Here is a 72,089-nt window from a genome sequence, read left to right on the forward strand (position 1 = left end):
ATCCAAGTCAGGCAGATAGTACCCGAGCTTAGTGAAAGGCTTCAGGTCGAGACGCTGAGCGGCTAAGCGTGTTCGGACGTCTTCCCGCGACATTTGCGCTTCCTCGTAGAATAGACCTGTTTTGTCGAGGACCTCCTTTACGATGACTCGGGCAAGTTCACGCTGGATGTGATAGAACTCAGCTCGAAGTCGATGATCCGGGATATCTCTACGATCTTTGCCCATTGCAGAATATGGGCATCACCGGATTGAGGTGACACGCGAAGGTCCTGATGATCCCGTCTGTACTCCAGCATGTGGTGTAGTACATAGAATCCATTACTAAGAGAATCACTCGGTTGTTGGATGCAGCAGAAGTCGGTCTTATGGCCGAAGGCGGGCCTGCCGTCCTTTTTCTTCTTGTCCTTGATCTCTCCACCCCGTACGCCGTAGTAAAAGATAGCACTGTCGAGAACAGACTTGATGACGAGTCCAAGTAAAGAGCGTGGGAGTATCGGGGGTAAAGGATGATGAGGACGGCGCGCCCGCCGCTGCCCAAAATAAGTACACCTCAAATTAATTAGCCTCCACCATGCAAATGAATGATTTAAATCGAAGAAAGGATATCCGCGTGGATGACTTACATGGGATGATAAGGCACGAGAATCGCCTCCTTGTCCTTATTGGCGACCATGAAATCGGCAATGTAGTCCCTCGCGTATTCACGGTGCTCTGCGCAGACTGCCAAGAAGCCCTCGTGCATGAAGTACGGGTCAGCGACACAGATATAAGGTATCTGCTCAATCCCGATGATGTAGTTCATGTACAAGGCAAAAAGGCGGAAAAACGTAAAATCCAGCTTCTTCAAGTGAAACATGTCGAAGATGTAATCGAATCGACGGAAGAACTTGTCCGCGGGGCATGTGTGGACGTACGACCTTTGCCGCGGCACGTTAACCATGTAGAGTGGGTATCCTGGATTTTCCGAGGTGACGAGGCTTTTCCCTCTCTGCAGCACATCGTCATGAAGTCTCCTTAGACCGCCGTGTGTGGCCTCTAACGCTGCCTTAGGTAGGATTGGTTCACCGGCGATATGCCATTTTGCCGCACCGGGGATAGGTATACGGTCTTGAACCCGAGGCTGCTGAGGCGGCTGGATCATAGAAGCAGCTTTGTTGCCTTTCCTCCGTCTCTTCCTATGCTTCTTTCCTACTGGAAGTTTGTCTATAATACGTTCAGCCTCCGGAGGCGGCAATTCAGGCACCGACTGTTGAGTGTCATCGTCATCCTCATCCTCATCTATGGCGACGTCATCAGCGACTAATGGAGCCTCTTCCTCACCCCGTCCGCTATCACCCAGCACGACAGCCGACACTAATTGGGTAGGTGGGGTGTTGATGTTCATACCTTGCTGAGGCTGGGTGCTCGTGGGTGTGCTCCCGGCCGCCTCCAGACGAAGCAGACTCTTTGGCCACAACAGGACCCACCCATTGCAACCACCAAGCCGCCATGGGGTCTCGTTGTCATCCCCCCTATTACCGGAGGAGCCAAATTCTCGTGGCCCGGTTTGACACTGACCACGGAAACCTTGAAGACGTCAGGGGGGATCGGTCGGCTGTGGAACAATGGTTCCTTCGGCTTCATTATCGTCGCCTTCCCCACGTCCACCTTCAGGTCGCCGATGGTGTACGATATGGTGCACTGGGTTACATCGGCCTGCAAAGACATGTATGCGACGTGAGACATCCGAAAGGCAATGGAAACGGGAGATTATACATTTATTGAAGAGGGCCGGTATGACAGATACCGTGAGGGCGTCAAGCTCAGCCAAAGACGAAGCACCGCCGAGCACGTCCGAGACGGAGGACGAGCTGCTATGAGCAGGTGCAGGAGCAGGTGCAGGAGCCGGTGCGGGAGCAGGTGCGGGAGCAGGTGTGGGAGCCGATGCAGGAGCAGGTGCAAGTGCTGGTGCAACGCTAGTCGAGCTGCTCCCGAAGAAGTCGACAACGGGAAAGTCCGCTACATTTTTTCTGGATTTTGCCTACTCCAACTGAAAACGCCCGGAACCAAGACACCAGACATATCTGCAATCACCTGTTTTGCGGCAGCTACTGCTATTGCGACTGTCTCAGCTGATTTCTTCTCAACCGCAATCTCAACTTTCTTGTCGATGTTTTCTTCAGTTAACCTCCGTCTTTCCATTCTCTCCTCCGTGGTCTCACGGTAGTACCTCCATGTGGCGCCATCTCCGACACCGTGCACGTGTCCATACAACGGCCGAGTGTCCACTGGGAGTCCTTTCAATATGTTCAACACCTGGTTGAATGGAGTGTCCCACTTGGGCCTCGCCAATGCCTCAGATGGCGAGTCGCTTTCGGCTGCAATCCTGTGCTGCTCACTCTGCAAAAGGAACAGGGCTCATTTAGAAATATGACTAAATGTGCAGTAGAATTAATCTGAAACTAAAATTACCAGCAGTCTCATGAACTCCGTCGTGACTGGGTCCGTCTCAAAAAACGTCTTGACTGGGTCCCAATGGTACCGGGCCCTGAGGACGTCATGCTCCTGCGGGACGGTGAAGTCCGTCAAGGGGTTTGGGATGCCCAGACTTTCGCGTTCCGCGTCCTCCTTGGCCCATATGGACCTCTTCCCGCCGTAACCACGGCTTCCGAGGTGGTGGCACCCCATGTTCCTCTGTTGAAGCCCCTTCATGTACTTCGACTTTTTTTGGCAGCTTCGGCCTCGCAAGCCGCCTTGAATATTTGAAACTGCTCTTCTGCGATTGTCGGATTATCCTTTGCAATCTCGGAGTAGGGTTCCTTTTTGTTGACGATCCGATGTTTCACCCTTGCTTTCCAGGAGTCCAACGCGTCGCCAAACTTGGTCATGGCGTGTTTGTTTATCTTCTTCATTGTCGGGTCCTTATCTGGATTTTTATATTCCTTTTCATCCCGACCCGGGAACAAGAATATCTGGTGTAGCTTATTTAGGAGGGAGGGCCTCATATTATCTATCTTCTGTAGTTTCTCATCGTTGATGGTGGCGGTTGTCCGTATGATGCAGACTATTTGATTGCCGTAGCACGCGCGCTCTATCGCGGGCGCTTTTGGCTCAAAAATGCCGTCGTCCACCCCCGTGACCACCAGTCTAGTAGTCATGAGCTGGTTTGGGCGCCGTTGCCTCTTTGCTTTCGGTTCTATACTGGCTCCGCTAGTCTCGGCGCCGGTCTCAGTCTCAGCACCGGTCTCGATCTCGGTCTCAGTCTCCGATGTGATAGGTGGGCCCAGCAACAACATCCGTTGATCGTCGGCAAGGCTCAAAAATTCGTCTGCCGCCAGGTAGACGTTGTCGCAATCACCACAACCCTGTCCTTCATCGTTGCTAGCCATGTTTCCTACGATTAAATCTAGTCAATTAATTCTAGACCTAATAAAATGAATAATGACATAAAAAAAGGCCTATGTTTTGCAGGAACGTTGGCTCCTTCCCGGTGCGGCAAATCCCGGGCACTCGATATGTCCTAGTTTATAGCACAAGTCATGCCGAAATTCACGGAAAATTTCGGCATGACCTTTGCTAAAAAGTGGACAAATCGAGCACCTGAAATTTTCCGGAACGGAAATGAATCAACATTCCGGCAAAACATAGGCCACTCGGCTTCATTCCCTGGAAACAACAAAAGGCCACTTGGGCACAATCGAACCAATTCAATGAAAAGATATAACATGACCACTTCAATGAAAAGATATAATCAACAATAAAAGTCTAGGAAGGGATCATCATTAAAATGAAATTTGCCTAAATTCTTTTCCTAGAAAAATAGTGGTCTTTTCAAAAATCAAAAACCTTTGCAAAATGACCTCACTAAACACTTCTCTGCCTAGACAGAACACAAATTCTGTTCTAGCTATTCCTCTCTCACACAAACACACACACACACACATTATTTTCTCTAACCCTTCTCTGCCTAGGACAGAACCCAATTAAATTGCAAAGGAACTCCATTTCTCCAACCCTTCTGACCTAATGCTCTAAAATAAATTTTTCCTCTAACCTAGCGAACCTAGTTAACCTAGCTTGTTAACCTAACGAACCTAATTAACCTAGCTATTTAACCTAGCTTGTTAACCTAACGAACCTAATTAACCTAGCTAGTTAACCTAGTTTACCTAGATAATTAACCTAATTAAACTAGTTCACCTAGCTACTTCTCTGTCAAAGCCCTAAATAAATTTTTGCACTAACCTAGATAATTAACCTAATTAAACTAGTTAACCTAACTAGTTCTCTGTGAAAGCCCAAACTAAATTTTTGCACTAACCTAGATAATTAACCTAATTAAACTAGTTAACCTAGCTAGGTAGTTCTCTGTCCAACGTTTGTGCTATGCATGAGAGAGAGAGAGAGGAGGGGTGGGGGCTTACAGAGGATGGCTCCGGTGGTGGCGAGAGAGGCAGTGGTGGCGAGGGAGGCAGGGGCGTCTCCGGTGACGGTGAGGGAGGCAGTTGTGGCGAGGGAGGCAGGGGCGTCGAGGGTGGCTCCGGTGGCGCCAAGGGCGGCCCCGGTAGCGTTGGGGGCGGCTCCGGTGGCGTCGATGGCGCGCGGCTCTGGTGGCTTCGGGGGCGTCGACGTCGGCAGGAGACGGCGGCGAAGTGGGGCGATGGCGACTTGGGGAGACGGCGGTGAAGTGGGGCGAGGGATTTGGGGGAGAAGTGGGGCGAGGGATTTGGGGGAGAAGTGGTGGCCGGGGGGGAAACCGCTTTTGGGTTAAGTCAAACTTAGCGGTAGCGCGTTTCTGAAAAAGCACTATAGCTAAGTTAGCTATAGCGATTTTTACTAAACGCGCTACTGCTATAGCTATGTATTTTGCTTTTCTTTTCTTATTTCCTTTTCTCTTTCTATAGCGGGGGTCAAAAAATGCGTTGCTGCTATATTATCTATAGCGCCTCTTACGAACAGGCGCTACTGCTATGCCTTTCTCCTTTTTTTCCTTTTCATTTATTTTTCTTTACATTTTATTTTTTCCTTTCTCCTTTTTCTATTTCTTTCTTTTTGATTTACTTTTCTATTTGTTTTTCATCTTATTTTATTTTCGTTAGTAGCAGCGCTTTTCGCCGTAAACGCACTGCTACAATAATCCTGGCGGTAGCGCGGTTTTTATAAGACCGCTACTACTATGTGTAGCCTATCGGCTTAGTAGTGGGATTTTTTGTAGCAGTGCTTTTTTTGGAGACGCGCTACTGCTACATTTGTATCTGTAGCGCGGTTATCCCGCACGCGCTACTGCTATGTAGCACTAGCGGCCTTTTTTAGCACGTGCTACTGCTAAAGTTCTGTGTATAAGGTTTTCCCTATTAGTGCACTCCCAAGTCGTCTTTGTATCACTGCCAGGTACAATCTGGAATATAGATTGCTTGAATGGATGCACGTCTAATTAACTCCATAAATTTTGTTGTGGAAGAGTTCAATCATATAAAAGAAAGCATGAGTGAATATGATCCCTTATATCTCATGTTTTGGATTTTTCAATATGGACTAAATATGGAGATAAATGAGTGAAAAAAGAAGCTAAAATGTGCCTATATAAATCCGAATTAGAAAATGCTAGAACATCTTATAAGAACGAGAGAATATCTTCTACTCTTTGAGTCATACTAAATTTTGGTTAAACTTCTTTTATCAGTCTGCCACCTCTACATTTTCATCTATGATACATATTCAATATTTGCGAGTTAGCTAAGACGGGGAAGGGGCGCAGTAGGCCGCACTTGCTACACGACCGGCCAAAGCATTTGTGACCCCCCCCCCCCCCCCCAATGTTGCTGGTAACCGGACGCCAGCACCGCCGTCGATGCCCTCGTCGCCGCCCCCACGCCACACTTCTGAGCATGTTCACATGCCTCGCCCTCGCCCCTTGTTCCTTTCGCCTTGATGGTTCCTTCTTCTTTGCACTCAGGGTGCGCTGGTTAATTTTTTGTCCATACTCCATACTGCATAGTTAACCACCATCATACATGTGAAGATTGATAGCCCCATTTAATTACACCATAGGTTAATGTGGTTTTTAAGCTACTTTATTAAGTTTGAAAGCAATAGCTAGCTAGCTTTCAATTGTTTTGAATTACGATGCCAGATTTGACCATTTACAGTTAGAATGGAGGGAAACATATAGGAAATGCACCGATGGTTGTTGGCTACTGTGCACATATATTTGTTTGCCTGTTGTGACTTGGGGATCTTGCAGACTTAAAGTATGTCTCAGATTTAAGAATGTGTAAACGATGGCCAAGTGGCAGATTTGCATCATCCCATAAATTATGGGAGACGTGGCTGTAGTTTTTAAGATGTATAGGAAAAGGCACTAGCCTAGCTAGGACTGGTTGTTGCATTCTTAGTTAGGCTCTGTGTAGTAAGGGCATCCACAATGTGAGTATTTGGCACCTCTAAGGCTGCCTCTAGGCCTATGAACACTACCTCCATACACTGAATCGTCGGCCTCTAAGCCAAAAATTCTTAGACATATATCTATCCATTGATATGGCATCTCCTTTTTCCTATTATTTAACATAATGTTTTGCTAGCAGTACATATAGCTTTGAATAGACATCTATTATTTTGCTGAAGAGTTGAGTCCATGCATGTTTTTTCCATCTAATTTTATATTCTGGGTTGTATGGAAGTGATACTTTTTAGTTCTACGTGATGATTAGAAAAACACCTCACCCTGCTATTTTTGTTATATTAGATGTTCTCCTGCTTTGGCTAAATCAGAGAGGCTTTAAGCATATTCATCTTAAATAATGACAGTCTTTTGTACTTGATATTGACTTTAATTGGCTCCTTCTGGTATGATTGATCATGTTTTCTTAGTTAAATGGCATGAATGTATATAAATTTTGTAACTTCATTCACATTCTCGTGTTCTGCTTATACTTTTGCAGTCTTTGGGGTTTTCTCTGATAACAAGATGGTTTCTGGAAAAGAACTGCTGGGAATTGTAGCTAGGCATGAAGCACGAGAAAGGCGGCAGTAAGATGTGCGAGTCAATATTAATCTTCTTGCTTCAGGAATTTTCTATTTCGCTCGATGTTTGATGCTATTCATGTCCTTGAGACCATGGTCATTGGCATCGATAGTACTAATGGTCAGGTTGTAGTGCTTTCCCCCCTGTTGTTATATTGTTGGCCCCCGTTAGTGTTTGTTGTACATTTTGCTTGATTTTTCCGTTCTGCCTTGTTGTGCATTGGATCCTCAGTGGTTGGGTTGTACTGTTACATAAGAAGAATCCATGTGTCGAAAGCATTGAGCTTAATTTAGATATGTGGATGCAATCTTTCTTTTTGTGTATAAGATAATTTGTTTATCTATTTAGTCACTCCATACTGTTATTTAAAGTAGATAGATTGTCCATAATGTCTACTAAAATTTTGATTCCTGGCTTCTTGACATGCCCCATGCTAGCTAGATGATAGTATGTTGTAGGGATGCATTTGACATGTGCAATTTCTTAGCATGTCACCTGTGCAATATTGATAATAATATGTGCAGTTTGACTTTGTTGTGAACTAATGGTCAGGTTGCAGTGCTTTATCTTTATTCAATAGATGATCATGTCACTAGCACATGTTACAAGCGTAAAGTGGAATCTCAGATTTGTTAAAACAATTCTTCCTAGCTTTATAATATGTGATATAAATGGATATTGCTCTTTTTTCTTGTGGTATAGAGCGCAATAATGTTGCTACTTGGTATAGTAACATTTTTCAAGTCATGGCAAAAGGCAAGGCAACCAGGAAAGTGGAATCTGAGGAATTAGCTGGAACAGACTCACCTTAGCTTTGAACGACTATATCCCCTCTTCTATCTACATATGGATATATATGGTCTTTAATAAAGGAAGATGATTTTAGCGTCACATGTACCAAATGCAAAGCAACCATGAGGGATTTTGTTAGTAGAACTATTCCTCTGGAAGTTCATGGGGAATGGAAATGTATACGTTGTTCCAAAAGCGAGCAAGGTGAAATATATGGTTTCTCCAGGCAGACCCACACCCACTGATTACGAGTCGAGGGACTAGTCGAGACTAGTCTACGAGTCGCAATTTGAGTGCCGATTACAAATCTCGTGTAGACTACTTGGTCGAGTCGAGCAGTCAACAGACTAGTCGAGCTATTTGAGTCGACCGACTCAAAATTTTGAGGGGATAAGTCACCCAGCCCGGCCAGAGCTCATGCTTGCGTGGCGGCCATTGTCGTGACACGTAGGTGTGCGCAGCCCTGAGAAGAAAGAGAAGTAAGAGAGATAGAGGGGAGGAGAGGAGGAGGCATGGTGGTGGTCGATGGCAGCAGCCGGGGTCGGCGGAAGGCGGCTGGAGGCATGGGGCGTGCGCGCGCGTGCTCCTGTGCGTGATGGTGCTGGCGGCGGCAATGGGATCAATCGGGAGGTAGGGCTCCAGTGACTGGGAGGCTATGTAGGCTAGCCACTTGGGCCCAAATGGGCCAGCTGGGGGGTGTTACGTGGCATTGGGTTGGGCGTGGCGAGCAACGCCTAGCACTCCTGGTTTTATTGCATACTGTACTGTTAGTAATATACTACATACTACTATTAGGTATTAATAGTTGAGTACTATAGTACCATGTCGACTAGTCCAGCACTAGTCTAGACTAGTCACGATTAGTCTATGAGTCTCAATCTCGGAACCACTCTTCGACTCGTAAACCTTGCCCACACCGCAACCCCCCCCCCCCCCCCCTCCTCGTCATCCCTACCTCTTCCTGGCTATTCATTTATTCATGTTTTTATCTTACTCATACCACTGTTACTTGCTCGTTGGTTTTGCCGTTGCAAAAGAAAGTTAATGCGCCTGAGCATGGTCCGGTTCTTGATCGGGTGTATGGACGTATTTGTAGCTGCTATGCTTACTACCATGTGTTCATGAATAAATAAGTATTGATAATAAGGTTATTACTTTTCCTTGGTCTTTCAAATATACTTGTATGGTAGTATCTAATTATGACACCATATTAATTGAACCTGATCTGTTATGTGATTTCACCTTTGCTTTTCCCAATCACCATGTGTTTTTTAAAATTAATATTAACACAGCTTTGTTCTTCCTAGAGCACCGGCAGCAACCACATCATGAAAGGGTCAAGGGAAGATGATTTGATATGTGTCAGTGAAAGCGAAGGTAAAATTCTGATGTACTCTCCAACAACACCTTCATATTACCTGCCAATTCACAAGTGCATGTTCTGTATCAAAGATTATTGTTCCCTGTGCTGAAACATGGATTTTGCATTGTATAGGTTTCTAGCTCTTTGACCCTTTCTGCATGCTCCTATAACAATTATACGAGATGCTAGATTTGTCTGTCTCTTGTATGATAAAATTTTAAGGAGAGCATCGTCCTACAAAAAAGCGAATTGTTCGAGCTATCCACAATGTGAAAGCAACAAGTATGCGTCTCATCGCTGCTGCCTTGACCTTTTATCATAAACCAATGCAAATTCTTATAACCACCCTGTCTTCTCTGATGTTTGCTTTCTATTTTTTCTATGATCAAATCTTGAGAGAAAAACCGCTGCACTAAGAAGCGAAAGGTTCAAACCAAGTTGACAGGACATTGACGCGGGGTAACATGCTCATCTCCATTTCTCATGTTTATAGATGTTTTTATAACCTTGGGCTAAAGATCAAATGCTAAACATGCAGGACCACAACTGGGTAGTTTGGTCATCTTTATATATGAATGTGTCCATGTAGGCGAATTAGACATTTCCCCGTGCGAGATCAAACGACTTGAGCTTTATATTGGTTGAATTGTCCCTGTCATCAAATATTATCTTTGTGAGATGAACAAGACATTCATCACTCCTGGACATAGGATGGTATGGACCTTCAATACCCTACTACTTTAGAAGTAGAGTATCGTAGTACCCAGCTGTGACCAATGCATGTTCTTTTCGCAGTACTTCTCCGGTTGCTTCACAAAACTGCATCTAAAAAACTATCCACAAGCTTTAGAAGGATGAATTGGTCGAGGACATGATGGTGGGTACGGACAAGTCCGGATGATGATAGGTACGGACAAGATACCAATGATAACAAACAATTAGTCAGACTTTGTCAGAACTGCTGGACCAGAGAGTATCAGATATGTGTCTTCGCCTTCGAAATTGAAAAGGGGAAACCATCGCTCACTATCCATAAGCTTTAGAAGGCTAAGGTACAAAATTGCAAGTGCAATGTCTACACAAAACGTTCTATGCCATGTATCTAATGGATTTCCCGCATCAGGTTAATGTGTCGTGTCGCCTATGAAGTTGATCGACAAGGCAACTAAATGAAGCAACTTATTAGTAAGCCTAATAGCTATGGCTACGTAGTTTTTACCTTTTATTTTGTTCCTGCTCTTGGTACTTCATCTCTCATGTTCAGGATTTTAATACTGAACTTAATGTCAAGTGGTTACCTTTTGTGGTCTCATGAACACACTAAACTGAATGCTACCTTATAGTCTCATGTCAATGTTGAACTCGAAGATGTTTTGCTCCTGGTACGTGTGAATGTTTCTTCTTCCTTTTACTTTGTTAACCTGTTTGAATACGTATGCTAAACCTGGCTTCCTACTAAATTAGGCATTACCTGCTTGGCCACATTGTTATGACTGGCACCCTCGCGCCAAGGCGCGTTTCTGATCTAGTGGATTAGTAATAAGAAGGGAAACGTTGGTGGTGAACTAATTTTGCAACGGTTGGTGCACGAGTCCATCCGATCGGCATAGTGGCCGACCCTAACAAGTATAAACTATGCGGATTGGGTAATTTTGGTGGACATGATGATAGGCGCCCGTGGCGTGTGCGATGCAGTGGATGTTGGCGTAAACGAACCGGAGGTGGATCACCTAGCCATGGAGGCATTGTGTCATTCCGTGCCTCCCGAGATGGTCTCAACACTCTAGTCCAAGTGAACGACCAAGGTTGCGTGGGACCACATGCACATGGCGAAGGGTGATGACCGCATGCACATGGCCTCGTGTACACGGACGAGTAGCAATCAGGGCATGATAAATTAATTATAAATACCCCCTCCGCTTCTTAAATATTAGTTTTTTTAGAGATTCTAATATTAACTACATACAGAGCGAAATGAGTGAATTTTTACTCTCAAATATGTCTATATACGTCTGTATGTAGTCTATACTGAAATCTCTAAAAAGATATATATTTAGAAACGGAGGGAGTAGCAGTGCTTAAGTACGGGGAAACCTAATTAATGCGTCTCTGGCCTAAATCATGCCGATCCTGTGGGTCTGACTATATGAACCTGGCCGAAGAAGTATTTCCACAAATCACGGACACGCAATTTGGTACGTAATGACACAAAGTCATCAACCACCTTACACCCTGCTTACATCCCATCTATATATATTGCGGCATTACCACTGAAGTAGCGGCACACTCGACCACCTACAAGTTGTCACACACATTTTTACTACTACCAGTAGGTCACAAAAGAACAACATAGACACCATTGTGGATTGTATTAGGGAATAGGAAACTTCGGGGAACATATGATCATTGCTATGCTGAGTTATCAGCAAGGCTGGAGGGGGATTAAATATGCAATATGAATCAGATGGTGCAGTTAAAGTGACTCTAGCCCAATAGAGGTTCTGGATATGGAAGAACTTTGGCACTGATGCTCCGTGCAAGAGCCAATCAGCGCCATTTGAGCTTATCTGTCTTGAAGCCTTCCATGCTGAAAGTTCCAGTCAAGGACGCCAAGGGATGGCCGAGCAATGAAATCTCTTTTACCCTGCAAATAAAAAAAAATCTTTGGTCAACCCTGACCTTGTCTTCATTTCAGTTTTGCTCTAGTACAGTTCCATAGAGTGCGATGGCATCCACGGCAGATGTTCCTGTTTGGTCAAGTGGTCATTCTTCACTATTAGTTTGTTAGTTTCGTCAAGTGGTGGTTCTTACAAAATTGCCTTGCACAGCGTTCCTGTTTTGCATGCGGTGGTACATGGAGATGTTATTAAATCACAAACAAGAAACACACGCGTACACAGTGGCGGCCCCAGAGAGGCACGAACGATATGACACGAGGAAACATATTTTGTGCTGCATGGTCTACAGGATACCAGCATGCACGCGCCATCCCAAGGCTTCAAATCATGGACTCACCAGTATATCCCTAGACCGAATGTGTACACCCACGTCAGGCCATGACCAAGGCATACAACACGTTACATGTGTTGTGCCAACTATATGCAGACTCAACATGAAAACATAAAAAACAAACCTCAGCAAACACATGCACGTACAAGCTAGCGTACCTAACTAATGCATGGAGCTAATGACTAATCCAATACATGAAGAATAATTTGTAACAAGATTAGCACGAACAGATGTTTTGCTCAATTAGAAGATTATTAAGATTATTTGGACACGTTGCCCTATTGATTAATAAGATCAGTCAATGAGATCTAGAATCAAGCTAATTAAGTATTTGGTAGTTTGTAAATATTTGTACTCTATGGTTTCCAATGGCAGCTATGACGTAGCACTACTGCGTGGCAGCATGTATTATTCATGTGCGCAGTACAATGCATGCATGCACCATCTCCGGCAGAAAAGTTGTTTCCTTCCGCAATTAGACCAATCTAAAAGTGCGAGTCACCAGGTTTTCAATAGACCTGAGACGCATCCTTTTGTCTTAGATACTTATTGCGCAGCTGATTTACTGAATGCCATCCTCAGTAAATAGATTGAACAACCATTCTTGACATGCAGATCATGAATGCAAAACCACCTTAGTTTTTTGGTCTACAAATATCGCTCCCGTTGATCACACAGCTAGGCTGTGCATGCAGTTGCACGGAATTGATGACTAGAACTTAATGGTTGTTTACTAGTATGAGCGCCTTCAGTCCGTGTGTGGTCACTCGATTAGCTATCTGTTCACAGTGGCAACTCACCCACCACCACCGGTCTAACTCTAAATTAATTTTGGAGGAACCACCATGGGCACTAATACCACCGCCACTGACCTTCCTCGATGGGGCCGCATGAACTGTCCTAGGTAGCGCATTCCTCCTCGGCCCAGGTGGTGGCTGGTCATCTGGGACTTACACACCGCTTCATCGACATCCACTCTGAATGCTACATCATGGTAATGTAGCTCCTGTTCAAGTCCTTCCCTGTCGTTATCAACTCACAGTCGCTGGAGATGGTCAATGAATAGCTGGCTCCTGTTCGAATCCTGTTTGAGCCGATGTCCATGTAAGAACGATTTATTGGTCCAACAATATATTTGGACAAACCCCGTTTGACCTAAGCCACGCATGTGTGTGCGCGTCGAGTAAGGCCCCGGTGCATGGCTGCCTCGATCGCCATGACGAGCGAGTCGGCCAAGTTAGCTAGCTGCATGCCTGGTGAGTCGGTTGGATTTTGGAGTGGGTCCAGGAGAAGATCAAGTCAAGAATTTGTTAGCTTGACCAGCTCGTACGTGCATGTAGGAGTAGCCAGTATATGCGGTTAGTAGCGGAGGTTGTTAGCAGGCCGTGGGTGTGTGTGTCGTGGAGTTAGTGACCGGTGTGGTGGCCGGGTCGTGTGTGTGCGTCTGGGTATAAAACTCTCTCCCCTGTACTGTTGTCTTGCGCCGGTATGAGCCGAGCCTAGGAGCCAGAGATGAGGTAGTCTCCGCCGGGACCGTGGTATGCGCCCGGTCGGCTGTGAGAAAGCTCCTCTGGGTAGGCTGCGGTGTGTTGCCGCGTCCGGATATGTGCCTAGTAAAGTGAGGCCGTTCGTGCGGCCGAGGCGCCGTTCGTGCGGTGAAGGCGTTTGTGCGCCGGAAAAATTATGTGCTTATTCTTTCACCTTCGTTTGTGCGAGTCAGAGAAAGAGAGCGGCAACAACAAACCCCAGACAAACCTCTGTCTCTCTCACACACACTCGGAAGAATGGAGGTGGAAGAAGAAGAGGAGCACACTGCATTTTTTCGGGCGGCGAGCACCATATGCCATACGAACGGCGCCTCGGCTGCATGAACGGCCTCACTTTTTTTTCAACTGGGCACATATCCGGCTGGGCACATACCCAGCTCGGTAACACACCGTGCGGATCAGTAGAAGGAAGAGGAGGAGTTTTATACCCCGTGCACACACACCTAAGCTAGCCACCACTCACGCAGGCACGCACGCACTAAAAGCATTACTAGTAGAATCCTCAGACCCTCAAATCCTTAAAGCAGTTTTAAGGGTTGAGAAGTGCCACTTTTTGACACTTTTAAGGGTTGAAAAACAGGGGCAAATACTAGAACCCTTAAACCCAACCCTTAAACTGCTTTAAGGATTAGATTTGAGGGTTCTAGTCTTTGCCTCGACCCCAACCTATAAATCTATCATTTGACATCTCATAATTTATGACAACAAGAACACAATCAACTTCCAAACAAACTACCAAATGACAATCATTGATGCATGGTTTAATAGTTTACATCACAAAATCATCATCTTCCTCCTTTCATCGGCACCATCACCAAAAAGTTGCACCTCGGCGCCATCTCCTAGACCACAAGCGGGCTCCATCAAGCATCTCCATCGGCACCGGTGGAGTCGTACACACCGCCATCACCACAACTAATCATCGGAGTGTCACCTCGAAAAGTAGAGGACGCAACACGGAACATCCTCTTCCTCTCTGCGATGTCCTCCTTGGTGTCCTTCCACCATTGCAATTGGTCTTGATCCATGTCCTTCTTGGACATCATAATGTGCTCTTTCTCTTCCACCATGAGTTCTTTCCATACCTTTGCCTCTTTGAGCTTGATCATCCTCTCCTCCAACTCGGCCTTGCGCTTTGCTTCTTCACGCTTTGCTTCAACTTGTGCAAGCTTGACCTCTTTCTTCTTCTCGGTGATAAGAAGCTTCGTCTCCAATGTCTTCGTTGTCAATTCCTCTCTTGCCTTCATCATGTGGTCCATCTTCTCCCTTAGGCTTGACGCCTCTTCTTCCATCTTCACCCTTAGCTTGCCCTTCTTGGTTCCCTCGGGCTTGCCCAAGTTCCTCTCCTCCTCATCTTCACTATCATCCATCCTTAGCATTGCCGACTTCTTGGGTGTGGTCTCTTGATCCCTCAACTTCCACTTGTCAAAGGTTTGAAGAATTGACCAAACATGCTTAAATGGGAATGGCTTGCCCTTGGAAGCGGCCATCTCCTTGTACCTCATGCCGGCAATTGTCTCCTATCAACCACACATAAATCACATAAGAACCCACCAATAGCATAGTGCACACACATAATCAAAATAGTGAAGAAATATGTACTCACATAGTCGCTCTCCACGGTTCCACTAGGTGGTACATCCCTCACTTGGTCCATGGCCGCACTCCAACGAGCACAAGCGGGCTTGATCAACTCCCACCAGCCTTGAAGCGACCGGAAAGTGCGATGGATGAACCCACTATTCTTCGGCTTGATCCTACAATAGAAGTCCTCGATCCTTTGCCAATACCGTTTACCGGTTTGATCGGTGCCGGTGGTTGCATCCATTCCCACAGCTTCCCAAGCACGAACCAAGAGGACATCTTCCGGCTCGGTGTAGTTTGTCGACCGCGCGTGTGGGCGGGAAGCGGCGTGAATGCCTCCTCCCCTATCTCGGCCACCTCCTCCTCGTCATCCCCTTCATCCTCCTCATCTTCCTCCAAGTCGTCACCAACCCTAAAGGGGTCTAGGGGCGGAGCTCCGAGGTCCACCTCCGCGTTTTGGAGGAGGTCCATGAACGAGGATGGGGTTGCCATTTCCTCGAACACCTCATGCGCGGCGGGAGGAGGTTCGGCGACGGCGGCGGGCGGGGCCGCGGGCTTCTTCCGTGCCGCGGGCTTCTTCCGCGGCTTGTTCACGGCCGGGGACGAGCCGGCGACCTTGGAGGAAGCCCCTCGCGGCCCACGGGAGCCTGCCTTCGGCCGGCTCTTCTTGGGGGCGGGCGCGGCGGGGGCGGCCGCCGGGGCGGGGACGGGGGCCGGGGCGGGAGCCGGGGAGGCGGGAGGAGGCGGTGCGAGGCCCGCCCGCCGCCGCTTGGCCCCGACGTGGGTCGCCGCCACCACGTCGGCCACGGTCCGGGCGGAGGCGGGGGCAGGGGCGGGGGCGGGGCCCGAGTCGGGCGGGGCGGGCGCGGCGGCGGGCGGGGGTTACCGTGCCCCTGGGACATGCCATGGTAGTAGCGAGGGTTATAAACCCGCGCAGCTACTAAGTTGATAGTAGTAGCGCGAGTTTTTACCCCCCGCTACTACTAAGCGGTCTCAACCGTGCCCCTCCGGGACATGCCATAGTAGTAGCGAGGGGTAAAAACCCGCGCTACTACTAAGTACTGGGTTTTTAAACAGCCCTGAAATCCCCATCTCCTCGTCCAAATCACTCCTCTCCCTCGTCCCTCTTCCGCGACGTCTCCCTCAAATCCGGTGACCTCCTCTTCCACCGTAGCCCCTCCTTCCTCCTCCTCCCTCTCCGCTGCCCCTCCTTCCTCCTCCTCCTCCCCCGCTGCTGGAAGGAGAGGAAGATCCAACTGAGCGCCGTCCATGACGATGGCCAGATCTCTGATGGATGCAACCCATTTTCAAACCGGAACTAAAGGTCCCATTTTCAAACTCTACCACACCCCCCGATCGCCTTTTCAGTTTTGTAAAAAACAAAAGAAAATGATAAAAACTTCAAAAATTAAAATCCTTCGAGATGTAGTTATGTTACTACATCTACTAGTTAGGAAAATTTAAAAACTTAAATTTGGACATGTTTTGCAAAAAGTGTAGGGAAAATGTAAAACGGCTATAACTTCTGCATACGATGTCAGAAAAAAAGTATAATATATCAAAATGTTCAGCACGGAAATCAGCATCCGATTTTGACGGCCTATGGCTGGTTTGCAAATTTTTAGAATCCTCAAATTCTAAAAGCAAAAAAAGTTATGCTCAAATTTCAGCTTTTTTTGAATTTTCGTTAAATCTGGTCAAACTATGGTCAAACTACTTATTCAAGAAGTATTAGTGTTACTAAATAATTATTCAAGAATATTACTGTTACTAAATAATTATTTCATTTTTTTTGAACTTTGGTCAAATCTGGTCAAACAATGGTCAAACTACTTATTTAAGAAATATTAGTGTTACTAAATAATTATTGTTTTTTAGAACAATAGTTTCAAACTCAAACAGTCAAATGTGTGACTTCATGCTCAAGCTAAACTCCTGAGGGTTAATAGGATTGACATCTTACTATTGTCAGGAAAACAACAAGTGCAGACTTGGAAACGAGGGAGAATAGAACCCGGAAGTTAAGAGTGCTCAGGCTGGGGTAGTGAGAGGATGGCCCGGGAAGTTAGATGATTTGGAATGATGAGGGGTGATTAGAGATTAAATTGAGCAACGATGAGGGGTGATTAGAGATTAGAGGTTAAAATAATTCAGAAATTTTAAAATTCGGAAAAAAAATTAAAAAAAATTAAAAAAAATTTCAAAGAACCACTAGTTAGTAGTAGCGCGGGTGGTATCCACGCTACTACTACCTATTAGCGGTAGCGTCGTATCAGTAGCACGGGCACCCGCACTACTAATATAACTAAAACCCGCGCTACTGCTAGGCTTTTCCCTAGTAGTGAATATTGATGTGTGCAGCGTTCCAGTTTCCACATGTGGTGGTAGATGGGCAGCAGCTAAGATTATTCTTGTAATTAATCATTTAAACTGGAGTAGCCGTCAATTTGCATCACATGCAGAGGCAAGCTAATTATGTTTCTCACTTTTCTCCTTTGCTGAATCGTCCCGGTACGAGCCATCTATCAATTAACCGATCACATGCAGAGGCAAGCTATATGTTTCTTACTATTATATTGCATCTTATAAAGTGTTCAAAAATTTCAAAAATTGCTACAAAAGCTTCAAAAAACTTTCGTGTCTTTCAAAAATGTTCAACACTTTCTTAAAAATATTTTAAATTTCAAAAATTATTCACATTTTAAAGTAAACATTCCCTTTTAAATAAACTAGCAAAGTGGCCCACACAATGCGCGGCATTATGTAGTTCCAGTACCGTTCTTGTTGTCATGGACACATAGTTATTATTCTATAAAATAAGGCCAAGACATATCATACACACACAATGATGCCTTATCGTACATAGACACATGGTTCTTCACGGTTTTGAATTCCTTTAGAATTGAAGACATTTAATCATCTAAAGGAAACATATAGTTTCGTGGCAGTAGGCATAGTCCTACACATTAGGTGAACGGAAACTTGTTGACACTAGGTGGGAACGTAAGAACTTAATATTTAGAACAATGGATACCATTAGGTTTTGCTACCAATGGGTGGATGCCAATCTTGACCAGAAGATGTGCCTAGTTCTAAAGTAGGAGAAGCTCAACTTTATATTCCTCTTAGGTGTGTTTGATTTGAGTTATCAAGTGGAATGGAACGGGTCCAACCCATCCCTGGGCCTGATTCCTGTGTTTGGTGGGAAACTAGTGCTGGAACCCACTCGTTCCCAGAAAACGAATATTCGGCCCAGATCCGGAACACACCCATAGCTCCGATTCGGTGGAATCACGCGGAACTGCTCGCTCTCCCATCTCATACACGAAATGCTATCGTATCTCCCTCTCTCGAATTGTGTCGCCTCTCCCTCGTCTGTCCCTCTGACGATCTGCGCCGCATGAACACCCGAGGAGATATGATGGTAGACCGAAGAGGAGGAGGTGCGGAGGCCGAGAGACTGTTGGGCAGCGGGCTTGCAGCGCAGCAGTGCCAAACCGCATGATTTGGAGTGGCGGCGGCTACCGAAACAAGATGCCACGGTGGCGCACCACACGCCGCGGCGGAAGAAACCGAGCTCGTCTCAAGCGGCAGCGGAAGGGGAAGCACACGGTCGTGGATGGTTCTTGTCGGCGGCGGCCTGACTTGCTGGGTGGCGTCCAATTTGGTAGGCAGTTCGACCTGTTCCTAATTGTTTGTGCTGCTATGTTGTGTGGTGCGATACTATCCTAGAGACCCAAACGTTAGATCCATACATTGAATTTATGCACAGTGTTTATGTGCTCAAGCATGAACTAGAGGGGAAGAATATATTTATCATGCTTCACACTGTCAAATTATTTGTGTTGCAAATTTACCGATTCCATCTCTTCAGTTCGTGCTTGTGGCACTGTCACAATTTTGTCATTCAGTTCATGCTAGTGACACTGTCAAATTTAGAGGGGAATAATTTATTTGTCTTTCAGTTCATGCTAGTGGCACTGTACAATTTAGATGTCATTCAGTTTATGCATAGTGTCATAGTGTTTATGTGCTGAAGCATTGACAAATTTACTCAATCCATCTCTTCAACCAAACGCAAGAACAAAACCATTCCGTTCCAGTTTTTGACTCCAACCAAACACATGACCGGAATCGACCCATTCCACTGGAATGGAACCATTCCATTTGGTTCTTCAACCAGACACACCCTTATGTTTTCATGTTAATTGATGTAAGCATCCATTATCAGATAGATCACATAACATTGCGACAAGGAATCAACTTCTGAATTTGATCTAGAGTAATTCTAGTTGGTTAAACAGCGCATGATTAAGTAGCTTGTAAAGACCGTGAACAATAAAAACAATAGCAAGCTCGTGCAATAATAGTAGAATAATAAACGAAAGCAGCACTGTTTAAACCTAAATACTAAAACAAATGTGACATTCTACCAAGAAACAATTCCAAATATTTGGAAATTGTTACTGCATAGATTCCTCCCAGGATGCACACATGTTGACCAACGGAGACTACCTGTTTTAAAGTATTTGAAGTAGTAGGTGGCGTTATATAAGTAACGTAGTATGATAGTGGAGTAGCACAAAAGAAAAACCAGCCACTTGGTATGCACGTACAGAAAATGGGATAACATGCATATACAACTTTAATTGTAGACAATAAAGGTCATTAATCTACTAATTAGAAGTAGTAGAATACCATTACCAATCTTAGAATCTCGTTGCTATCAATTCCGGAAAGTGTTTAGAAAGAAACTTTGTTAGCTAGAAATGACTAATTATATTTTCTATGGGACAGGGTTCCAAAATCAAGATACGGGACCTACATAAAAATGCTAGGCATGCTATTACGAGGTGAAAATAAGGTTAAGAATACCTCGAATATCTAGCATTATTGCTATCCACTGGAAATTATGTAAATAGAAATTTCATAGCTTTAATTCTCTAGCTAGTAGGTTAAACTCTGTATGACCGCTTGAGTCCTTAAATTTAAGTTCTAAATGGAATTTTTACAAGCAAAACCCTACTGTAGTTTAGTGAAAATGCTCTCGAGGCATTTAGAAGCTTTGAATAAATGCAAAACATATATGAACATTTTGTATAAGGGTGGAAAAAAAAACTTTTGCTACTTCTTGGACCAAATAAAACTATACCATGTAGATAGTGTGGAATCCAATGTGTGTTCAGAATAGGACAACAATAGAGATCAAGAATTACACAAGATGGTGAGCAAAAAATATTGAGAGATAATATGTTCATCGGTGCGGAAAGGCAATTTAGGTGTAATCTACAACTAGTTGAATTCGTAATGTGGCAAGTATTCCGAAAGCCTCCCAAAAAATACAAGAAGAAATAATATAAATAGAACTCATGCAAAACCAAATGAAAAAAATGCATACCACGATGTGCATAATTGTTTGTCATCTGCATGTAGTATTTACTTCGTTTGTTGTCTTTATAAGAACTTGGAACAAATAAGTAATATTGTACTGAGTACATAACAGAATCGTGTTGGGAATGATAAGAAACTAGAACGGGGCGCATTGAACTAATTCCTGATGTAAAACCAATACAATAAGCTCTGGGTTGAGATTATTTACATGGTATGGAGCAAATATTGATTACCTCTCAAAGTTATTTGATCATATTATAACTGATTAGTTCTTCACCACTTGGAATAGTAGTAGTTACCCTTGGCAATGCTTGGATGGTCAATTTCATAATTTACTTCCCCCTTTCAATCCTGAAAATCTAGCTCTATGTGAAAATAGAAATAGTACTTGTACAAATAACATAAATAGGCAAAACTTTCTACCATTAGCACAATAATCATTGGGATAAAGGGGTGTTATGTTGCTCTTGTTTCATTTAAGAAGAATCCCAATGCCTAATTTTTTTCTTGATATATAGGAAAAATGTAAAATGTGTATGGATGAAAGTTGACATAAGAAGAATATATCTGAAAAATAGTAATCATATATTGTAATAAATGTTCATCGTCCACGCGATGTTTCACGTATTATAACATTATATTAAATGTCAATAAAATGTTTTCCTCTTCTACACAAAAAGAGAAAACAAAAAAACCAAGGAAAACAATAAAAAACAAACCAATGAAATTCCAATAAGAAAGAAATGAAACAAAGGAAAGAAAAAGAAACCGGGGAAATTTGAGAAAGAACTAAAAATTGAAATATAACAAAGAAAAAAAGAAAACCCCTAAGAAAATAGTGAAAAAATCTGTGAAACCAAGAAATATACGAAGAAACCGAATAAATAATGGACACAAGAAAACAAAATAATGTAAACTGAGAAAGAAACGAAGCAAAACGACAAAAAAGGAAATCAGAAAATCCAGAAAATCCATGAATAAAGAAATAAAAGCAAAATAAAAAACAGAAAAGAAATGTTAAAATTACAAAAATAATAATAAGAGAACCGGACCGACCCATCGGCAGCCAACCAATGAGTGAGCCAGCGAACATCAGAAAAATGTTAAACGTGTATAGAAAAACATTTCTAATGTATATGAATATCTATAAATGTGAATGTAAAATGTAAATAATGTTAGTCATGTATACGGAAAATGTAAGTCATATGTACGAAGATGTGACAATTATAAAATGCCGCACATCTACAAATAAATGTACATGATATTTAAAAAATGCTTATAGAAATAAAAACTATGTTCAGGCAATTCAATGAAATTATTCCATATGTCCAAAAGAATGCATGCCACATTTATGAACATCTTCGCAAGTTTCAAATTTTGTTCGTGACATTTCGAAAATAAATTTGAAGAATGTAGAAAAAACATTTAGATAATGCAAAAAAAATGTTCTTTATCAATCAAAACATGTTTCAATATGTTTTTGAAGAAGTATTTAACACATTTAAAAAAATTGTAAAAAAAGTTAAACAAGTATTTGGAAAATGTTCTCAATATATTAAAATAATATACAACATGTATGAAAAAAGCAGATATGTATTGGAAAAAGAAGACCAATAAAAAAACAGGAAATCAATGAAAATAACAGCGAAGAGACCAAAGAAAACCATAAGACCAAAAAAAAGAATCGTAATAGAAGAAGAAGAAGAAAAACAGAAAATTGTTGAAAACCAAAAAAGGAAGAAAATATAAAATAAAATGAGGAAAACAATTAAACAAAGCGAAAGAAAACAGAGCAAATAAACCCTAAGGCGACCACTATGAGGCGGAACAAAACGAACCTACATGTGCACCACCTGTGCTACTAAATGACCGGCTTGCTACTTTTACCAGTCGGCGGTTCCTATTAAGAGTCAGTATGGGCAACAAATAGACCTGGCGACCAAGCCTAGTACGCGAGCGGGGCAGGGAGGAGAAGAACGGGCCGACCCAGTTAAAACCGAAGCAAAAAAATTTCAGGCGAGCGTACGATATGTTTGGCTCAAGCGGGATATGGTCGCCGCAGGTAGCGCTCGTCCGCGGTCAGTTCTGTGCATGCCAGCGCACTTGGATTGTTTTTTTTTTTTGATTTTCCATTTCCCATTGGCATCCGATAGGTTAATTATTATTTTTCCTTCTTTCATGTGTGGATATAAACAAGAATGGTATCTTTGTTTCTAAATATAGAATAGTGTTGTAGTTTTTTTCCATTCTATTTTTCATTTCTTCTCTTATTTCCTTTTCCTTTATTTTATATTTTAATACGCGTGGAACTTTTCTTTCGAACACATGAACATATTTTTAACACACGTGGAAGTTTTTGTTGCAAGATATTTGTATTTCTATAATACTCATGAACATTTTTTTGCACCACATGAATAATTTTCAATATGCCTGAAACGCTTTGCTGCAACACATGGACATTTATTTAATATGCGTGAACATTTTTTGCAATGCATGACTTTTTAAATATGGGTCATCATATTTGTTGCAACATTAATACTCCCTCCGTCCCATAATATAAGAACGTCCCAAAATACAACCTTTTTCGAAAGAAAAGAGAAAGATTTAGGGAATATCAGCTATTTTTTGTATCCGTTAATGTAACATTTTAAATTCAAGTTTTATAAATCATGTTCAGGTTAGAAGATATTTCAACATGATAGGTGTGGCCATATCACAACAAAAATTCAGTGTGACCTAATGGCTTTGTAACACTAGTAGAAAAAGGGCCATTTGTCCCGGTTCATAAGGCCCGTCTGTCCCGGTTGGGGAACCGGGAATAAATGGTCGTTACTAATGCCTAGGCCTTTAGTCCCGGTTCTTATACTAACCGGGACAGATGGGCCTCCACGTGGCCGGTGCTGCGAGCTCAGGCAGGAGGCCCTTTAGTCCCGGTTGGTGGCACCAACCGGGACCAATAGGCATCCACGCGTCAGCTGTTCAGGGGCTAGGGTTTTTGTTTTTTTTTCTGAAAGGGGGGGTGGATTTGGGGGTTTTGTATGGTTAATTAAGGTGTTTCATATATTGTGTTAGGTAGCTAATTAATTAATAGAGAGAAGTGTCCTCTCTTATCTCCGTGCTTGGTCGACGCTACGTACTATACATATAGAGAGGCCCTCGACACGCTAGCTAGTAAGAAAATGAAGGAAACCATTAAGTACAGAAGTTCATCATGCATACCGAGAGAAGTGATCGACCTCTCCTTCTCCGAGAGATTGGTCGAACAACAAGTTTTTGTATTATCTATCCGACGCTACTGGCTACATACATATACAATATGTAAGATCTCTTACAATCCCCTAGCATTTGAACTCAAGTTCCACATGGTATTCTCCGGCTTTATTGATGACGTGGTCAAGAAAGAATCCCGCCAATTCCTCTTGAATTGCTTTCATGCGATCTTGTGGTAGGAGTTCATTCCGCATCTGCCACGTCTAATTTGAAGAAGGGGGTTAATACATATATATGAGTGAAACTCAACAGAAATGATGGTGTAATAAAATGAAATTGTGAATATTATTGCTTACGCACTTCATATTGTCTTTTAGAGTAGCCCCGCTTATCTTTGCAAGTCGCGTTATAGATGAACTCGCACACGTAGTATCCACAGTAATCATTCCCTTGTTCCTGCCACAAGCACTTTACGAGAAATAGAGGTCAATCAAACTGATAATGAAGCATTATAAATGGCATTGATGAAAGTAGCTAGAATCAACGGGAGATGCGCGCAACTAGCTAGCTAGTAGTACTTACTTTCGGGTATGTATATCGCAGCTCCTTCGGTAGTCCCGGAGCTTCTGCGGTTAACTGTTTCCAAACCCTGCAAGACAAAGAAAATAATTATTACTTGAGATGTCAGGAAATGAACAAAAAGTTGCCGATATGGTGCGATAATGATCGATTGAACTTACTTGTTGAGAATTTTAGTCATGTCCGCATTAGTCCCGGGATCTTTTCGTATCGAGTCTAAGACGGTTACTAGTCCCCGCTCAAGCTTAATCTCCAGGAGAATATAGTGGAAGATGCGCACGCATGCATAACTATCAATTACATTACTATAACCTCGCTCGAGTAATAAGGGAAACGGAATATGCACACGACAGTAACACTCACTTGCAGTTGTAAGGAAAGAGTATTAAATCTTTGTTTTGATTTATTATCAATGATTTGAGAAAGTTGGCCTCGACATCTCTGGCGCTCTTTTTAACCTGAAATTCATCTATGAGATTTGTGTTAATGAACCCAATATCATACACTTCTGCTTTTCTGCACTCAACGATCTTCAATCTGCATAATATAGTGAGGATAATTATAAATACATGCAATGAAAGAGCCGAGCTATATATAGAGACTTAATGACAGAAGTAGTACTTACAGACAGTAGCAAGTGACCGTTAATTTATCGAGGGCCTTTTGATTGAAGAACTGGAAGGACTCCTCAAATGGAACATGCAACAGATCAATTCCAATGAGGTCGTGCTCCTCTTTAACTCTCAGATACAAAGTATTCGTCCCCCCAGACTCTCTGCAGGTTTTCATGTACCAATCATGGAATCTTCGCATCATCGTTGTTAGAGATTTTTCATCTTTGACGAGAGGCTTCCCATACTCGTATCTGTGTTCGTCCACCTCCAAGAAATCATAATGTACATCGTCGGGTAGGTAATCTCCAAGATTGCTATAACCGGGCACCATCCCCGGAGCATTAGCGACGATGTCGCTAGACACATTGAGCGGGGGGCACGATTGGTTCGCTTGTTCGCTGAGCTGAGCAATTTTTTTCCCAGCTGCTCGTCGTTCTTTTAACCTTTGATCACTGACAGTACTTCCCGACCGCTCCGCTTCGAGATATACCTTTTCAGTAACACGCTCATAGTTGGTTTTCGGCGGAGACTTTGGTGGTTTCCTCAGGGCATCGATAGTGCGCTTTGCTTTCACCGGATCTACCTTCTCCTCCGGAGGTGGATGTCTCTCTGATTTCGCCCCTTCAAAGAAGTCCTTCACTTCTTTTTGCACGATCTTCTTGTTTTCTTCCACGGTCATCTCGTACGGTAACTTCTCTAGAGGCTTGAGAGGTGGACCGTATCTGTATTCCCTCCCGCCTCTGGCTGTACTGCTAGACGCCGGAGCAGACGGAGCGGCTGTGGCTGTCTTATTTCGTGCTTGCTTACGAGGCGGAGGAGAAGGACTACGACGCATCGGAGCAGCCGGGGCGGCGGCGGGTCTCTTCCGCCCTTGCTGGCGAGGCGGAGAAGGAGGAGGCTGCTGGTTGCTCGGGCGCGCCGGCGCAGGCGGAGAAGGAGGCGGAGTGCCACCAAGCGCTGCAGAAGGAGGCTGAGTGCCTTGATCGTCACTCGCCGGAGGAGGAGGCGGTGGAGGAGGCGGAGTGCCCTGACTCGCCGGAGGAGGAGGAGGAGGGGGAGGCGTCCAGTTCGGAAGGTTGATGAGCTCCTTCCGCCATAGGCATGGAGTCTTCAGACAAGAACCCAGCCGAGTCTCCCCGTCACCCGTAGGGTGGTCAAGCTGGAGGTCCTCAAATCCTTCTGTGATTTCATCCACCATCACCCTAGCATATCCTTCTGGAATCGGTCGGCAGTGAAAAGTTGCGCCAGGTTCAGGAGGTGCAACAGCTGCCTTGACTTTCAATTCCATCCACTTCGTCATAAGGTGGCAATGTTGAGACTCCGTGATAGCATCTACGGGGTAGCTAGCAGGAGCCGTGAAGACAAGCTCCTGAAGCAGCTCCGTGGAAGCCACGCTGCTTCTCCGTTGAGATGGCGGGGTAGGTTCAGGTGTAGCTTCGGCAGGTCGCGTGCTGCGAACTGCCTCTCGTTCCTCTAGCGCGTGTACCCTTGCGTGCAGCGCCTGTAGTTGGGTCAACTCCTTTTTCTTCTTCCTCTCCCGGCATTTGTAACCGCCTGCGTCGGGAAATCCAGCCTTCCACGAAAGGGAGCCTGGCATGCCTCGTGTCCGTCCGGGGTGCTCAGGATTCCCGAGGGCCTATGTGAGCTCGTCGTTTTCTCTGTCCGGAACGAACGTCCCTTACTACGCTTTTTCGATATACTCTTGAAGCTTCTCGATGGGTGTGTTCAGCTGCTCGTTGGTCCAAACGCACTTCCCTGTTATAGGTTCCAATTTTCCCCCAACCCCGAAGAACCAAGTCCTGCAACGGTCTGGCCAGCGTCGCGTCTCTGGTTCGATCCCTTTATCAATGAGGTCATTCTCAGCCTTGTCCCACAACGGCCGGGCTTTCAGGTAGCCACCTAACCCCGTGCGATGGTGATGCTTCTTCTTTGCAGCATTTTTCTTGTTTGTCGCTGACATCTTCGCTGCTCTCTCAGATTTCCTTTTGGTGACAAATGCGGGCCACTGATCTTTGATCTTCTCAAATCGGCCGATGAATTCTGGAGTCTTGTCTTGGTCGACAAACGATGATTTCAGCTCATTCTTCCACCTCCTGAATAGCTCAGCCATCTTCCTAAGAGCATAAGCCTTGATCATTGGCTTTTTAACTGGATTCTCCGGATCTTCCTCTGGCGGGAAGGTAAAATTTTCCTGCAGCGCGGTCCAAAGATCAGCTTTCTGCCTATCGCTGACATAAGACACCTGAGAGCCTATGTCCTTAGGTTTCAACCATTGCTCGATGCTGATCGGGATCATGTCCCTAACTAGAACCCCACACTGAGCATTAAATTTTTGCTTGGTCCGGAGGGGTTCAATCGGTTGGCCAGCGCGATCAATTTCGATGATCGTGTACCTTTCATCCGTGCGCAACTTTCTCTTCAGGCCTCGTCTCGTTACCGAAGTGTTGCTCGATCCGGAGGGCTAGAAAAGAAGAAAAAGAAGAGAGTTAATATGTATACATACCAAAAAAAATGCATCAATTAGCTATATAGTCAGCACATGCTTAATTAACTAATATATATATACATGGCTGGACTCCGTTCGGTCACCGGAGTCGTCATCACGGTGTCCTTCCCCCTCCATTCGGTCACCGGAGCCGTCATCACGGTGTCCTTCCCCCTCCATTCGGTCACCGGAGCCGTCATCACGGTGTCCTTCCCCCTCCATTCGGTCACCGGAGCCGTCATCACGGTGTCCTTCCTCCTCCATTGTTTGATCATCGTCGTAGCCTGCTTCTTCATCCTGTCTTTCCAGACCATCGGTGCATGTGTCGTTGAGAAACGACAAGACGGCATCACTTCCGTGTGCGATTATCTCCCCCAACATCGCTTCTTTTGCTTCGTCTCGGGGGTGCGGATCCATAGTTTCTGCAAATATTTACGACATGGCAATTATTATTCAAACATGACAGATGGATATATTAGTGGCAAACGTTGAACTAGCAGCTAAGCACAATAGGGAATCATATTAGTGACATGGCCTTGACGCTTCTCTAGGGTTTGGGGTGGCCTCGGCAACGCTTCAAGGGTTTGGGGTGGCCTCAACAACGCTTCAAGGGGTTCGGGGTGGCCTCGACGACAACGCTCTTTTAACTTGGTAAATTTGGGTGGCCTCAAGAGAGTTTGTCGATCGGGTAGGGGCGCGGCGGGAGGGGGTAGGAGACCGACATCGTTTTTTCTAGGGTTTGGGTGTCCTCGAGAGTTTTGGTCGAGCGAGAGGGCGGGGGGGGGGGGGGGGGTGGGGGTGCTCCCATGGTATAATTTATCACGGTCGAGAGGGGGTATATATATCGACCGCCCCTCATGTCGAAGTTATCCGGGAGGGGGTATATATATCGACCCCCCCCTCGTGTTGAACTTATCGGGAGGCAGTATATCGACAACGACATACCCGATAAAAAACTAAGAAGACGAAGAAGAAATAAAAAAAGGAGAAGAAGAAAGGAATAGAGGAGAAGATCGCAGAAAAAAGAGAACTAACCTAAAATATATTTCTCCTCTTCTTATTCTTCTTTTTTCCTCTTCTTATTTATTTCTCCTCTTCTTCTCCTTTCTTCCTCTTCTTATTTTCCTTTTTCCTCTCATTCTTTTTCTTCTTCTTCCTTTCCTAGCTAGATATATAAAACTTTTCTAAAAATGTAACTTTTGCATATATAAAACTTTTTGTTCTTCTTCCTTCTTCCTTCTCTTCCTTCTTCCTAAATATATAAAACCTTTCTAAAAATGAAACTAACCTAAAATGTACTAAATCAGAGAACATATATAGATAAAACTTTTCTAAAAATCTAACTTTTGCATATATGAACATATATACACATAGAACATACGTACATATATACATTTTTATAAAAATGCAAAAAACAAATCATCATATATATGAACAAAAAATCTGAAAAAAGGACATATAATAATATATACACACATACATATAATCACACATATGCACATAATCTGGAAAAAAATCATATATATGAAAAAAACAGAGAGGAAGGCCGGCGGCCGGACCGAACGTGGCGGCGGCGTGTGGTCGGGGCAGGCCGGGGGCGTGGGGCGGCGTCGGGGCAGGGGCTCGGGCTGGGGCGGCGCGTCGGGGCAGGGGCGCGTGGGCCGGGGCGGCGCGTCGGGGCAGGGACACGGGCCGGGGCGGCGCGTCGGGGCAGGGCAACGGCGCGGGGCGGCAGCGACGAGGAGTGGGCGGCGACGAGGAGCGGGCGGCGGGGCGGCGACGGCGAGCACGGGCAGCCTGGCGGCGTCGATGAGTTCGGCGTCGTCGGGGGGCAAATGGTCGATGAAACTGAAAAATTTACAAGTCCTGCTTATATACGGAGAGCATTGGTACCGGTTCATGGCAGCAACCGGGACCAATGCCCCTCTTTAGTCCCGGTTGGTGCCACCAACCGGGACCAAAGGTCTCTTTTCAGCAGCCCAAAGGGCGGGAAGCGACGGCCTTTGGTCCCGGTTGGTGGCACCAACCGGTACTAAAGGGGGGGGAATTGGTTTCGGTTGGTGGCACGAACCAGTACCAATGCCCACCTTTAGTCCCAGTTGGTGCCACCAACCGGGACCAAAGGCCGCGCACAGCGGCGTGGTGGTGGGAGTTTAGTCCCACCTCGCTAGTTGAGAGGGGCGCGCAGTGGTTTATAAGCCCCACTGCCGCACCCCTCTCGAGCTCCTCTCTATTGCAGGCATACGGGCCTAATTGTTACTGCTATGCCAGATGGGCCTACTGGGCCTTCTGCGGGCCTGAATCCTGGCCCATTGATGGGTTTCTAGTCGTGTTCAGGCCGTGGTGGCCCAGTAGGTGGCAATTTTTTTATTTTTCCCATTTTTTTGTTTTCTTTTTTGTTTTTTTTTGTTTTGTTTCTACTTACAACAAAATACTTATTTATTTTATTTTATTTTACTTTGTTTCTAATTACTTATTTATTTTATTTTATGATAAGTCTTTTTGCTATTAAAGTTTCTAACAAAAAAGGTCTTTATGAAAATTCTATTTGCTTTTAATGATTTTGAACAGAAAATACTTTGATAATTTTAGTTGCATGAATTTTATATAATTTTAGTAGAGGTTGCTTATAATGTTTTGAACAGAAAATACTTTGATAATTTTAGTTTCATAAATTTCATTTCTGTTATTAAAGTTTATTATATTTTGTTTCTACTTATATATTTTATTATAGTTTATATTATTTTGTTTCTAATTACTTATTTATTTTATTTTATGATAATTCTTTTTGCTATTAAAGTTTGTAACAAAAAAGTTGTTTATGAAAATTCATTTTGCTTTTAATGATTTTGAATAGAAAATACTTTGATAATTCACCATAGAAAGGGATTTCATTTTTTTGAACTTATTTGAACTCCATAGTTTTTCTGTGTTCAAAATGCACCATTCAAAGCCACATCATCAATTTTCAACCCTTTCTGACTTCATTTGTTATTTTTGTGCATTTACTATTTTTTTTCAGCTATAAGACCTGAAATTGAAAAGCACTACAAATGAACTCTGAAAATGTTGAAAGTTGGCATGGTATAATCATTTCACCCACATACCATGTGCAAGAAACTAGAGAGGCTTACGAAAAAAACTAGATGCACTTCGTGTACAAAACGGACAATCTCTCTCGAAGTATCAGGGTTTCATACGAAAACTCGTCTGTTACAAAGGGATTACATTTTTTTCAACTTATTTGAACTCCATAGTTTTTCTGTGTTCAAGATGCAACATTCAAAGCCACATCATCAATTTTCAACCCTTTCTGACTTCATTTGTTATTTTTCATGCATTTACTGATTTTTTTCAGCTATAAGACCCTGAAATTGAAAAGCACTACAAATGAACTCTGAAAAGGTTGAAAGTTGGCATGGTATAATCATTTCACCCACATAGCATGTGCAAGAAAGTAGAGAGGCTTACGGCAAAAACTGGATGCACTTCGTGTACAAAACGGACAATCTCTTTCGAAGTATGAGGGTTTCATACGGAAACTCGTCTTTTACAAAGGGATTCCATTTTTTTGTACTTATTTGAAATCCATAGTTTTTCTGTGTTCAAAATGCACCATTCAAAGCCACATCATCAATTTTCAACCCTTTCTGACTTCATTTGTTATTTTTCGTGCATTTACTGATTTTTTTCAGCTATAAGACCCTGAAATTGAAAAGCACTACAAATGAACTCTGAAAATGTTGAAAGTTGGCATGGTATAATCATTTATGTAGGAGATATGCCCTAGAGGCAATAATAAATAATATTATTTATCTCCGAGTTCATAATTATGTTTATGTTCCATGCTATAACTGCAATGATTCTCGAGTCTGCAATATCCACGAGGCTCGGAGGAAGACTCAAATGCACGTGTGGAATAATAAACGGTAAGAAGTATTCCTAGTCTGGCCTCTAAGACTAGCTCAAGTGTTGCATGATGATTCTGTTTTCCTGGTCATGGGCATGTCTATGCCAGCAACTTTGAGGGCACAATGTTAAGAGAACATTTGTGTTGAATCGACCCGGATTGATGTTATGCTATGAGATTCATTCGTCACAAGTTTATTGGTACATAACACAGAGATGGTTAACATTTGCATGATTCCTTAGACCATGAGAGTATCGAGTTTCTTTCATGCTTGCTTCATGAACTTTGGGGTTTGTTAAACGTCATCCGTAAATGGGTGGCTATTACGGCGGCTTACGGGTTCATGGAAAAGTGTGTCAAGTAACTTGATAGCTCAAGATTCGGATTTGCTCCTCCGACGATGGAGAGATATCTCTGGGCCCTCTCGGTGTTACGGTATCCATCATCGTCTGGCCAGACACTTTGTGATTTGATCACGGGGATGCTGCAACACGATAACGAGAAAAGAGAACAATACCGGTAACGAGGTAACTAGCATAGTGGACAAGTTGTTGATCCACGGGAATGCCAACATGTCTCACCTCGGGTATTTGTAACATATCGCGAAGCAACAGGAATAGCACACGGCAACTGGAGGTTCACTCGAATATTTATTCGTGTGGGTATAGGGGTCAATATGGGTGTCCACGGCTCCGATGTTGATCATTGATCGGAAGGGGTTCCGGGTCATGTCTATACTTCACCGAACCTATAGGGTGACACGCTTAAGGGTCATCTATCTGCTGAATACTAGACAGGGAGTCTGAGAGAAAATCACCGAAAAAGTTTCGGACACCGAAAAGTTTCGGACAGCGGAATCGTACCGCAGAGAGAGGTCATCGGATAAGTTTCGATGATACCGAAAAGTTGTTTCGGGATACACCATTAAGTCAAATTGGTTTCGGCACATGCCTGATAATTCTTGGAGGATGCCAGAATCATTCTGGAAGCTTTTTGGAATTTTCTGAGATAAAAACCGGAAATGTTCCGGAGCTGCCGGAGCCACTTCAGATGCGTTTCGCAGATGAAAATCACTAAAACCGGAATTGTTTCGGAATGCGTTGAAAATCATTTTAGTGGGTACTGGAAATGTTCTTAGCCCACATAAATATTTTCAGTTCGATCAGACGCTGAAAAATGTCGTCGTGAATAGTGAAAATCAGCTTTATGGTTACTTTATGGAAAGCCACCTTTTGGGGCTTTGCTCCAAAAGATCTTGGGGATGACATGGATGGATAGGAGCCATTTTTTGGGCCCCTCATGGGGGTGTGGCCGGCCACATGGGGTATCCCCCCTTGGGGACCCTCTTGTTCCTTGGTTTCACTCCTAGGTCCTTGTGGAAGGACTTCATTCATGTGCATTTTGGGTTTTTTGTGAAACTACCCTACCCCCTTGGGATTTCCTATAAATAGAGGTGGAGGGGCAGCCCTCCACACTCATCCCTTGCTCTCATACACATGCCATGCATTATCTGGCTTCTTCTCTCCCTCCCACGAAAAGAGTTTCGTAGAGCCGTAAGGTTGTCTGGGTTCCGGCAGGAACTAGTTCTGGACGGCGAAGCCCTGCCGGATAGATGACACCGTATGTGTGCAACTCTGTAGAGAGATCGTAGTTTCGGTCTTAGTTCGTGAGTGCCTCCCGAAGGGCTGTCCGTGTGACCGTCCGAGTTTCAAAGGTCCTCCCGAAGGGCTGTCCGAGTGACCGTTCGAGTTTCGAAGGTCCTCCCAAAGGGCTGTCCGCGACACCGTCCAGGGGGCTGTTCGACCGCCTCCCGGAGGGCTGTCTGAGGAGCAGATGAGGGTATACATCCTCGCGGTTGGGAGGTTGTAAATCCTAGCTGCGGGGATCTGCACCGCCGATCGTCATCGACTCTACTTCCCGCTGCGCTACGAGTCGGTAACGAAAAAGATCAAACCATGTATGCAGTCTCCATAGTGGTCCTGGGCTGGTGCGTAGGTCGGAAAATTTTTGTTTTCTGTCGCGTTCCCCTTCAATTTCACCCACATAGCATGTGCAAGAAAGTAGAGAGGCTTACGGCAAAAACTGGATGCACTTCGTGTACAAAACGGACAATCTCTCTCGAAGTATCAGGGTTTCATACGGAAACTCGTCTGTTACAAAGGGATTACATTTTTTTGAACTTATTTTAATTCCATAGTTTTTCTGTGTTCAAGATGCACCATTCAAAGCCACATCATCAATTTTCAACCCTTTCTGACTTCATTTGTTATTTTTCATGCATTTACTGATTTTTTTCAGCTATAAGACTCTGAAATTGAAAAGCCCTACAAATGAACCCTGAAAAGGTTGAAAGTTGGCATGGTATAATCATTTCACCCACATAGCATGTGCAAGAAAGTAGAGAGGCTTACGGCAAAAACAGGATGCACTTCGTGTACAAAACGGACAATCTCTTTCGAAGTATCAGGGTTTCATACGGAAACTCGTCTGTTACAAAGGGATTCCATTTTTTGAACTTATTTGAACTCCATAGTTTTTCTGTGTTCAAAATGCACCATTCAAAGCCACATCATCAATTTTCAACCCTTTCTGACTTCATTTGTTATTTTTCGTGCATTTACTGATTTTTTTCAGCTATAAGGCCCTGAAATTGAAAAGCACTACAAATGAACTCTGAAAATGTTGAAAATTGGTATGGTATAATCATTTCACCCACATAGCATGTGCAAGAAAGTAGAGAGGCTTACGGCAAAAACTGGATGCACTTCGTGTACAAAACGGACAATCTCTCTCGAAGTATCAAGATTTCATACGGAAACTCGTCTGTTACAAAGGGATTACATTTTTTTGAACTCCATAGTTTTTCTGTCTTCAAGATGTACCATTCAAAGCCACTTCATCAATTTTCAACCCTTTCTGACTTCATTTGTTATTTTTCATGCATTTACTGATTTTTTCAGCTATAAGACCCTGAAATTGAAAAGCACTACAAATGAACCCTGAAAAGGTTGAAAGTTGGCATGGTATAATCATTTCACCCACATAGCATGTGCAAGAAAGTAGAGAGGCTTACGGCAAAAACTGGATGCACTTCATGTACAAAACGGACAATCTCTCTCGAAGTATCAAGGTTTCATACGGAAACTCGTCTGTTACAAAGGGATTACATTTTTTTGAACTTATTTGAACTCCATAGTTTTTCTGTGTTCAAAATGCACCATTCAAAGCCACATCATCAATTTTCAACCCTTTCTGACTTCATTTGTTATTTTTCATGCATTTACTGATTTCTTTCAGCTATAAGACCGTGAAATTGAAAAGCACTACAAATGAACTCTGAAAAGGTTGAAAGTTGGCATGGTATGATCATTTCACCCACATAGCATGTGCAAGAAAGTAGAGAGGCTTACGGCAAAAACTGGATGCACTTTGTGTACAAAACGGACAATCTCTTTCGAAGTATCAGGGTTTTATACGGAAACTCGTCTGTTACAAAGGGATTTCATTTTTTAAACTTATTTGAACTCCATAGTTTTTCTGTGTTCAAGATGCACCATTCAAAGCCACATCATCAATTTTCAACCCTTTCTGACTTCATTTGTTATTTTTCATGCATTTACTGATTTCTTTCAGCTATAAGACCCTGAAATTGAAAAGCATTACAAATGAACATGGATAGATAAGTGACCAAATTAATAGTAGTTCATCATCACATTAAAACCAAAGTACATACATAGTTCAAATTGAACAACATATAGCTCTCCAGAGCATCTAGTTAAACCATACATTGAAACTATGTAAAACCTTTCAATGCAACAACTAATGCGATCATAATCACAACTAAGGTAACAATTGATCCAACGGCATAATGATACCAAGCCTCGGTATGAATGACATATTTTCTAATCTTTCTAATCTTCAACCGCATTGCATCCATCTTGATCTTGTGATCATCGACGACATCCGCAACATGCAACTCCAATACCATCTTCTCCTCCTCAATTTTTTTTTATTTTTTCCTTCAAGTAATTGTTTTCTTCTTCAACTAAATTTAATCTCTCGACAATAGGGTCGGTTGGAATTTCCGGTTTAACCACCTCCTACATAAATAAAATCTATGTCACGTTGGTCGGCATAATTGTCATAAACAATAAATGAACCAAATAGTTATAAAAAGATAATATATACCACATCCGAATCATAGACAGGACGAGGGCCGATGGGGGCGGATACTAGAACCACCGCACTATATAATAACAAGGAATAATAAAAGTAAGAAAATTAGACAAGTATTTATCTCAAGTAAGAATTTTTTTTCCAGAAAGGAGATAAGAACAAGAGGCTCACCACGGTGGTGCCGGCGACGAGATCGGCGCGGGCGATCGACGGCGGAGAAGACGGGGACGGGACGTGACGGACCGCTAAACCTAGAAAAATCTCGGGGAAAATGGAGCTCGGAGGTCGAGTTTCGAGAGAAGAAATATTAACTAGTGTGGCTCGGACATTTCATCGAATACCTCATGTGCATAGGAGGTGAGCTAGAGCACCCAAATGCCCTCCCCTCGCCGGCCAGCAAAAAACAGAGCAGTGTGGAGTGCTCTGCTCGCTAGCGATGGGCTATATTTAGGCAAATCATTTGTCCCGGTTCGTGGCTGGAACCGGGACCAATGGCTGTGGGCCAGGAGCGAGGCCCATTGGTCCCGGTTCGTGCCTAGAACCGGGACAAAAGGGTCCAGACGAACCGGGACCAAAGCCCACGAGGCCCCGGCCGGCCACCTGGGCTCACGAACCGGGACGAATGCACCCATTGGTCCCGGTTCGTATAAGAACCGGGACTAATGGGCTGGCCAGACCCGAACGAAAGCCCCTTTTTCTACTAGTGCAAAGGCATGTACAATGGTTGAGAATGCAACTTTTTTCTTAATTGTTTCCTCAAAACATTGATCGTAGGCAAAATTGTCCATGTTTGCTCTCCGTAGTTCTCAGGTGAAGGTATGGAATCCTCGATATGCTGAGGCAAAGGCCAACACGAAGCCTTCAGATGCTTTTGTCTAGCTTCTGGTTTCATCATGGGCTTGTGTTGCTAGTGTTTGTTTTTGTTTCTTTGAACATACGTTTCTTATGGTAGCCTTCCTTTTCAGTCATTATGAACATACGTTATGGTAGCCTTTCTTTGAACGCACAGTTCTTACCGGTTTTGTTCATCTTTCACGTTATTGTGTTCCGGCATTCCCGTGACGAAGTCACGTGTGTCTGGCCAGACGATGATTTATGCCATCAATTGAGAGGGCACTAAGAATATCTCTCCATCGTCGGAGGAGCAAATCCCACTCTCGAGCTCTCCGATCACATGTCAAACTTTCATGGTCGTTATGATCACCGTGTTACATGTGACGTTCGAGCAACCCCAAAGCCCATTGTATGATAAGAAGCGACCACAATACTCTCATGGTCTAAGGAGCAATATCACACATTAACACTCCGTGTTATAACAATCGAATGTAGATGATGTTAACTCAATTCATAACAAAAAAGATTGGGTCGGTTCAATATGATCGTTCTTCTAACGTCATAATCTCAATGTTGTTTGAGGATCATCGTTACACTTAACGATATACTAAGATACGGAAAACGTGATCACCAACAAAACTTGAGCTAGTCTTACAGTCAAGACTAGAAACCTTTTCATTTACCGTTTATCATCCCACACGTGCATATGAGTTTTTCACTGAATCGCATATTCCAGGATCATAGCAGTTATAGCATAGGATATATACTCCTTAATTATGAATATAAAAATATAATAATACAAATATAATTGCCTCTAGGGCATAATTCCAACACAACTTCCGATAATGAATGCTAGTCATTGACCATGTCTCTGTCTATATATATGCCAACATCTCTTTAGTCAAGCAGTAGCATGGATCTCTACTAGCAGAAACACTTGTCCGCCACATAATTTAATTAGTAGCTAGAAGATGAGACTAGAAAATAGGAGCAGTGTGAAAACCATTAGGGAATAGAAGGCATCAGGAAGCATCAAACTAGGGTGGCGAGCCATCTGAACCTCTTTGTTAGTGTGGATGGTAGAATGTCCCAAAGATACGGTGAGGTGTAGGTGATGATGCTGCGTAAAACCAAACCATCCTGAACGAGGAAACGACATCCGTGTTGCATGGGAAGCGAAGGCCAAATCTGACAGGCTATGAGCAGTGTATTTTTTTTAAGTTGCTATGAGCAGTGTTGATAGTCATCTCCACCCTGCACACGTCTAATTTCGCAGTCTAACTATCTCTCCTCTTCTCTAGCGTATTTATCATCTCTGCTAGATTCGCTCCAGTTAGTTAGACTGCCAGTTGTGGTGTCGTCACATCTCCTGTATGTATTGTAATCCTTGAGATCAATACAAATGCGCTGCAATCACTAGTCTCTCTACAAGCATAATAGACGATCGATCAAAGAACTTGTTCGAACAAATGGAGTTGGGCCATAGTTAGGCACTGTCAATCATGGTGGCAACCTCGATGAGTAGATCAAGTATAGCTTTAATGAAGGAACGTGCAAGATCCGGTATATCCGACGCGCCACTCGACTAATTATCTAATATGATGGTTAAGTTCTTTATGGCGTTGTTATAGTGGGAAGAGTAGCTAAGATCCTATGCGGATTGAAGGACTTGATAAGAAATTAATTAGCACTGAACCATATGTCCATCAAATTTCAAAGACATGAACAAAATCGTGATGAAGGCATAAACAGAAAAATCCTATATCTATACAAAAATGTGAATACATTTTAAAGACGTGAAGAAGTTACAAAATTCTGAACAAAATTTGAAAAACATGAACACAATATTTAAATTGCACCATTTTTAAAATGCGAACAAATTTCAAAATGACAATAATTTTTAAATAAGTATTTTTATTTGAAAAATATGGAAAAAATATTGGAGTTCCACACATTTTGAATAAAATGAACAATTATTGAAAACATGATTTAAAAAAAATTGAACAATATTTGAAAATATGAAAAAAAATAAAACATGAACAAAAATATTGAAACTCCAATTTTTTTTGAAGCACATGAACACAATTTGGAATTCCAAATTATTTTTGAAAACAGTGAAGAGTTTAGAAATTCCGAACAATTTTGAAAATTTTGAAGTTATGAAGAAAATAAAGAAGAAACATAAAAAGAAAAAAGAAATGGAAAAAGCGATAAAAGAAAGAAAAATAAAAACCTAAAAATTCAGATGAACAAACCAACAGGAAAAAACCCGGTTAATGAATATTCTAGAAGGCTCCAAATCCGGTATAAATACTATACAGAACGAAAAAACTTCGCTAGTAAATGGGCCAGCCCACTATGTCGTTCGCTCCCGCATCCCCCCTGTGCGAAGCGGCGAGTGGCGTATAGGGTTTTCCGCTAATCAGCCTGTACGTTCTCAATCAGCCGGCTCAAATCACACGACCATTTGGGCTACTAAATTGGGCCCCTGTTCACCATCGGTGCAACAACAATGCTTAGGAAGCAAATCCCAAAACTACAGCCATCGTAAGTCTTCGTTCCTTCTCCCAAGCACAGGCTAGCCTCCTCTTCTTCCATACTTTGTGTCTCTCCTATAGAATCCTTATACAACACTACGTGTCCCACCGCCCAAAGCAGCGTCCTCTGGAACGCGTGTCGGATCTGAGATGGCGCGTGCGTGCAACCCAAGGACCACGACACCACACACTTCCTCACACCGGAGAACACGATGATATGCTCCACGCCTCAGGAGAAGGAGCACCTCGTGGTCGAGAATCAGTACTCGCTTCTTACGGCGGCTGGAGCCACCGCTCCAGGAGGAGATTCCCAATGAAGATGCGGCGGCAGGTGCCCACATCGCAGTCATCGGCGTCATCGTCCAACGGCCATGGTGAGCGGCACACAACAAGCCCTCGGAAGAACCATCTGCACAGCCAGCACCATTACAACCAAAACCGCACACAATTCTGTCCAATACCAGTCAGGGCATGATTGATCTGGTTTTCACAAAGTTTAGTGTGTAATTTATCGGGTGTGTCCAGAGCTCATCTAGAAATGTCATAACTATGTCATCTCTAGTTGACATCATCAATTTTCTCTAAAAAAGTTGACATCATCACGTGGTTATGGCCTTTTCATTGTTTGTTGTTTTCTTTTGTTGTTGTTGCCCATCATGTTGTCCTTGTCTTTTTTTTTTCCCAAACGATAAGTGTCATACATGTGGCATGAAGCACTCCGGTCCTAGCGTTTTTAAATATAAAATTGCCATCCAAAAAGAAAAAAAACTAATCAAAAAAATGAAAACTTTCCATCCGAGAAGAAAGTTGCCATGCTTGACAACTGAAGTCGCCATCCTCCCGTCACTAATCTTGGCATAATTTTTTTTCGGAGTTGCCATGTGTTCGTCCACACGTGTGACATTTCTCAGGTCCGTTTTTTGCAAGACCAGCACACCATAGCACGCACGGTAGCGCTTGCATGAGCAAGGTCTAACGCGCCTTCCACACTCGCTCACTCTACGGCCTGTAGCCTAGCGTACGATTTGTGGATTTTTTTCCTTCTCTGATTTTTTTTTCTGTTTCAGGTTTAGTTGTTTTCTGATTTTCTTTGCGTTCTAATATATGTTGAACATTTTTTAAATACACGCTGAATATTGTTTCATATGCGGTGAACATTTTTTTTCAAATACACAGTGAACAAATTTTTAATACATGATAAAAAATTTAAAATATACATTGAAGTTTCTTTTCTATGTACGGTGACTTTTTTAATATATACGATGAACCTTTTACAAAATACACATTGAACTATTGCAAAAATAAATAAAATGATAGAAGCGGAAAATAAAAAAACATTTCAGAACTCCAGAAAAAATTCATGTATTCAAAAATGTCTGTGGATTTAAGAAAATCATGATTCCAAATTGTTCGCGGATTTGAAACATGTTAGCGGTGCATTTCAACATGACCCATTTTAAAGTGGACCCCCGGTTGCTTATCAACAGCAGAGTTGCAACCGACACAAAAATGAGTCGGATCCCCAATTGCCTATCAAGGGTGGAGTTGCAACCAGGACAAAATTGGTCGGACCCTAGTTGCATGTCAACCTTGGACTTGCAACTAGGACAAAAAGATGGCATGCAATTGCATTTTGGGTGTGGAGTTGCAGTTGGGACAAAATGGTCACCCCAACCCCATTTGTCTGTCAATGGTGGGCTTGCAAGTGGGACAAAAAAGGGTCAAGCCCTAATTGTGTATCAAAACTGAACTTGCAACTAGGAGGACTACACTTCTGATTGATGGAGTTCACGGTTTACCCAGCTTTTACTGCTTAGGTGGTCCGTTCACCGTCCGGCTGTCCAATTTAGGGCATGTGGAATATTACACAAGTTATCTATATAAAATTTCTCCATGTCATTATTTGTCTATAAGTTTCCTCAATGTTATTTTACTTTCAGCAATAACTATTTAATTTGTGGGAGAGAAATTATAGACAACATATCATTAGTAGAAAAAGGGCCATTTGTCCCGGTTCGTAAGGGCCTTCTGTCCCGGTTTTGGAACCGGGACTAAAAGGTCGTTACTAATGCCCTTGGCCTTTAGTCCCGGTTCTTACACGAACCGGGACAGATGGGCCTCCACGTGGCCGCTGCGGCCAGCCCAGGCAGGGGGCCTTTGGTCCTAGTTGGTGACACCAACCGGGACCAAAAGGCATCCACGCGTCAGCAGCTGGGTGGAGCTGAGGTTTTTGTTTTTTTAAAGGGGCTGGTTTAGGAGTTTTGGGGGTTAATTTAGGTTGTTATTAGCTAGCTAATAGAGAGAAGTGTCCTCTCTTATATCTCCGTGCTTGGTTTACCAACGCTACTGCTATGCCTAAACATGGCTTAGATTGAAGTGAAGGCAACATGTGGTGCATGTCGAAAGTAATACTAATCCTAACTTTGATCAAGTTTGGATTGTACTACTTTCGACATGCAGCACATGCATGTTGCCTTCACTTCAATCCAATCCATGTTCATTTCATCCACTGATATATAATAACTCTTCATGCTCAAATCATGCATCATCATATATAACAACAAGTCCTACTAATAATCATCATACAACTTCTACTCGTTATTAATAACAAGTCATACGATCAGCATCCTCATAGTCATCGAACCAACCCTACTTAATTGTTCTTAGCACATGATCATCAGTATTAGGTAGGACCTAAATACCCTCTTTAAGGTAAAATAGCATAAAACAATATAGACCCTGACTCTCCATTATGGAGAATGGAGATCATCATGTCTCCAATTCTTGCGCTTCGCTTCCTTTTGCTTCCAAGAACCTCCTTACGATTGTCCATACATTTTTTCCATTCTTTGATTAGCATGTCTCCACTTCTTTAAGAAATCCGGTATGGACAGTTGAGATTCGTAGGATGACCTGGATATATGTTCAAAACACGAAGGCTGCCATTCTGATACATCAAATGAGGCACACAATCCTCTGGGATTCTCTGTTGAAAACCATAGTAATAACTTCATAGTTAGCAATGATGTACTAGTTTTATAAGTATGCAAAAGATGCACGGATGTCGTAATAGTAAAAAATCTTACCAGGGTATCTCCATGGTAGTTACCGTAGTTCAACACGTGCACTAGTGGCACGTATTGACCATAATGTTGAGGAGTTTGATTATAGATATTGTAATTCTCAATATCAGTACAAAATCCGACCAGATGATTTTCCTCCTGACAAGTTAATTCGGAGCCATCGGTGTAGTGGGTTTTGTCTACCATGTTCCGCACATTCTTTGAAGAATGAAAATAAGTTGTCAATGGAAATAAGCTGTCAACTATATATTTTGAAATAAACAATATAAATTAGCTAATAACTATGTTTGAGAAACTCACATAGCGGTAGAATTGGAGGCGTATCAACAAGGACCCAAATGTCCATATTGTCTTGCTCGATTTCAGGATCACCAAGATCCATGGTGACAAGCATACCCTCATCAAAACCATACATCTTGCAAAGTGCTTCCCATTTTTTGCAACCAAATGGGTTACGCTCTCAGAATTGTACAGCTTTACTTCAAAATCCACATCATGATGGGTCCTTAGGTGAATCTTCTTTGTTTCAAAACTTTCATGGTCTTCAAAACCCATCCTCTCCAAGACATAGTGTCTTGCATGGCATGGGATAAGCTAGTCGAATTGTAAAAGATGAAAAGTACACGTTGAAATATTTGAAATCGTACTTAATTACAAAAAAAAACACTTGTCGTCGTTGCGTACCGTTTCAACATCGAAGGTCTCCTCCAGCTTAATGCTAAACCGTCGATCTTCGTCCAGGTGAGGCCTGTCGCACTGACCTCGGTCGTCGTGGCACCAGTCGCACTCCCTCGGGAGACTTTCGTCGTCCGAGTAGGACATTTCCTATGTTCATAATTCAAATATTAAACGTCTACAATTAAATATATGTACTAAAAAACCTAAGTTAGATCATTATTATTCATCACGGATTGACTATCGGTCTGTCGAGTCTTTTCTTGAAAACTCTCAGCTCACGTGGTGTAAATATTCGACCGTCGGTGATGGTAGCTCCTCCGTTCATTCCCGAGTGCATTACACTAAATTGTCTAGCAGACGGGAATGAAGAAGAAGCTACCCCCACGACAACAGTTGGAGACTCTCCCTCACTGATTCCTCTCTGACATTTGCGACCGTCGGTGATGGTAGCTCCTCCTTTCGTTCCCGAGTGCATTACACCAAATTTTCTAGCACACGTGAACGAAGGAGAAGCTACCCCCACGACAACAGTCAGGATTCTTCGTCCTTTCATATATGGTGGAGACTCGACAGACTTAAAGTCAACCTGAGGACTCATATTATAGGACTCATATTGACATGGAGATTTGGCTGGTCTCACCTCAAGGTCGGAGGGGGTCGGTGACGGGGACGATGGTAGGGATGATGGAGGGGGGCACCTAGATTTCTGCGAAAACAAAAACCCTATAAGCTATCAACTAATCATATGCATACGCCTTGCATAGTGCTCTCTAATTTTAGCATTCAAAGTAGGAGTAGTTTTCCAATTTGAGCATTCAATAAGCAAAATCAAATCGCAAAATAAAGTAGTATTCAAATTAGGATGCATTCAATTATAAGCAAAACTACATCATCTCTTGCGCCCGTACATCGTCGAATATTATCACTAATACACCTTGAATACTATCATACATATAGCATCGCTAGTACAGCTAGAACCGTAGCGCCCGACGGGTATCGGCGCGGGCGGTGGACACCCAAAGAGAAGGAACCACCACAGGATCATAGCTCCAATGAGATCCCCGAAGAACCTGCCAGGTATTGTCGAACCTGCCCTCCAACGCAACCATGTAGCGACGGACATGCTGGTCCTCCTCGCTGACATGGTGACGTACCACCTCCGCGGTGTCCGGAAGCCTCGGCACCGTCACTGGCCCAGGCGGCCGCCACCAAACAAGGATCGGGTCAACGACGGGCTGGCTCCTCACCAACCTACGCCCCCCCCAGAAGGTAGCACCTCCCAATACCAGCCCGGCGGAGCCCAGTCCCGGACATGGCCCCTCTGATCAAACCGGCCTCCTCCGCTGAGTCGACGACGAGGATGCGGCATAGGCATCGTCGACGTCGATGCGGGAATAATTGCTTGAACTAAAAAAATAAACTACTTCTATTAATTTTCTTGCTAAAAATAAACTACTTCTATAGTAAAATAAAGTAGTTTTATTAAATCAACTAGTTCAACTACTAATTAAGCACTTACTATAAATAAAATAAAGTAGTACTTACTAAAAATAAACTACTTCTATATATAGTAAAATAAAGTAGTTTATTAAATCAACTAGTTGAACTACTAAGCACCTACTATAAAGAAAATAAAGTTGTACTTACTAAAATAAACTACTTCTATAGTAAAATAAAGTAGTTTTATTAAATCAACTAGTTCAACTACTAAGCACTTACTATAAATAAAACAAAGTAGTACTTACTAAAAATAAACTACTTCTATAGTAAAATAAAGTAGTTTTATTAAATCAACTAGTTCAACTACTAAGCACTTACTAAAAATAAACTTGTTTAACTAGTTCTATTATTTATCCACCCCCCCCTCATGTCAAAGTTATCGAGGAGGGGTTATATCGACAACGACATACCCCCCCCCCCACCTTTCTTCCTCTTCTTATTTTCCTTTTTCCTCTCCTTCTTTTTCTACTTCTTCCTTCTTCCTCTTTTCTTCCTTTTCATAATTTTACTTTTTCCTCTCCGATCCACTAACCTAAAATGCACTAACAGTACAACTAATAACCTAAAATGCACTAAATCAACTAACCTTAAAATTTAACTTTTGCAACACAATTTTTTCCTCTCCTCTTCTAACCATAAACATTGAACAAAAATAAAACTATACAGCCTAAAAATGCTATGAACAAAAAACTATGAACAAAAAAAAATTATGAACACATACACATACATCCATCCATATACATGCATATCCATCCATACATACATACATACATCCATATACATACATACATACATACAAAAAACAGGGGCGGCGGCGCGGCGCAGGGCCGGCGGCAGCCGCTGCAGCGCACGGATCGGGATGGGAAGGGGCTCACTGGGGGCTCGAGGCAGGACGGCGACGAGGCCAGTGACAAGGACGACGACGAGGCCGGCGACGAGGACGGCAGGCTCGTGGGAGGGGTACGCGCACGGCGAGGGCTCGGGGAGGAGCGGCTCGGGGGCGGTGACGGCGATGGCAACGGCGAGGACGACGTCAACGGCGGGTCAGGGGCGCGGCGACGGCGTCGGGGCAGGGGCGCGGGGCGGGGACGGCGACGACGACGAGGAACGGCCTGGCGGCGTCGGGGGGAATGGGAGCAGTTGGCGAAATTTTCACAAGTGCTACCTTATATAGCAAAACCAATGGTACCGGTTCGTGGCACCAACCGGGACGAATGCCCACCTATGGTCCCGGTTGGTGCCACCAACCGGGTCCAAAGGTCTATTTTCGGCAGCCCAAAGGGCGGTAAACAGAGGCCTATGGTCCCGGTTGGTGGCACGAACCGGGACCATTGGTGGGCATTGGTCCCGGTTGGTGCCACGAACCGGGACGACTGCCCACCTATGGTCCCGGTTGGTGACACGAACCGGGACCATAGGCCTTGTGCTGGCACGGTGCGGTGGGAAGTTTAGTCCCACCTCGCTAGTTGAGAGGGGCTCGGGGTGGTTTATAAGCTTTGCTGCCGCCACCCTCTCGAGCTCCTCTCTATTGCAGGATTATGGGCCTAATCTCTACTTTGCCATGCATGTTGGGCCTATTGGGCCTTCTGCGGGCCTGAATCCTGGCCCATTGTAGGGTTTCTAGTCGTATTCAAGCCGTGGAGGTCCAGTTGGTGGCATTTTTTTCCTTTTTTCCTTTTATTTTTTATTTCTACTTAAAACTAAATACTTATAGTTTTTTAGTGATTTCTTTTTGCTTTTCGATCACAAAAATTATAAACTTTCTGTTAGTGCCATTAGTTTTAAATTTTGAATTTTTTTAAATGTATGTGAATCACTAGTTTTATGAATAACTTTACTATAAAAATAGATTTTTGAGTGATTCTTTTTCCTGCTATTTAATATTACTGTGTTTTATCATTATATTCAATTTGGTAATTTTAGGTTATTTTAAATATTTGTTTTAATCAAAACCAGATTTTGTTAATTTTTTTTGCTATTAATTTTTTTGCTATTAATGTGTTGAACGAAAAATACTTTGTTAATATAAGTTGCATAAATTTTATATAATTTTAATTGATTTTAGGTTTTTTATTTGATGATAACAAATATTATAGTTTTATGCATTTTATTATTTTTCATGCATTTACTGATTTTTTGAGCTATAAGACCCGTAAATTGAAAAGCATTTCAAATGAACTCTGAAAAGGTTGAAAATTGGCATGCTATCATCATTTCACCCACATAGCATGTGCAAGAAAGTTGAGAGGGTTACGGCAAAAACTAGATGCACTTCGTGTACAAAACGGACAATCTCTTTCGAAGTATCAGGGTTTCGGACGAAAGCTCATCTGTTACAAAGGGATTTCATTTTTTTGAACTTATTTGAACTCCAGACTTCTTGTGTGTTCAAAATGCACCATTCAAAGCAACATCATCAATTTTCAACCCTTTCTGACTTCATTATTTATTTTTCATGCATTTACTGATTTTTTGAGCTATAAGACCCGGAAATTGAAAAGCATTTCAAATGAACTCCGGTAAGGTTGCAAATTGGCATGGTATCATCATTTCACACGGAAACTCGTCTGTTACAACATGCATTTCATTTCTTCACATGTAACTGCAGTGATATTCTAGATCAAACACTACAGGAATCAGCTATTTTGCCGTCTGCCACGGCGGACGGCAAAGGCATGAACGGCGGACGGCAAAGGCCTTTGCCGTCAGCCGCGGACGGCAAAATGCTCCGGCAAAGTAGGCTACGGTGAACAGCTACTTTGCCGTCTGCTTCCTGGCGGCTGACGACAAAGGCCCTTTACCGTCTGCCGCAGACGGCAAAGAGAGCGGACGGCAATAATTGCGCTGTCAGTCCGTTAAGTGGCTAACGGCAGGCCTTTGCCGTGCGCTGCAGACGGCAAACTTTCTAGTGTCTTTGCCGTCCGCGGCAGACGGCAAACTTTCTAGTGTCTTTGTTGTCCGCCTTATGATGTCATCTACACATCACTACATGGCAGGCCTTTGCCGTCCGCCGCTGACGGCAAAATTGTTTACTCTTTGCCGTCTGCCACTGTAGGCAAACTGACCAAATGGGTCAGCTCCCAGAAAGCACAGTTGGATGCCACGTGGCTTCTTTGCCGTCCGCGGCAAACGGCAAAGAGCCCGTTGCCGTTGGTGGCAGACGGCAAAGAGCCTGCATATTGGCTCTTTTTCTGTTTTTATTAAATCCAACAATTTTCACAGCAAATATATATGACATATATAGATATATTTCACAGGCATTCATATCACATATATCCAGCACATAAGTTCCATACATTCATACATAAGAAAGTTCAATCCATTAATACATAAGCAAGTTCCATCCATACATATTACATAAGCAAGTTCCATCCATCAATTCATACATAAACAAGTTCCATCCATACATAAACAAGCACTCCATAGCTAAGGTGACTAGAATAAGAAGACTAGAACAAGAAGAGTAGAACAAGCACTCCATCCAGCACATAATGAAATCTGCAAAATGGCAAAATAAGAAAGTTAGAAATAGGTGACTAGAATAAGAAGACTAGAACAAGAAGAGTAGAAGAAGAAGACTAGAACAAGAAGAGTAGAACAAGAAGAAGACTAGAACAAGAAGAGTATGTCATTTATGAGCTAACTTACGTGAAATGGATCATATATGAGCTAACTAAGTTGAAATGGGTCGTTTATGAGCTAGCTAAGGTGAAATGGATCATTTATGAGCTAACTTAGTTGAAATGGGTCGTTTATGAGCTAACTAAGGTCAAATGGATCTTTTTTGAGGTAACTAAGGTGAAACGGATCGTTTTTTAGCTAACTTAGGTGAAATGGATCATTTATGAGCTAACTTAGTTGAAATGGATCGTTTTTTAGCTAACTTAGGTGAAATGGATCATTTATGAGCTAATTTAGTTGAAATGGATCTTTTTGAGCTAACTTAGGTGAAATGGATCATTTAAGAGCTAATTTAGGTGAAATGGATCGTTTTTTAGCTAACTTGGTGAAATGGATCGTTTATGAGCTAAATTAGTTGAAATGGATCGTTTATGAGATAACCTAGGTAAGATGGGTCATTTTGGAGGTGAAATGGGTCATTTTAAAGCTAACGTAGGTAAAATGGATCATTTAGGAGCTAATCTAGGTAAAATGGGTCATTTTTGAGCTAACTTGGATGAACTGGATCATTTATAAGCTAACCTAGGTAAAATGGGTCATTTTAGAGCTAACTTAGGTAAAATGGATCGTTTATGAGCTAACTAAGCTAATTATGCAATTTTTGACATAAGTAAGCTAAGTACAGATCGTTTTAGAGCTAACTTAGGTAAAATGGATGGTTTTGGAGGTCAGTAAGCTTATTAAGTCATTTTGGAGGAGAAGAAGCTAAGTCTAGGTCATTATGGTAAGCATTGGAGGAAATAAAGCTAAGTCTAGGTCTTTATGCATGTGTTAAGCAAAACACTAGATAAACTTACCAAGATCCAGGAGGTGTAGGAGCGGGCTGGCTCGTGTCGGTAGCTGGAGAAGGATCATGCGATGCTTGTCTGGAGTTACGCTGCACCAAAGATCATTTCCAATGTCTTGTTAGCATGATGACACTCAAATGTTAAGACTAGCAAGTAATGTCCATTCAAATTAAACTCACCGTGGTCCCAGGAGCAATCACTGGCATCGGCGGAGCGGTCTGACCGGTCTTCTCGCACACAGACTGCACATTTGGTTTTGACGACTCAGTCATACTAGTTAGTAATGAGACAAACACTACATGAATGTTTTGGCTAATCTGCAGAAGAAACTTACCACAAGGAGCTCGTACATGGCCCTTGCCTGCATGTCATTTCGTGCCCTCTCCTCCTCCATCATCTTTGTCGTCCTCTCCTCCAACTCCCGCTGCCTCTCCGCCGCCTCCGCCAGAAGTTTCTCCGTTCTATCTCTCTCACTCTGTATAGCAGCCTGCAACACCACTCACATGACCATTTGTAATCATTGATGGAAGCGCACACAATGTAATGGAGAAAGATAACTGAGTACGTATCACTAACCTTGATGGCGAGTTGCACTGGCCGTTCACGAGGCCTTATCTCAGGAGCGGAGCTCGACTGGCGCGCCTTGATCTCCGGGAGAGTGCTAGGACAACGCATAAGTCCATCTCCAATGGCTATGGAGCCATGGGACCTCCCGCCACCAGATATCATCACCAGCTCTGGATCAATGGGACCCTTGCTCGGGTTAAAGTCCTCCCCTTTCCTCGCCTTCCCCTCATCTCTATATCTCACGGGCTTGTTGTGGGAGGAGATGTTGGTGAAGTTGTTTGCATCATCGAGGTCAGACTAAGAGAAAGCCTTGACTTTCTTGAAAGAGGCAGTGTGGGCCATGGCATACAGGTCATACACCTCTGGCACCTTATCCACCTTATTGTGGCGTGCCTGAAAGAGAGAAACAATCTAAATTAGTAATTAAAGGGCTCAAGCTAGCATGATGAATGAATTGCATGAATCATGAAGCAAACCACATACCCAGTTGCGCCCGAACTGATATAAGTTGGAGCTGCCTTGATGGTGTGGCACACCTTCCATTTGGGCACGTTTGTCCTTGGCCTCGTTGTGGAGGGCTAGCCATTCTTTTGAGCACCACTCATTGACCAAAACCTCCCAACAATCCATCCGATCCGCACACCATCTCGTAGGCGCCTAAGTTAGCAAATAGAAACTTGAGCGCTACGGCTAAGAATTACTAAATGAAGGAACTTAAGTAGAAGGCCTTAAGAATTACCTTCATGTACTGCTCCTTACTCAGGAACTTATCGCGGCAAGCCGGCTTGGTCTTCTTGATACCACGCAAGGCGTAGTAGTCTCGAACAGCCTGCACCCGAGCCTCGTGCCGTAAGTTCTGTAGTAGGCGCTTGCAGACGTTCTCGATAACATGTGCCGCGTCCTCCTCGTATCCCTCCTCACACCTGTAGAATGTCTGCAGTCAAATGAGACAATATTGATTAGTACAATTAATAACTAGCTAGTTGAAGATTTTTAAATGTGTAAAGGAGAAATTACCTAGAACTTTCTGATCACCATGTCTGCCCTCGTGTCGCACACGACACCGTCGATAATCTCATCCGGTGGGGCCGGGGCAGCCACGTAGTGCTCCCAGCTCAATCCAAGCTCTGGAAGCCGACCCTCACCAGGCAACGTGACAAACCCCGGGAAGTTTTGCCGGCAAAGAACTCCAAGGACGGAGTTGGGCCGGCGGACACTATGATGGTGGTCCCAACTCCTGCAGCATGACAAGGCCAATGCATTAGTTATTTGAAGAAACGTGAATGCAGAAGGTACAAAAATATTAAATGCACTTACGTACCTCTCCCCATCAGGGAAAATCAACCACCTCTACTCGCGGGTCGCCGGCACGGACGGAGCTGAGTAGCACCACGCTGGTAGACGGTGCCCCCCTCCTCCTCAATATCAGTCGGCTCCGCGCCATCATCAGCATGGCCACTCGGCTCCTCGGGCTGATCCGGCCAGGTACCCATCCGGACATGTGCTCCTCCGGGGTCTCGTGGGCCGAAGGCCAGTCGACCCGAGGCTCGTGGGCCCAAGACCCGTGGACCGGAGGCTCGTGGACCGGAGTCCGTGTAGCCTCCTCCTTGGACGAGTCCACCCTAGCAGTCACGTGCTCGGGTGAAACAGCTGGGGGTGGCGGCGAGGAAGGCGCCGTAGCAGTCACCCTACCTCCTCTCCCGCGACCACGTGCCCCACCTCCTCTCTTCCTACCTCGTCCGGTGTCGTGTCGTGTCGTGTCGTGTCATGTCGGGGTGTCGTGCCGGGGTGTCGTGTCGGGGTCGGGGTGTCATGTCGGGGTGTCGTGTCGGGGTGGGGGTGTCGGTCGTCGAGGTCGGGGTGTCGGTGGTCGGGGTGTCAGGTGTCGGGGTGTCGGTGGTCGGGGTCGGGGTGTCGGTGGTCGGGGTCGGGGTGTCGGTGGTCTTCTTCTTCTCCTCCTCTCCTCTAGCTTTCTCCTCCTCCTCTTTCTTCTTCTTCTTCTTCTTCTTCTTTCTTCTCCTCCTCCTCCTCCTCCTCCTCCTCTTCTTCTTCTTCTCCTTTTTCCTCTTCTTAAACCTAGCACTAAGTAACCTAAAACAAAACAGGAAAAAACTACACCTAAACCTAGCTATTCTTCTTCTCCTCCTCTTCTTCTAATTATTCTTAGTCTTTTATATTACTAAACATAAACCTAAAACTAAACTAAACCTAAGACCAAACTAAAAGTAATCTAAACTAAACTAAATATAAAACCAAACTAAAAGTAATCTAAACTAAACTAAATCTAAAACTAAACTAAAAGTAATCTAAACTAAAAACAGAAAAAACAGAAAAAAAGGAGAAGAGGGGTGGGGCTCACCTGCGGCAGGGGTGGGAGGCCTGTGGCACGCTGGCAGGGCCCAGGGGCGCCGGGCGGTGGGGTTGCTCGCCGACGGAGGGGCGCTGGCCGACGGAGGGGCACTCGCTGACGGAGGGGCGGCGGGGGTGGCGCTGGCCGGGCGGAGGGGTGGGGGGGCGACGGGGCGGAGGGGGCGACGGGGTGGGGGGCCGACGGGGAGGAGGGGGCGACGGGTCGGAGGGGTGGGGGGCGACGGGGCGGAGGGGGCGACGGGGCGGCGCCGGGCGGCGGGTGGAGGGCGACGGGGCGAAGGGGGCGACAAGGCGGCGCCGGGCGGCGGGTGGCGGGGCGACGGGGCGGCGGCGGGCGGCGGGGGGCGGGGGCGGCGGCGGCCGGCAGCGACGGCGGTGGGGTGGGATGTGGTGGCGGGGCGCGTCGGGGAGGAGAGAGAGGGAGAGAACAGAGAGTAACGGGCGGGGGGGTACGGGCCGTTAGGTACTCTCCTCTTTGCCGTCCGCCTTTTTGTCTCTTTGCCGTCTGCTAGCAGACGGCAAAGAGGTGGGGCGTTAAGTTTTTTCCAAACGGGCGGGGGGTGGGGGCCACCTCTCTCTTTGTCGTCTGCCAGCGGACGGCAAAGAGCTCGCAGATGGCAAAGACCTGTTTTGTCGTCTGCCATTTCTTTGCCGTCTGCTTTTGGGTAGCTGATGGCAAAGAGCTTCTTTGCCGTCAGCTAGCAGACGGCAAAGAGCTGGCAGATGGCAAATTAGCTGATTCCAGTAGTGAAAGGCATCATCATAATAGTTGTAGAGAGAAAGTCTTCACTTTTTCTTCGCTTGTGTCGTTTGCTTATTGCGTCGTAACCATGGATAATCTTCATCGTTTATTAGGATGCTTGGGTCAGCCTTGACTTTGAAAGGAGGAATTTCATGAAACTTCTCATAATCTTCAGACATGTCTGTCTTGCCCTCCACTCCCACGATGTCCCTTTTTCCTGAAAGAACTATGTGGCGCATCGGCTCATCGTATGATGTATTCCCTTCCTTATCTTTTCTTTTTCTCGGTTTGGTAGACTTGTCCTTCACATAGATAACCTGTGCCACATCATTGGCTAGGACGAACGGTTCGTCAGTGTACCCAAGATTGTTCAGATCCACTGTTGTCATTCCGTACTGTGGGTCTACCTGTACCCCTCCTCCTGACAGATTGACCCATTTGCACTTAAACAAAGGGACCTTAAAATCATGTCCATAGTCAAGTTCCCATATGTCCATTATGTAACCATAATATGTGTCCTTTCCCCTCTCGTTTGCTGCATCAAAGCGGACACCGCTGTTTTGGTTGGTGCTCTTTTGATCTTGGGCGATCGTGTAAAATGTATTCCCATTTATCTTGCATCCTTTGTAAGTCAATACAGACGAAGATGGTCCCCTGGACAATGAGTACAGCTCATCACAAACAGTGTTGTCACCTCTGAGACGTGTTTCCAACCAACTGCTGAAAGTAATGATGTGTTCACATGTAATCCAGTCGTCGCACTGCTCTGGGTGTTTGGAGCGCAGACTGTTCTTGTATTCATCGACATACGGGGTCACCAAGGTAGAGTTCTGTAGAACTGTGTAGTGTGCTTGAGACCAAGAATATCTGTCCTTGCATATATTAAGTCCCCTCAAAGCGTGCCTTTTCCAGTCAGTCTCCCCTCATACCGCGATTTAGGGAGACCTATCTTCTTAAGGCCAGGAATGAAGTCAACACAAAACCCAATGACATCCTCTGTTTGATGGCCCATGGAGATGCTTCCTTCTGGCCTAGCGTGGTTACGGACATATTTCTTTAGGACTCCCATGAACCTCTCAAAGGGGTACATATTGTGTAGAAATACAGGGCCCAGAATGACAATCTCGTCAACTAGATGAACTAGGACGTGCGTCGTGATATTGAAGAAGGATGGTGGGAACACCAGCTCGAAACTGACAAGACATCGCGCCACATCACTCCTTAGCCTTGGTATGATTTCTGGATCGATCACCTTCTGAGAGATTGCATTGAGGAATGCACATAGCTTCACAATGGCTAATCGGACGTTTTCCGGTAGAAACCCCCTCAATGCAACCGGAAGCAGTTGCGTCATAATCACATGGCAGTCATGAGACTTTTTCTCTGGCATACTTATTATTCCCTTTATATTTGACGAGAAGCCAGTCGGGACCTTCATACTAAGCAGTCATTCAAAGAAGATTTCCTTCTGTTCTTTGGTAAGAGCGTAGCTGGCAGGACCTTCATACTGCTTTGGAGGCATGCCATCTTTTTCGTGCAAATGTTGCAGGTCCTCCCGTGCCTCAGCTGTATCTTTTGTCTTCCCATACACGCCCAAGAAGCCTAGCAGGTTCACGCAAAGGTTCTTCATCACGTGCATCACGTCGATCGAAGAATGGACCTCTAGGTCTTTCCAGTAGGGTAGGTCCCAAAATATAGATTTCTTCTTCCACATGAGTCTGCGTCCCTCAGCGTCATTCGGAACAGCTAGTCCGCCGGAACCCTTTCCAAAGAATACTTGTAAATCATTGACCATAGCAAGTACGTGATCACCGGTACGCATGGCGGGCTTCTTCCAGTGATCTGCCTCGCCTTGGAAGTGCTTGCCTTTCTTTCGACATTAATGGTTGGTCGGAAGAAATCGACGATGGCCCAGGTACACATTCTTCCTGCATTTGTCCAGGTATATACTTTCGGTGTCAGCTAAACAATGCGTGCATGCGTGGTATCCCTTATTTGTCTGTCCTGAAAGGTTACTGAGAGCGGGTCAATCGTTGATGGTTACAAACAGCAACGCGTGCAGGTTAAATTCCTCCTGTCTGTGCTCATCCCACGCACGTACACCGTTTCCGTTCCACCGCTGTAAAAGTTCTTCAACTAATGGCCTTAGGTACACATCAATGTCGTTTTTTTGACAAAAAGACTGTAAGGGAACCCCCTACATTATAATTGGTGCAACAACCCCAAATTGCAAGTACCATGCCTTGAACCTGGGTGGGTGGGAAGGCATCAGCCCCTTCCCACCACTAGGCTATGCCTTAGTCTGCACACATCAATGTCGTTGCCGGGTTGCTTAGGGCCTTGGATGAGAATTGGCATCATAATGAACTTCCGCTTCATGCACATCCAAGGAGGAAGGTCATACATACATAGAGTAACGAGCCAGGTGTTGTGATTGCTGCTCTGCTCCCCGAAAGGATTAATGCCATCCGCGCTTAAAGCAAACCATACGTTCCTTGGGTCACCTGCAAACTCAGCCCAGTAGTTTCTCTCGATTTTTCTCCACTGCGACCCGTCAGCGGGTGCTCTCAACTTCCCGTCTTTCTTACGGTCCTCACTGTGCCATCGCATCAACTTGGCATGTTCTTTGTTTCTGAACAGTCGTTTCAACCGTGGTATTAGAGGAGCATGCCACATCACCTTCGCAGGAACCCTCTTCCTGCGGGGCTCGCCGTCAACATCACCAGGGTCGTCTCATCTGATCTTATACCGCAATGCACCGCATACCGGGCATGCGTTCAAATCCTTGTACGCACCGAGGTAGAGGATGTAGTCATTACGGCATGCATGTATCTTCTGCACCTCCAATCCTAGAGGGCATACGACCTTCTTTGCAGCGTACGTACTGTCGGGCAACTTGTGATCCTTTGGAAGCTTCTTCTTGCATATTTTTAGTAGCTTCTCAAATCCTTTGTCAGGCACATCATTCTCTGCCTTCCACTGCAGCAATTCCAGTACGGTACCGAGCTTTGTGTTGCCATCTTCGCAATTGGGGTACAACCCTTTTTTGTGATCCTCTAACATGCGATTGAACTTCAGCTTCTCCTTTTGACTTTCGCATTGCGTCCTTGCATCGACAATGACCCGGCGGAGATCATCATCATCGGGCACATCGTCTGGTTCCTCTTGATCTTCAGCAGCTTCCCCCATTGCAGCATCATCGGGCACATCGTCTGGTTCCTCTTGATCTTCAGCAGCTCCCCACGTTGCAGCATCACCGTATTCAAGGGGCACATAGTTGTCATCGTCCTCTTCTTCTTCGACGTCTTCCATCATAACCCCTATTTCTCCGTGCCTCGTCCAAACATTATAGTGTGGCATGAAACCCTTGTAAAGCAGGTGGGTGTGAAGGATTTTCCGGTCAGAGTAAGACTTCGTATTCCCACATTTAGGGCATGGACAACACATAAAACCATTCTGCTTGTTTGCCTCAGCCACTTCGAGAAAATCATGCACGCCCTTAATATACTCGGAGGTGTGTCTGTCACCGTACATCCATTGCCGGTTCATCTGCGTGCATTATATATAATTATGTGTGTCAAAAGTAAGAAAATCAGACAAGTATCTATCTAAAGTAAGAAAATCAGAAAGAAGATAAGAACAAGAGGCTCACCACGATGGTGCTGGCGACGAGATCGGCGTGGGCGATCGACGGCGGTGAAAACGGGGACGGGGCGTGACGGACCGCTAAATCTAGACAAATCTCGGAAAAAATGGAGCTCCGAGGTCGAGCTTCGAGAGGAGAAAGCTTAACTAGTGTGGCTCGCGCATTTCATCGAACACCTCAAGTGCATAGGAGGTGAGCTAGAGCACCCAAATGCCCTCCCCTCGCCGGCCAGAAAAACAGAGCACTGTGGAGTGCTCTGCCGCGGCGATGGGTATATATAGGCAACTTATTTGTCCCGGTTCGTGGCAGGAACCGGGACTAATGCCCCCTTTCTGTCCCGGTTCTAGGCACGAACCGGTACCAATGGCTATGGGCCAGGAGCGCGGCCCATTGGTCCTGGTTCATGCCTAGAACCGGGACAAATGGATCCAGACGAACCGGGACCAATGCCCACGAGGCCCCGGCCGGCCCCCTGGGCTCATGAACCGGGACTACACTAGTAGAAAAAGGGTCAAATGTGAAGCACATTAGTGCCGGTTTGATTTTGAGCCAGCACTAATGTGTCCATTAGTGTCGGTTCCAACGGCTAGGCGGGAGGAGCTCTTTAGTACCGGTTCGTGGCGAACCTTTAGCACCGGTTCGTGCCACGAACCGGTACTAATGAGGTTGTGGCCCCACGAGCACCTTTAGTACCGGTTCGTGGCATGAATCGGTACTAGAGTTTCTTACTAAGCTGTCTTTTAGTCCCACCTCGCGAAGAGAGAGGCACTAGGAGCGGTTTATAAGCCCTGAGTGCAGAGACGATGAAGAAGAGGCGCAATGCTCACCTTCACGTTGCTTAGCTTCAAGCCTTGAGGAATAGGGTAGACTGCATGGAGCTATGTGCAGTGCAGTCTACACTATTCCAAAAGGCTTGAAGCTAATTAACGAGCATTGCGCCTCTTTTTTATTTTTAATAACTTATTACAACTCCGGACTTCTTGTGCTACGGCAAAAACTGGATTATTTTTAATAACTTATTACAACTCCGGACTTTTTGTGTTACGGCAAAAACTGGATGCACTTCGTGTACAAACTGGACAATACGGCAAAAATTGGATGCACTTCATGTACAAACTGGACAATCTCTTTCGAAGTATCTGGGCCGGTTTCGGACGAAAACTCATCTGTTTTTTAATAACTTATTACAACTCCGGACTTCTTGTGTTACGGCAAAAACTGGATGCACTTCATGTACAAACTGGACAATCTCTTTCGAAGTATCAGGGCCGGTTTCGGACAAAAACTCATCTGTTACACCGGCACTTCAATTTTTTAAACTTATTACAACTCCAGACTATTTTTGCGTTCAGTACGCAGCATTCAAAGCGACGTCATCAATTTTCAACACTTTCTGACATCATTTGCTGTTTTTCAGTCATTTACCGATTTGTTTTCAGAACTAAATGACCGTGAAACTGAAAATCGCTACAAAATGAACTCTGAAAATGTTGAAACTTGACATGGTATCATCATTTCACCCACATAGCATGTGCAAAAGAGTAGAGAGGGTTACGGCAAAAACTGGACGCACTTCGTGTACAAACTGGACAATCTCTTTCGAAGTATCAGGGTTTCTGACGAGAACTCATCTGTTACATGGGCACTTCATGTTTTTTAAACTTAATTGATCTCCAGACTATTTTTGCGTTCAGTACACACCATTCAAAGCGACGTCATCAATTTCCAACACGTTCTGACATCATTTGCTGTTTTTCAGTCATTTACCGATTTGTTTAGAGAGCTAAATGACCGTGAAATTGAAAATCGCTACAAAATGAACTCTGAAAATGTTGAAACTTGGCATGGTATCATCATTTCACCCACATAGCATGTGCAAGAGAGTAGAGAGGGTTACGGCAAAAACTGAATGCACTTCGTGTACAAACTGGACAATCTCTTTCGAAGTATCAGGGCTTCGGACGAGAACTCATCTGTTACACCGGCACTTCATTTTTTTAAACTTATTACAACTCCAGACTATTTTTGCATTCAGTATGTAGCATTCAAAGCGACGTCATCAATTTTCAACACTTTCTGACATCATTTGCTGTTTTTCAGTCATTTACCGATTTGTTTTTAGAGCTAAATGACCACGAAATTGAAAATTGCTACAAAATGAACTCTGAAAATGTTGAAACTTGGCATGGTATCATCATTTCACCCACATAGCATGTGCAAGAGAGTAGAGGGGGTTACGGCAAAAACTGGACGCACTTCGTGTACAAACTGGACAATCTCTTTCGGAGTATCAGGGCTTCGGACGAGAACCCATTTGTTACACCGGCACTTCATGTTTTTTAAACTTAATTGAACTCCAGACTATTTTTGCGTTCAGTACTCACCATTCAAAGCGACGTCATCAATTTCCAACACATTCTGACATCATTTGCTGTTTTTCAGTCATTTACCGATTTGTTTAGAGAGCTAAATGACCGTGAAATTGAAAATCGCTACAAAATGAACTCTGATAATGTTCAAACTTGGCATGATATCATCATTTCAACCACATAGCATGTGCAAGAGAGTAGAGAGGGTTATGGCAAAAACTGGCCGCACTTCGTGTACAAACTAGACAATCTCTTTCGGAGTATCAGGGCTTCGGACGAGAACTCATCTGTTACACCGGCACTTCATTTTTTTAAACTGGACAAAGGCATTTCATTTTTTAAATAACCTAAGCATTACCAAATTGAATATAATGATAAAACACACTAATATTAAACATAAGAAAAAAAGAATCACTGAAAAATCTATTTTCAAAGTTAAGTTATTCACAAACTAGTGATTCACACAAATTTCAAATAATTCAAAATGTAAACTATTCAAATTTGTAAACTACCGGCACTAATAGAAAGTTTGTAATTTTTTCTACCTAAAGAAAAAATAATCACAAAGAAATTCTAAATACAGCAAAAAACAACTCAAAAATAAATAAAACAAAAATAAATAAAGCAAAAAAAATTAAGAAAATAAAAAAGCCCGCCTACTGGGCCAAAGCGGCCTGCATACGACTAGAAACCCAACCTACTGTGTGGGCCAGGATGCAGGCCCGCAAAGGCCCAATAGGCCCACAGGGCAACACAGAACAGGTAGGCCCAGAAGGCCTGCAATAGAGAGGAGCTCGAGACAGCTGCCGCGGCGGGGCTTATAAGCAGGTGCGGGCGCCCTTCGGCTAAAGAGGTGGGACTAAACTTGCCCGCACCGCACCTGCGCCACCGCACCCCTTTAGTATCGGGTCGTGGCTCCAACCGGTACTAAAGGGGGGTCTTTAGTACCGGTTGGAGCCACCACCCGGTACTAAAGGTGTGCGCTTCCCGCCGCTTGGGCTGGCCAAATTTGACCTTTAGTACCAGTTGGTGGCTCCAACCGGTACTAAAGGCCCATCCTATATAAGCAGCACTTACAAATTTCATCAGTTTTCATCTGCTTCTTCTCCTCTGCCCTGTCGCCCGCCGCCCCCGTCGCTGCCCCCATCGACGCCCCCGTCGCCCCTCGTCGACGCCCCCGTCGCCGCCCCGTCCCCGTCATCGCCGCCCCGGCCGTCCCCGTCCCCGTCGTCGCCGCCCCGTCCCCGTCGTCGCCGCCCCGTCCCTGTTGAGGATCGTAGCAGAATTTTAAAATTTCCTACGCATCACCAAGATTCATCTATGGAGTATACTAGCAACGAGGGAAAGGAGTGCATCTACATACCCTTGTAGATCGCGAGCGGAAGCGTTCCAATGAACGAGGTTGATGGAGTCGTACTCGCCGTGATCCAAATCACCGATGACCGAGTGCCGAACGGACGGCACCTCCGCGTTCAACACACGTACGGTGCAGCGACGTCTCCTCCTTCTTGATCCAGCAAGGGGGAAGGAGAGGTTGATGGAGATCTATCAGCACGACGGCGTGGTGGTGGATGTAGCGGGATCTCGGCAGGGCTTCGCCGAGCTTCTGCGAGAGGGAGAGGTGTAGCAGGGGAGAGGGGAGGCGCCCAAGGCTGTAATAATACTGCCCTCCCCCCTTTATATAGGCCCCCTGGGAGGGGGGCGCTGGCCAGGAACCCATCTACATGGGGGGCGGCGGCCAGGGGGGAGACTTGCCCCCCAAGGCAAGTGGGGCGCCCCCCCCCCCACCCTAGGGTTTCCAGCCCTAGGCGCAGGGGGAAGGCCCATGGGGGGCGCCCCAGCCCACTAAGGGCTGGTTCCCTTCCCACTTCAGCCCATGGGGCCCTCCGGGATAGGTGGCCCCACCCGGTGCACCCCCGGGACCCTTCCGGTGGTCCCGGTACAATACTGATAACCCCCGAAACTTTCCCGGTGGCCGAAACTTGACTTCCTATATATAATTCTTTACCTCCGGACCATTCCGGAACTCCTCGTGACGTCCGGGATCTCATCCGGGACTCCAAACAACTTTCGGGTTTCCGCATATTCATATCTCTACAACCCTAGCCTCACCGAACCTTAAGTGTGTAGACCCTACGGGTTCGGGAGACATGCAGACATGACCGAGACGCCTCTCCGGTCAATAACCAACAGCGGGATCTGGATAGCCATGTTGGCTCCCACATGTTTCACGATGATCTCATCGGATGAACCACGATGTCGAGGATTCAATCAATCCCGTATACAATTCCCTTTGTCAAGCGGTATGTTACTTGCCCGAGATTCGATCGTCGGTATCCCAATACCTTGTTCAATCTCGTTACCGGCAAGTCTCTTTACTCGTACCGCAATGCATGATCCCGTGACTAACTCCTTAGTCACATTGAGCTCATTATGATGATGCATTACCGAGTGGGCCCAGAGATACCTCTCCGTCATACGGAGTGACAAATCCCAGTCTCGATCCGTGCCAACCCAACAGACACTTTCGGGGATACCCGTAGTGTACCTTTATAGTCACCCAGTTACGTTGTGACGTTTGGCACACCCAAAGTACTCCTACGGTATCCGGGAGTTGCACGATCTCATGGTCTAAGGAAAAGATACTTGTCATTGGAAAAGCTCTAGCAAACGAACTACACGATCTTTGAGCTATGCTTAGGCATGGGTCTTGTCCATCACATCATTCTCCTAATGATGTGATCCCGTTATCAATGACATCCAATGTCCATAGTCAGGAAACCATGACTATCTGTTGATCAACGAGCTAGTCAACTAGAGGCTTACTAGGGACACGTTGTGGTCTATGTATTCACACATGCATTACGATTTCCGGATAACACAATTATAGCATGAACAATAGACAATTACCATGAACAAACAAATACAGTAATAACCATTTATTATTGCCTCTAGGGCATATTTCCAACAGTGTCCCACTTGCACTAGAGTCAATAATCTAGTTACATTGTGATGAATCGAACACCCATTGCGTCCTGGTGTTGATCATGTTTTGCTCTAGGGAGAGGTTTAGTCAACGGATCTGCTACATTCAGGTACGTATGTACTTTACAAATATCTATGTCTCCATTTTGAACACTTTCACGAATGGAGTTGAAGCGACGCTTGATATGCCTGGTCTTCCTGTGAAACCTGGGCTCCTTCCCAAGGGCAATAGCTCCAGTGTTGTCACAGAAGAGAGTCATCGGGCCCGACGCATTGGGAATCACCCCTAGGTCGGTAATGAACTCCTTCATCCAGACTGCTTCCTGTGCTGCCTCCGAGGCTGCCATGTATTCTGCTTTACATGTAGATCCCGCCACGATGCTTTGCTTGCAACTGCACCAGCTTACTGCTCCTCCATTCAAAATATACACGTATCCGGTTTGTGACTCCGAGTCATCCAGATCTGTGTCGAAGCTAGCGTTGACGTAACCCTTTACGACGAGCTCTCCGTCACCTCCATAAACGAGAAACATATCCTTAGTCCTCTTCAGGTACTTTAGGATATTCTTGACCGCTGTCCAGTGTTCCATGCCGGGGTTACTTTGGTACCTTCCAACCAAACTTACGGCAAGGTTTACATCAGGTCTGGTACACAGCATGGCATACATAATAGACCCTATGGCCGAGGCATAGGGGATGACACTCATCTTTTCTCTATCTTTTGCCGTGGTCGGGCATTGAGCCGTGCTCAATTGCACACCTTGCAATACAGGCAAGAACCCCTTCTTGGACTGATCCATATTGAATTTCTTCAATATCTTGTCAAGGTACGTACTCTGTGAAAGACCAATGAGGCCTCTTGATCTATCTCTATAGATCTTGATGCCTAATATATAAGCAGCTTCTCCAAGGTCCTTCACTGAAAAACACTTATTCAAGTAGGCCTTTATACTTCCCAAGAATTCTATATCATTTCCCATCAATAATATGTCATCCACATATAATAAGAGAAATGCTACAGAGCTCCCACTCACTTTCTTGTAAACACAGGCTTCTCCATAAGTCTGTGTAAACCCAAACGCTTTGATCATCTCATCAAAGTGAATGTTCCAACTCCGAGATGCTTGCACCAGCCCATAGATTGAGCGCTGGAGCTTGCATACTTTGTCAGCATTCTTAGGATCGACAAAACCTTCCGGCTGCATCATATACAATTCTTCCTTAAGGAAGCCATTAAGGAATGCCGTTTTGACGTCCATCTGCCATATCTCATAATCATAGTATGCGGCAATTGCTAACATGATTCGGACGGACTTCAGCTTCGCTACGGGTGAGAAAGTCTCATCGTAGTCAACCCCTTGAACTTGTCGATAACCCTTAGCGACAAGTCGAGCCTTATAGATGGTCACGTTACCATCCGCGTCTGTCTTCTTCTTAAAGATCCATTTATTTTCTATGGCTCGCCGATCATCGGGCAAGTCAGTCAAAGTCCATACTTCGTTTTCATACATGGATCCTATCTCGGATTTCATGGCCTCCAGCCATTTGTCGGAATCCGGGCCCGCCATCGCTTCTTCATAGTTCGAAGGTTCACCGTTGTCTAACAACATGATTTCCAGGACAGGGTTGCCGTACCACTCTGGTGCGGAACGTGTCCTTGTGGACCTACGAAGTTCAGCAGTAGCTTGATCCGAAGCTTCATGATCATCATCATTAACTTCCTCCCCAGTCGGTGTAGGCACCACAGGAACATCTTCCCGCGCTGCGCTACTTTCCGGTATGGAAGGGGTGACTATCACCTCATCAAGTTCCACTTTCCTCCCACTTAATTCTTTCGAGAGAAACTCTTTCTCCAGAAAGGACCCGTTCTTGGCAACAAAGATCTTGCCTTCGGATCTGAGGTAGAAGGTATACCCAATGGTTTCCTTAGGGTATCCTATGAAGACGCATTTTTCCGACTTGGGTTCGAGCTTTTCAGGTTGAAGTTTCTTGACATAAGCATCGCATCCCCAAACTTTTAGAAACGACAGCTTAGGTTTCCTCCCAAACCATAATTCATACGGTGTCGTCTCAACGGATTTCGACGGAGCCCTATTTAAAGTGAATGCGGCAGTCTCTAAAGCATAGCCCCAAAATGAGAGCGGTAAATCGGTAAGAGACATCATAGATCGCACCATATCCAATAGAGTGCGATTACGACGTTCGGACACACCGTTTCGCTGAGGTGTTCCAGGCGGCGTGAGTTGTGAAACGATTCCACATTTCCTTAAGTGCGCACCAAATTCGTGACTTAAATATTCTCCACCACGATCTGATCGTAAGAATTTTATTTTCCTGTCACGTTGATTTTCAACCTCACTCTGAAATTCCTTGAACTTTTCAAAGGTTTCAGACTTGTGTTTCATTAGGTAGACATACCCATATCTACTTAAGTCATCAGTGAGAGTGAGAACATAACGATATCCTCCGCGAGCCTCAACACTCATTGGACCGCACACATCGGTATGTATGATTTCCAATAAGTTGGTTGCTCGCTCCATTGTTCCGGAGAACGGAGTCTTGGTCATCTTACCCATGAGGCATGGTTCGCACGTGTCAAATGATTCGTAATCAAGAGACTCCAAAAGTCCATCTGGATGGAGCTTCTTCATGCGTTTGACACCAATGTGACCAAGGCGGCAGTGCCACAAGTATGTGGGACTATCGTTATCAACTTTACATCTTTTGGTATTCACACTATGAATATGTGTAACATCACGTTCGAGATTCATCAAGAATAAACCATTGACCAGCGGGGCATGACCATAAAACATATCTCTCATATAAATAGAACAACCATTATTCTCGGATTTAAATGAGTAGCCATCTCGAATTAAACGAGATCCAGATACAATGTTCATGCTCAAAGCTGGCACTAAATAACAATTATTGAGGTTTAAAACTAATCCCGTAGGTAGATGGAGAGGTAGCGTGCCGACGGCGATCACATCGACCTTGGAACCATTCCCGACGCGCATCGTCACCTCGTCCTTTGCCAGTCTCCGTTTATTCCGCAGTTCCTGTTTTGAGTTACAAATATGAGCAACCGCACCGGTATCAAATACCCAGGAGCTACTACGAGTACTGGTAAGGTACACATCAATTACATGTATATCACATATACCTTTGGTGTTGCCGGCCTTCTTGTCCGCTAAGTATTTGGGGCAGTTCCGCTTCCAGTGACCACTTCCCTTGCAATAAAAGCACTCAGTCTCAGGCTTGGGTCCATTCTTTGCTTCTTCCCAGTAACTGGCTTACCGGGCGCGGCAACTCCCTTGCCGTCCTTCTTGAAGTTCTTCTTACCCTTGCCCTTCTTGAACTTAGTGGTTTTATTCACCATCAACACTTGATGTTCTTTTCTGATCTCCACCTCCGCTGATTTCAGCATTGAATATACCTCAGGAATGGTCTTTTCCATCCCCTGCATATTGAAGTTCATCACAAAGCTCTTGTAGCTTGGTGGAAGCGACTGAAGGATTCTGTCAATGACCGCGTCATCCGGGAGGTTAACTCCCAGCTGAGACAAGCGGTTGTGTAACCCAGACATTCTGAGTATGTGCTCACTAACAGAACTATTCTCCTCCATTTTACAGTTGAAGAACTTGTCGGAGACTTCATATCTCTCGACCCGGGCATGAGCTTGGAAAACCATTTTCAGCTCTTCGAACATCTCATATGCTCCATGCTTCTCAAAACGCTTTTGGAGCCCCGGTTCTAAGCTGTAAAGCATGCCGCACTGAACGAGGGAGTAATCATCAGCACGTGATTGCCAAGCGTTCATAACGTCTTGGTTCTCTGGGATTGGTGCTTCACCTAGTGGTGCTTCTAGGACATAATCTTTCTTGGCTGCTATGAGGATGATCCTCAGGTTCCGGACCCAGTCCGTATAGTTGCTGCCATCATCTTTCAGCTTGGTTTTCTCTAGGAACGCGTTGAAGTTGAGGACAACGTGGGCCATTTGATCTACAAGACATATTGTAAAGATTTTAGACTAAGTTCATGATAATTAAGTTCATCTAATCAAATTACTCAATGAACTCCCACTCAGATAGACATCCCTCTAGTCATCTAAGTGAAACATGATCCGAGTTAACTAGGCCGTGTCCGATCATCACGTGAGACGGACTAGTCAAGATCGGTGAACATCTCCATGTTGATCGTATCTTCTATACGACTCATGCTCGACCTTTCGGTCCTCCGTGTTCCAAGGCCATGTCTGTACATGCTAGGCTCGTCAAGTTAACCTAAGTGTATTACGTGTGTTCCGAGGCCATGTTTGTACATGCTAGGCTCGTCAACACCCGTTGTATGCGAACGTTAGAATCTATCACACCCGATCATCACGTGGTGCTTCGAAACAACGATCCTTCGCAACGGTGCACCGTTAGGGAGAACACTTTCTTGAAATTATTATAAGGGATCATCTTACTTACTACCGTCGTTCTAAGCAAATAAGATGCAAAACATGATAAACATCACATGCAATCAAATAGTGACATGATATGGCCAATATCATTTTGCTCCTTTGATCTCCATCTTCGGGGCACCATGATCATCTTCGTCACCGGCATGACACCATGATCTCCATCATCATGATCTCCATCATTGTGTCTTCATGAAGTTGTCACGCCAACGATTACTTCTACTTCTATGGCTAACGCGTTTAGCAACAAAGTAAAGTAATTTACATGACGTTATTCAATGACACGCAGGTCATACAAAATAATAAAGACAACTCCTATGGCTCCTGCCGGTTGTCATACTCATCGACATGCAAGTCGTGATTCCTATTACAAGAATATGATCAATCTCATACATCACATATATCATTCATCACATCTTCTGGCCATATCACATTACATAGCACATGCTGCAAAAACAAGTTAGACGTCCTCTAATTGTTGTTGCAAGTTTTTACGTGGCTTGTATAGGTTTCTAGCAAGAACGTTTCTTACCTACGTAAAACCACAACGTGATATGCCAATTTCTATTTACCCTTCATAAGGACCCTTTTCATCGAATCCTTTCCGACTAAAGTGGAAGAGACAGACACCCGCTAGCCACCTTATGCAACTAGTGCATGTCAGTCGGTGGAACCTGTCTCACGTAAGCGTATGTGTAAGGTCGGTCCGGGCCACTTCATCCCACAATACCGCCGAAACAAGATAAGACTAGTAGCGGCAAGAAGAATTGGCAACATCTATGCCCACAACTGCTTTGTGTTCTACTTGTGCATAGTAACTACGCATAGGCCTGGCTCATGATGCCACTGTTGGGGATCGTAGCAGAATTTTAAAATTTGCTACGCATCACCAAGATCCATCTATGGAGTATACTAGCAATGAGTGAAAGGAGTGCATCTACATACCCTTGTAGATCGCGAGCGGAAGAGTTCCAATGAACGAGGTTGATGGAGTCGTACTCGCCGTGATCCAAATCACCGATGACCGAGTGCCGAACGGACGGCACCTCCGCGTTCAACACACGTATGGTGCAGCGACGTCTCCTCCTTCTTGATCCAGCAAGGGGGAAGGAGAGGTTGATGGAGATCCAGCAGCACGACGGCGTGGTGGTGGATGTAGCGGGATCTCGGCAGGGCTTCGCCGAGCTTCTGCGAGAGGGAGGGGTGTAGCAGGGGAGAGGGGAGGCGCCCAAGGCTGTAATACTACTGCCCTCCCCCCCCCCTTTATATAGGCCCCCTGGGAGGGGGGGCGCCAGCCAGGAACCCATCTACATGGGGGCGGCGGCCAGGGTGGAGACTTGCCCCCCAAGGCAAGTGGGGCGCCCCCCCACCCTAGGGTTTCCAACCCTAGGCGCAGGGGGAAGGCCCATGGGGGGCGCCCCAGCCCACTAAGGGCTGGTTCCCTTCCCACTTCAGCCCATGGGGCCCTCCGGGATAGGTGGCCCCACCCGGTGGACCTTCGGGACCCTTCCGGTGGTCCCGGTACAATACCGATAACCCCCGAAACTTTCCCGGTGGCCGAAACTTGACTTCCTATATATAATTCTTCACCTCCGGACCATTCCGGAACTCCTCGTGATGTCCGAGATCTCATCCGGGACTCCGAACAACTTTCGGGTTTCCGCATATTCATATCTCTACAACCCTAGCGTCACCGAACCTTAAGTGTGTAGACCCTACGGGTTCGGGAGACATGCAGACATGACCGAGACGCCTCTCCGGTCAATAACCAACAGCGGGATCTGGATAGCCATGTTGGCTCCCACATGTTTCACGATGATCTCATCGGATGAACCACGATGTCGAGGATTCAATCAATCCCGTATACAATTCCCTTTGCCAAGCGGTATGTTACTTGCCCGAGATTCGATCGTCGGTATCCCAATACCTTGTTCAATCTCGTTACTGGCAAGTCTCTTTACTCGTACCGCAATGCATGATCCCGTGACTAACTCCTTAATCACATTGAGCTCATTATGATGATGCATTACCGAGTGGGCCCAGAGATACCTCTCCGTCATACGGAGTGACAAATCCCAGTCTCGATCCGTGCCAACCCAACAGACACTTTCGGGGATACCCGTAGTGTACCTTTATAGTCACCCAGTTACGTTGTGACGTTTGGCACACCCAAAGTACTCCTACGGTATCCGGGAGTTGCACGATCTCATGGTCTAAGGAAAAGATACTTGACATTGGAAAAGCTCTAGCAAACGAACTACACGATCTTTGAGCTATGCTTAGGCATGGGTCTTGTCCATCACATCATTCTCCTAATGATGTGATCCCGTTATCAATGACATCCAATGTCCATAGTCAGGAAACCATGACTATCTATTGATCAACGAGCTAGTCAACTAGAGGCTTACTAGGGACACGTTGTGGTCTATGTATTCACACATGCATTACGATTTCCGGATAACACAATTATAGCATGAACAATAGACAATTACCATGAACAAACAAATACAATAATAACCATTTATTATTGCCTCTAGGGCATATTTCCAACAGTCCCCGTCCCCATCGTCGCCATCCGCGTCATCGCCGCCCGTCGCCGTCACCGTCGCCGCCCCCCGTCGCCTCGCCTCGCCGGTGAGCGCCTGCCCCGGCCGCCATGTCCACACACACACACATTGTTAATTAGTTGTAAAATTGTTAGTAATTTTTATGTCTTTAGTTATAGAAATATATATATAGAAATGTTGGATGAATTATATGGAAAAGATGTTAAATATTAATGTCAATTTTAGATGAATTAGCTAGATATATATTAATTAGGTATATATATGAGATTTGAACTAGTTGAATTAATATAACTATTTTATTTTTAGTATGAAAATTAATAAAACAAGTTTATTTTTAGTAAGAAAATTTAGGTATATGAGATTATTTGAACTAGTTGAATTAATATAACTAGTTTATTTTTAGTAAATGCTTTGTTGAACTAGTTGAATTAGTAGAACTAGTTTATTTTTAGTAAGAAAATTTAGGTATATGAGATTTGATGATCTAATTAAAATATTACTATATATAGCTACTTTATATATTTTAGTAAGAAAATTAATAGAACTAGTTTATTTTTAGTAAATTCTTAGTTGAATTATTTGAATTAATAGCACTAGTTTATTTTTAGTAAGAAAATTTAGATATCTGAGATTTGATGATCTAATTAAAATATTACTATATAGAACTACCTCCTTTATTTTAGTAAGAAAATTAGTAGAACAAGTTTATTTTTAGTAAATGCTTAGTTGAATTAGTTGAATTAATAGAACTAGTTGAATTAATAGAATTAGTTGAATTAATAGAACTAGTAAGTGTTTAATGTTTCACCTATATGAACATAGGAAATGTCGTCTGACGACGAAAAAGATTTCATTAAGTGCGAATACTGTGAAGACCAGCGCGGCCTGTGCGACAGAAATTTCCTAGTTGATGATAGGCGCTTCAGCATCAAGCTGGATGAGACCTTCGAAGTGGATACAGTAAGTCACAACGACAAGTCTTTTTTCGTAATTAAGCATGACTTATATATGCTTCATTTGCTTCAACTTATAATTTTAAATTTTCACTATTCTACTAGCGCATCCCCTGCCATGCAAGAATTTTTGTCTTGGATAAGATAGGTTTCAGTGCTATGGAAACTATGGAGGTAAAGAGAGTTTACCTGAAGACCGAGCATGGTTATACTTTCAACGTCAAATTATACAATGCAGACACGTACACCTATTTTGAATGCAAAACTTGGCAAGCACTATGCAAGGCTTATGCATTTGAGCCTGATATGGTTATCACCTTTGATATTTGTCCGGAAGATGACATTGAAGGTAATAAAGACATCTGGGTGGATGTGCAGACGCCTCCAGTTCTACCATTATGTGAGTTTCTCAACCATATTTAAGTCTTTGATACTGTTTATTCAAAAATAGTTGACAACAAATTTCTATTGACAGCTTATTTCCATTCAAGCAAACATGTCCGGTGTTTGGTAGACAGGACCTACTACTGTCCCGGAGCTGAAATAAACTGCGAGGAGATAAGTCATTATGTTTCATGGCTTGAGGATCTTCATACTGTCAAGACAAATTTTCTTCCTGCACTTAGAAATGTTAGTACTCAAAATGTGCGACCAATAGTGATCGTATTGAACTACGGTCACATCTATTTACGAAAGATGATAAGATTTTTACTATTTGTCCTCAGTGCATCTTTTGCATACATTATTTTTTTGCTAAACTTTCATTGCTAAGTATATTAATTACTATATGATCTTCTTTAACAGGGACTCCCGATGACAGTTGTGCCTCAGTGGATCGAGACTAAAGGTCACATGTCAATGGTTAGCTTACGGCCAAGATATCCTACATTGCACATGAGTGCATTCAGGATTTCTAATAGCAATGAATGCTTAATAGTGAAAGATTGGAGCAAAATTGTTAACGATCCCAGCAGAGAAGTACTAGGGGGCAGCAATGAGAAGCGCAACCCACGATTAGGAGACAGGTTCATCTGCATGCTCCAGTATGATGAATCAGGAGAGCTATACATGTTCTATGCTATTTTACCTGAGAGAGAGCAGCAGGAGTGATTTACCTACTTCATGCTCTTAGTACTTTTGTCCTCTCATGTCCGTGTTCTTCGTCCTGAACTTAATCTCAAAGGGTGATTTGCTTTTGTGGTGTTATGAACGCTTATAATATGATGACCATGTTGAACTCGATGATATCTTTGCTTCTGGTACAAGTGAATGTTTTTTTCTTTAAGCTAGTGTTGGTGGTATTAGATAGCGGTAATGACTATGATGATTAAACAGTGGTAATGACGACTATGATAATTTTTAGCTAGCTAGTATACTGTTGTTGATGATATGATGCAAGATTTTTTATATTAATATGATGATGATGATGAGTTATTATATCATTTATGAAAGAAACCGCAGATTAGTTTAAGCTGGATGGATCCTAGCTAAGTGATCAACTATGTGCCATATCCATATTATACTTGATCACTTAATTATAGGTGATCAAGTATAATATGGATATTGCATATACTTGATCACTTAATTATCTAGCTAGGATCCACATGCATCCAGTCAAAACTAATCTGCGGTACTTTCACCTAATGATTTAACAACTAAAATAATCACTAAATTAAATTGAAAATACAAAATTAAAGGAAAAATAAAAATAATACCAAAACACCCCCAAAACATTTAGTATCGGTTGGTGTTACCAACCGGTACTAAAGTCCTGCACGCACCCGGGCCTGGCTCGTGCCACGTGGTGGCGCTTTAGCGCCGGTTCGTGATGAACCGGTACTAAAGGGGGGACCTTTAGTCCCCACTCTTTAGTGCCGGTTGTGGAACCGGCACTAAAGGCCCTTACGAACCGGCGCTAAAGCCAGGTTCTGCACTAGTGCTAATGCCCCCCATGGGTCCCGGGTCATGAAGAACTGGGACTAATGGGTTGGCCAGACCCGAACCAAAGCCCTGTTTTCTACTAGTGTATGTACGACAAGAAAATCATGGCCTCTAGCAAAAAAAATGTTTGTCAAAATCCTACAGGCAAATTTTTAAGGTCACGCATGCAAAGGTTGAGAATACAATTTTTTTTTAACTGGCACTTAAAAATCTTTAGATTAAACTACCTTTTTTTTTGCATGTTTGCTCTTCCATAATTGTTCACTGGTAAATGTCAGATAGCTAGAGCAGAGGCGTACGGCACAGAAAACTTTGAACTAAACTTCTCCGGTGTGGCCTACTAGCAAGTTTGTCACGCATGAGCAGCTATAGCTACAATGGAGCGGACCGACTTGAGAAGAAATAATTAGTGACTGACCGTAGTGTCCATTACAATATCGCCGTTGGACACACACACACACACACACACACATACAATTTACAGTGGACAACGGCTAATCCACATATTTGCACATCAAAAACATGAATCCGTATATTCACAAAAAGAAATGACAAACTTACAGTAAACGGTGGCAAATCTTTTTATATCCAGAAATGTGTCTTTATTATTATTTTCGTTTTTACATATTTATGATATGGAAGATGCCTTGTTCCAATGTGGTCAAATGAAGTTGAACACACCCATGACCATCCAACTTGCATCCGTTGGTTGATTATTAGGTC

This window comes from Triticum aestivum, chromosome 7D (assembly GCF_018294505.1).
Source record: "Triticum aestivum cultivar Chinese Spring chromosome 7D, IWGSC CS RefSeq v2.1, whole genome shotgun sequence".
In the NCBI taxonomy this organism is placed as follows: Eukaryota; Viridiplantae; Streptophyta; class Magnoliopsida; order Poales; family Poaceae; genus Triticum; species Triticum aestivum.